The 72,089-nt window shown below is 45.4% G+C and overlaps 2 protein-coding genes and 1 pseudogene across 2 annotated transcripts; 1 reads left to right on the top strand and 2 right to left on the bottom strand.

Moving 5' to 3' along the window:
• Positions 1 to 1,288, top strand: part of LOC143894898 (uncharacterized) — a 1,505-nt pseudogene extending 217 nt beyond the window's left edge.
• Positions 1,289 to 59,225: 57,937 nt separating this feature from the next.
• On the bottom strand, positions 59,226 to 60,797 carry LOC143894902 (uncharacterized). Its single transcript, XM_077401579.1, has one exon. The coding sequence runs from the start codon at positions 60,795 to 60,797 to the stop codon at positions 59,226 to 59,228; it is 1,572 nt and encodes a 523-aa protein (XP_077257705.1).
• An 82-nt stretch (positions 60,798 to 60,879) lies between these two features.
• Positions 60,880 to 64,353, bottom strand: LOC143894901 (uncharacterized). The gene has a single exon (XM_077401578.1). The coding sequence runs from the start codon at positions 64,351 to 64,353 to the stop codon at positions 60,880 to 60,882; it is 3,474 nt and encodes a 1,157-aa protein (XP_077257704.1).
• Between the last annotated feature and the right edge of the window lie 7,736 nt (positions 64,354 to 72,089).

The following is a 72,089-nucleotide window of genomic DNA, read 5'->3' as shown; positions in this document are numbered from 1 at the left end:
GGACGTCCAACGCGAGCGAGCGCAACCGACGCGGTTCTGGGTTACTAGCGTTCCAACTCCTCCATCAGGTACATTGACCAGGAGGCCTGAAAGTCCGGCGGTAACAACGCGGACACTACCGATTATTTTGATCTTGAACCCTCGTCCGGAGCGGACGCTGATTCCGCCGAGCAAAATATTGGTCGCTTTGAACAGCAACAACAATATTATCAATGAACGACAGGATGAAAATCATCAGATCCCGCGTTCCTTGCCGTCGCCGATAAAGAAGTAAGACAATAACAGTAGCAGTTGGCGCCGCAAGTTTATGCTACGTCGTCGCTTCAACGATTCTTTGAACTTAAACAACAATGAAACACTTCCTCCTCGCGAATGAATCGATAGCGAAGTCCTTATCCTGGATCGAGGAATCCTCGTTTACATGAGAGGCAACAAGGCAACAACACCACGGCGACGACCATCTCATCGCCATCGGTGCAAATTGACGTGACCGGAGCCCTCAGATAGCCACGCCTCTGTCGACGACATACCGTCTTTGGAGAACAGCTTCAGCCATCCCGAAGAGGAAAATAACGATGAGGAGGCGATGAAGAGCAGGCTGATTTGGAGTTCGAGACAGAGAACTCATCCTTACCGTGCAGCCCCGCGGCCGCGTCCATCATTGGTCTGGACTTCTTCCACGGTGCCCTATTACGACTTCCTGTCTGTGAACGACGACGCGATGCGGCAAAGGATCACCAGCACCAGCTCGCCCCAGCTATCGTCCGGTGCAAGTTTGCATTTCAGTGTGAACTGCCCATCGATATTTGCAGCTCTTACGGTGAGGACAGCAGCCCGAGCATGGACCCGTTGAAGCCCAGAGGGTCTGGACGCGATCGGATGTCGCGAGATCTTGCCCGAATCTGGAACGACATAGCGCCGGCTGCTCTTTGGCCAGCAGCTCGTCGAGCCCAAGATTGACCCCGGTCCAGTCGGGCCATGTTTCAAGGTTTTCGAGGAAGGCAACGTACAAGTGTGCTACTTGGATCAAATCCGGACTTTTGTAAAGAAGATCTTGTCCAGCAAGTTTCTTAGACGCTGGGTGACGCATCTTCTTCATATTAATGACTGTTGCCTGTCCTTTAAGACGTTGACGGGTTTTCTTCAGCAATCTGTTTTGTACAACGGCATTTCGAAGATACGGAAGTACATTGTCGCTAGGTGGGATCCTGCCTATAAGAACTGTCTCAGCATTGTCCTACCAGACGGTTCGCTTCTTCTGCAAGACGTTTACACGAGGGACCAGTGATATCGTTTGATGTGGAAGAAAAATATCTTTCAAGGAAAGCGACATACAAATGAGCTGCCTGAATCAAACTCGAACCTTTGTAAAAAAGATCCTGTCCAGCAAGTTCCTTAGACGTTGGGAGACGCATCATTTCTACCTCAACGATTGTTGTTTGTCCTCCAAGATGCTGACGGGTTTTTTTCAGCAACCTGTTCCGTACAGCTCGGAGATACGGAAGTACGTTGTTGCCAGGTGGGACTTTGCGTATAAGAACTGTTTCAGCATTGTCCTATTAGACGTTTCGCTTTTTCTGCAAGACAGTAACGCTTATACAATGGACCAGTAATATTGCTTTATATGGAAGAAAAATATTTTTTGAGGAAGGCGACTTACAAGCGTGCTACCTAAATCAAACCCGGACCTTTGTAAAAAAGATGCTGTCCAGCAAGTTTCTTAGACGCTGGGAGACGCATCATCTCTATCTCAACGACTGGTGCCTGTTCTCCAAGACGCTGACGGGTTTTTTCCAGCAACCTGTTCCGTACAGCAGCAGTCGGAGATCTGGAAGTACGTTGTCGCCGGGTGGGATCCTGCGTATAAAAACTGTTTCAGCATTGTCCTACCAGACGGTTTGCTTCTTCTGCAAGATAGTAACGCTTACACGAGGGAACAGTGATATCGCTTAATATGGAAGAAAAATATCTTTCGAGGAAGGCGATATACAAGTGTGCTGCCTGAATCAAACCCGGACCTTCGTAAAGAAGATCCTGTCCAGCAAATTCTTTAGAGACGCTGGGAGACGCATCATTATTATCTCAACGACTGTTGCCTGTTCTCCAAGACGCTGACGGGTTTTTCTTCAGCAACATGTTCCGTACAGCAGCAGTTGGAGATCTGGAGGTACGTTGTCGCCAGATGAGACCCTGCGTATAAGAACTGTCTCAACATTGTTTTACCAGACGGTTTGCTTCTTCTGCATAACAGTAACGTTTACCCGAGGGACCAGTGATACCGCTTGAGATAGAAGAATAATATTTTCAAATACCAACACGTGTCGATGAGCACTCGGGAAGAGGAAATACTGCGCGAATTGTGCACCATGATGGACTTTGCCCTGTGATATTTAGTCTAATCTTGAAGTCGACTTTAGACTTCTTCTGCCTGACAGTTTACTAACAGTCACCTTCGTGTTGTTGGGAACTGTTATGAAAATTACTTCTTTTTCGTCGGGTATTCTGATGTGCAGATTCTCCATAAGTGAAGAAAGTGCGTAATTATCTGTAAAGTGCCATTTCAACTCGTCCGTGAAATCGCTCAGGATTTCAAGACTGATTTTCACTTCCAAAATTCTGCTGTAATGGCTCTTCAAGAAGCTGACAAGGCGTTACTTTGTATGTCTTTTCGAAGACACGAATTTGTGCGCTATTCACGCCAAGCGAGTCACCATCATGCCGAAATATATCCAACTGGCACGTATCCGTAGCGAGCGAGCTTAGGCGCAACAAATTTATAAAATAAACAATCTAAATACACGAAGGTGGTATGATTATCATTACGATCATCATTATGTTCTATTTTTTATTGTAAAAGTGTTTAAAGGAGATAGATCTCTATTTGAACTTAGTTAATTAAATACAGCTGTTTGAAACATTTGTATTGACAATTACAGTACAATTAGAGTTTAATTAAACATGTTAAAAAAACTATGAGTTCCAAAACATATAGATGCTAGGTATTATTTTATACACAAAAACTATGCAAACGAAGAAATAGATATAAAATATGTTCTAAGCAAAGACCAACTAACCGATATCTTTAGAAAAAAATTTTTTTATTAAGGCTCCTGATTCCTGAGCCGAGAACTTTGCGTTGACTTTTGCGATGTACCGTCGTGGTAGAAGTAAGAACTTTCTCCAATGGAGAATTCTGTTCTCTGTGACATGTTGACAATCTATTTTGTCTTGTATGGTATTTTGTTAATATTTGCTCCGTACCGTGAAATTCGTAAAATTGACCAAAGAGTAAGATTTGCAAGGAATACATATACGGAGGAACATTTCCCACTCCTTTTGATAGTTGTCAAACGGCTTGTTTTTTCATATGTTTAGGTTTTATTTTATAGTTGTTTGTTTATTGTCGAGGGAAAAGAATAGTCCCCGGTCAATTTTAGAAGTGTTCTAAAATGATCTGCAGTGATTTTTTTTTTATTAAAATGTCTTTTTATTTGAAAATGCCAGCGCGCAGGACAAAATAGGGTAATTTCTTACCTTGATAGCAAGAAATTCAATATAGCCGCGGTGACTACCCAGGAGCCTTAAAGGATAAATTTGTCACATTGTGCAATAAAATTGGTATTACAAAAGCACTTAAATAGTGCGGATGTTAGAAATGAAATTCAAGTATTTGTACGCCTCTGTTCGGTATATGCTATGAGAGTAGATAAGTAATGTTATCTGTACAACTTTTCTCTGTTTCTTTTATTGATAGTTTTAGGTCCGTTTTTTCATTTTTCTTTTTATTACGTATTTTTGTGGATAATTTAAATAACTATTGCAAATTAATATGGCAACACAATATACAATTTTATTGCACAGAATAAGGATACCATTTACATACCACGCGCGTGGCCATGCGGCACCATATAAAAGCCAGGCTTAAAAGTGTCTGGAAGCTGATGTGCAATAGCGGAAATAGCAAAAGAAAGAACGGAATTATGCTTATTGCGTTCACTTGTTAATAGCGCATCCTAAAGTTTCGCTAGTAGCACATAATGGAGTATATACGTTTTATATACGTTTCCTAAACAATTAGAAACGTTTAGGAAACGTATATAAAACGTATATACTCCATCATGTGTTACTAGGGTTAAGTCTAAAGTAATAGATAAGTAAAATATCGCAATTATCCGCTATTTTGGCTCTACAACTATGCGACCACACAAAGAAACGCGTACATACATATAATGTTCTACACACAGAATTAGGTTAGGAAAATTGCACTTAATGTGTAGCTATGTTACATTATGTAATAAGATAAGTGTACATTATGTCCATTATTCGACGCCATTTGACTCTAAATGCTAAAGCATTAAGTCTTATGAATTGCGATTACAGACATCTATATGTTATATACTAGACTGCTAATTTCTACAAAATCACTTCCATGTGGATATGAAAAGTATGTACATGTACATAACTCAAGTGTTGTGTAAAAGATATGAATGTTACTTAATTGGTTGAATTTCAAGCAATATGTGTTACATATCTACCATTTCCTCTTTTATTTACGCCACGGATGCGCAGATGCTTACTCGTTATATATATGTAATATATATTTTTTGGAATTCATATTTTTGATACGGTATAAAGAAGTAGCAATTTAGTATACACACATACGTGACGCATACATACATGAATCTAATAGATGGAACAGAGGAGGCATCTTTCGGACTTGCTTCACTATAGTTAGCTGATTTACGTAGAATTTCCCTTATCTGCTTTTGTGTTACCTCGGCCATATATATTTTTTATTTTATATATTTTTTATGTTTTTATCGTGGTCTCTCTCGCGTTTTTTCCCAATTATATACTTAAATGTTTAAAAATTGGGCCTGCGATATTTGGTGAGCAAAAGCATGTAGCAAAATTTAAGGCAATATTGACCATGGACTGGCAATACATAGCACACCGTATCACATATTTCTCTCTCTAAAGTGTCCGGAAGCACCGAAATAGGAAAAGAGAAAGAAATATACTTCTCTATCTAAATTGTCCGGAAGTATGAAAAGAAAAAAAGAGAGAATGATGGTTGTTTCTCTAACTTCCTCCGTGTGTTATAATAAACTGTACGTTGTTCATAGATGTATAATATAGATGTCTGTGATTGCAGTACTTTGTCTATCTAATTACTTTAGCGCGTCTTATCCTAGAGCGTCTAATCCAGTAGAACGCGCGTAATATGAACACACATCTACCCCTTCTTAACCCTTTAGAGGCCTGTGTACATAATTATGTACATTAAAAAAAAATAAAAAAAAACCTAAAAAACAAAAAAACTAAAAAAACTAAAAAACTGTCATCAGAGATGTCTTTTAAGACTATCTTATAAATTATAACATTGTACTCTAACGGGATCTATGTGTGGGCCTTAAAGGGTTAAGAAAAAAGTTATTTTGCTGTATACATTGATAAGTAATCAGGTCGTTTTCTAACGACTTGACTACTTCTCAATGAACGCTCTAAAATGTTCGTGCTCTAACAGAGCGTTGTGGTGTATGTTACGCTTGATCAAAAAGATGATTAGGTTCTGCCTGTAGAGAAACGCAGATATTAATTTGTGTTTTGTTTCGAGATTGTTCCGCATGTCTCTTAAAAACATCGTCTTGTTCATTCCGTTCATGCATTTTAAAACTCTAGTAATAATTATTAAGATGAGACTCTACGGGAGTGTTTACTTTCTATGGAACGCATTTGACTTACATGTCTTATACAGGAACAGCCATCATCGAACGACATCTTATGATGCAACTTTCTCAATCGATCTGTAATTCTATCGAATTTCCATTTTTTGTCTTTCGAATAATTCCTTTGCGCTGCTCTCTCTCCGCACAAGTTTGTACTTAACATGTTTGTATTACTATAAGAGTTTGGATTTATTATGCTAGTTTTTGTCGGAACACAAAAGGAATTAACTCAGTCAGAAGTTATTAAATTTAACACTTTTCGTTGTTCGAAAGCGAGAAAAATGTAGTCAATCAACCGAAAACCTTCTGACAGTTTTATTTTATTTAGTAGGTAACATTACATCTAATCTAGTGCATAGTTTTCTGTTGAGAACATTTCCGCAGGAGACATATTTGTTATTGCATGTGGCATTGTTCTATAATGTAATAATAACTTATTTAAGGCTAAAATCCTTTAAGACTTTTGATAATAAAAAATCAATATAGTGATTTAATTGGCTATAAGAGTAACAACGCGGTTTTTGGTGCGTATTTTATAAGAACAACTGATTTATTGAAACAGGACCTATTCTTTTTAATAACTTACTTTAATAATTTATATGAATAGAGCCCACACCTAACGCGGTCGGATCCATGACTGTTAGGGCTCACAAGATTTAAATTTTATCTACAGGATTAACATTTTATGTGTTTGATGTCAAAGATGGACGCCAACAAATTTCACGAAAATTAGTAACGTTAACTGTGATTATGATTGAATGGAACTCAGGGGTGGGAAGTTAGAAAGACCCATTATTTAATTTAAACAACTGAAAACCAAAATTCATTTACTTACGTTTTCAAATGTATAAATTAGTTAATTCTTTTTGCTTGCTCCTTGAAATAAGATTATTCCTTGGTCAGTTAATTCTTACTGCTTGCTCCTTGAAATAAGATTATTCCTTGGTATAGTATCGACTTCGCATATGAAACAGGGACCCAAAAGTACGGAAAAAGAAGAACGTTACGGATCGAGATCAATATATATTTTCAAATTACTTCGCCGACATCATTGATACAGTATTACTATTCGACTTATTCACGCGACGTTCAGACCAAGCAAGAGTGAGTGTGAGTAGTCCCGCTTTTCGCCGGCAACCCCTTGCGGTCCGGGAGAGCAAGGGGGAGCCGCCACAAATAAGGCCGACGCTTATTGGCCATTGAACGATGTATATATATAGTCACCGGCACAGCCGTCGAGGTTTGTTCGGTATTATAATAATCTTATTGGACCTAGCGCTAAGTTGCCTTATTTAACGCGAGAATTTAGACTGCGGGACGTTGAACGCAGAATCTCCTGTCACATTATTTTTAAATTACAATAATTTTCGTACGTTATTTAATGCTAAATCGACATTTAAAGAATCACAATTTATACGACGTAAAACTTGTTTAAACATTTGTATAAAACGTTCAGCCTGACCATTTGTTCAAGTAGGAGATGTTTTGAGAGATCTACCCCGGGTGCTCCGAGGGGGGAACGGGGCGGGGGGGACTCGATGGCAAAGGGGAGCGGGGGGGACAACTCGTTGGTAAGGGGGGAGCGGAGGGGGGTCGGCGAGCGTGTCGGGACATGTTTATTGAATATTAATAAACATATCGTATTGACAAAGGGTACCGCCGAGGGGGGGGGGGTAGGTGTCCACTTCTACGCCGAGAGTGGTCCGCGGCGGGAAGGGGGTCGTCACTTTATTGGCGCGGGGGTATTACAAAGGCGCCGTTCGGCTGCTGAAATTTTATCGGCGAATATAAACAAAACAGCGAGTTAGACACTTGACTCTGCAATGATCTCACCCTTCTGGAACATGCGAGCCGCCATTCGGTTACGGCGTCTCACTACAAAAGCGAGCGTTGATGGCCCGACGACGGTTTGAAAATGAAATAGCCGAGGTAAACAATTGATAAAATTTGTCACCGATGACGATTTAACTGTTGCGGAGTCCTCTTCATGTTTTTTTCTAGGAAGAGCCGCTGCCGATTACGATTTAACCGTCGCGGCGGTATTCGGTTATGGCGCGGCATATTACAAAAAGCGAGCGCCGATGTCCGGCTGCTGGAATGTATAAACAAAATATGTCAAACGATAATTATACGAACGCATAGCATCCATTGTCGCCAGGATGATTATGGATCCATTCGCGTTCGCGGTCGCGCCGCCGGTCCGCGTGGGGGTCCGCGGGGGTCCGCGGGGGCCGCGTGAGGGTCCGCGGTTGCGCCGCGGGGTCCGTCGGGTCGCGGGGGGCCTCGTTCGCAACGACGCCGCTAGGCGGCGTACAATGGGTAAGATTAACTCGATAGCGCACTGCGTAGGGAGCGTGTTTTGTCGATGACGCATCGAACCTGTCGGGACATGTTCGTCGTAAACAACATTTTTCTAGAAAAAGGGGGGTGTTATCTCGTAGACTAAACAATTTCGCGCTATTTTTTACGACGCAATTATAGTCATATTTATAATATTCTGCGTTAATATAAATATATTATGCAGCAATTAAATCTGAGGAAATAAGTATTTTTATGTTTAATGTTAAACTAAAAAATTTTTACTATAGGTAAATATACAAGATTTTATTATATTTATCATTATTGGCGGAACTGCCATTTGTGGACCAGCGCCTGCTCATTATATTAATTTATAATATTAATAAATATTTCTTTCTATATTTATTATTACCTATAAAAAATGAGTCCCTTTGAAACGGCATCATGTTGAAAACCAGGTATTGCGACATGCGATAAATGCTTTAAATTTTGCAAATACATCTTTTAATTGCGATTTGAAATATTTTGTGATTTTTTCAAGAAATAGAAATGTAAATTTTATGTAATGAAAGTGAGGAGTTATTAATTCCCATCTGAGTACAATTAAATTGTGAATATCGTAAACTTACCGGTAAGTTACACCTTCACTTATTTCAACAAACATATAGCGTAGAGGTACGTTTAAATAATTTGTAAGAAGGAATTCGAAATATACATTTCTGTTTCTCTAATTTTGAAAAGGTTATTTTCTAAAAATTATTGTCATCAGTAGTTCTTTTAATAAATATATTTAAATACATTTTATTATTGTTATAAGCAATAATATTGCTATTATTGCTGTCTTTTCTTTTGTTGTCATAAAAACGAGTTCAAGTTTACAGTTTTATCTTAAAATCTTGTACTCAGAGATTTCAAATCTCTAAGTAAAAAGTTTCTAGTTTTATATAATGTATTCTTTTCTTTCACTTTTTTTATATACTAAATAATACGTCATTAAGACGTTTTTAGACGTTATTCTGCTACCTGGGATGCTGCTCTCTTGCCGATAAATTGCTGGCAATACATATATTGTTGCCTGCTTGTTGCTTCAAATATTAAATTACTCGAAACCAATGGAAGCAAATATACGGCAAGTTGCCAGCATCATAAGTAATCACAGGTTTGCGCAATTTTACTCAGACACGCTTGGCTATCTGGGTGCTTTCTCATGTATGTTTTGCTTAAAGACTGTCAAAGATATAATTTTTTATTAAAGTTAAATAACAATTAAGAATTAAGTGCTAAAATTTTCTTAAATTCTTACCATGATTGAGAAGTTTATATTGGATTTGTATATTACACGCTGTACGACAAATTCACAATTTATTTTAATGGAAACACAAACATAATGTGTTATATTTGCATTTACATTGTTGAGTAAAAAATTGTACCTTGCATGTAAGTTACATGTAACTTAGTGTTCGCTGGAATATTACAATAGAACAAAACTGAAATTGATTTTGAAATAGCGTATAGAAAGGCTAAATTGTATATTCCTCGACTTTTAACAATCACATCAGTAATTGAATATTTATAGTTGTCTAATCGTTAATATCTGACAGATGGATAGTGGTGACAAATCTGTGGCCAATGGGAGCTCGACGATTATTTCTTTGTTGGGACGATCCGGTATTTCAGGAGAATTTTAGCATTATGATAAAACATCCTCAAAGTTACAAAATTTTGTCGAATATGCCAATTCAAGAAACATATAATACTTATGATACTGACATATGGACACTTTTTAAGAAAACTTCTAAAATACCCACTTATCATGTCTCAGCAGTATTGTTACCACATTTCTGTTCTATTAAAATACATGATAATCACAATTTAATTGTACTCAGATGGGAATTAATAACTCCTCATTTTCATTACATAAAATTTACATTTCTCTTTCTTGAAAAAATCACAAAATATTTCAAATCGCAAAGGATGTATTTGCAAAATTTAAAGCATTTATCGCATGTCGCAATACCTGGTTTTCAACATGATGCCGTTTCAAAGGGACTCATTTTTTTATAGGTAATAATAAATATATTATAGAAAAAAATATTTATTAATATTATAATTTAATATAATAAGCAGGCGCTGGTCCACAAAGGGCAGTTCCGCCAATGATGATAAATATAATATAATCTTATATATTTACCTATAGTAAAAATTTTTTAGTTTAACATTAAACATAAAAATACTTATTTCTTCTGTCGTGCCGTACCTTTAATTCGAGGGATCGGCACTGAGTTTTTTTGGATCCGCCGGGAGGAAGGAGGAAGAAAGTTGCCAGATTGATGTTCAATAATGTTTTAATAAAATCCTTTTGTCACTTGATACAATAGCTTCGTTGATTTCGCTGCCCTGACTTGCGGGCGTTCACAATAGGATAAGTTACGTTGGTCGCGCGCGATTAGCCTTACGTTCTAGACTGATGCCCCCCGCTTCTCGGAAGGGCGGGCTTTTATTTCTCTTGCGTTAGCTTCCGCGGTGCTGACTTAGCTGTCAGCGCTTTTGCTTCCGGGCGAGTGACCTGGATGCCACTTGCGAAACCCGGAATGCCACCTCAGGTGAGTTTGGCAAGATCCGGAAGCAACGCTGACAGCTAAGTGTCGCAATTCGGGGGTCGTTGCCCTTCGCCGCACAACACCTCAGATTTAATTGCTGCATAATATATTTATATTAACGCAGAATATATTATAAATATGACTATAATGGCGTCGTAAAAAATAGCGCGAAATTGTTTAGTTCACGAGATAACACCCTCTTTTCCTAGAAAAATGTTGTTTACGACGAACATGTCCCGACAGGTTCGATGCATCATCGACAAAACACGCTCCCTACGCAGTGCGCTATCGAGTTAGTCTTACCCATTGTACGCCGCCTAGCGGCGTCATTGCGAACGAGACCCCCGCGACCCGACGGACCCCATGGCGCAACCGCGGACTCCCACGCGGCCCCCGCGGACCCCCGCGGACTCCCACGCGGACCCGCGGCGCGACCGCAAACGCGAATGGATCCATAATCATTCTGGCGACAATGGATGCTATGCGTTCGTATAATATTATCGTTAAACATATTTTGTTTATACATTCCAGCAGCCGGACATCGGCGCTCGCTTTTTGTAATATGCCGCGTTATAACCGAATACCGCCGCGACGGTTAAATCATCATCGGTGACAAATTTTATCAATTGTTTACCTCGGCTATTTTATCTTCAAACCGTCGTCGGGCTATCGACGCTCGCTTTTGTAGTGAGACGCCGTAACTGAATGGCGGCTCGCATGTTCTAGAAGGGTGAAATCATTGCAGAGTCAAGTGTCTAACTCGTTGTTTTGTTTATATTTGCCGATAAAATTTCAGCAGCCGAACGGCGCCTTTGCAATATTCCCGCGCCGATAAAGTGACGACTCCCCCCGCCGCGGACCACTCTCGGCGTAGAAGTGGACACCTATCCTCTCCCCCCTCGGCGGTACTCCTTGTCAATACGATATGTTTATTAATATTTAATAAACATGTTCCGACACGCTCGCCCACCCCCCCCCCAGCTCCCCTCTCACCAACGAGTCGTCCCCCCCGCTCCCCCTTTCCCTCGAGTTCCCCTCGTCCCGCTTCCCTCTCGCCCTCTAGTCCCCTCCGCCCCGCTCCCCTCTCGGAGCACCCGGGGTAGATCTCTCAAAACATCTCCTACTTGTTCATATATTATACGAAGCCATATACTTTATGTTTACTATTTATTCGTAGGAATTGTTGAAATTTATGTGAAGCAAATGTTTTACCATTATCTGTAAATACAGTTTGTGTGGTAGATCAAAACTATTCCGAAAAATTTTCTTTATTTGTTTCCGATCATTTCCGACACAGTAGGTGGAGGAGGCATATCACGGAATCACGCGTTCCATGTAATATTATTTAATATTTGAAAGCAACATTGAAGTCATAATTTTTAAACGCTAAACGTATAATTACTAATAAAATTGTAGTTTATATGTATAATATTACATATTTCGAATATTCTATTTCGAAATACCCGAGAAAATAAATGGGTATAATATGGTCAGATTAAAATATATTATTAAATATGAAAGGATCTAAATATTAGATATGAAAAAATCTAATTTTATATAAATTTTATATAATTAAATGTAATCAGATCCGAACTTTGGCGTAATATGATCATATCTTTTTATGTAATAATATTCGACTTGATCTTATTATATATGACAACAGATCTGTTGAAGCAAAAATGGGTCACGCATGTCAGATACGGGAAATGAAATATACAAAATCCTGATGTCAGCCACGGGAACGCGGTACGTTAGTTGCTTCTCATTTTCTCTAATAATTTCTTTGTCAAGAGCCTAGGGTAGCTGCGCAATCGAGACATTATCTAAGGGACTATAAGGTATTTTCTTTCAGCCAATTTTCATGCTTTTTTATGCGATAGGTTATTAATTATTATTGCATTGTTACGATACGATCGGCAAAGGCAAAAGGAGATAATTTTCCCCTTTAACATAGTCCAAAAATTTATCCTCTTCATAATTCATAATTAGCTTTACCTTGGTGAGCTTTAATAGCTATGATTCTCCCGTATAAATGCTGGGAGGCGTACCAGAGAAACATTGATTTTAAAACAAATTTCGTAAAGTTATTCCTGTCTAATGCTTGAAGTGCGTCATACTGACGCTCCACAAGAAATACATATCCTTCTACATCAGACACTGCGTGAAGTCATTGCGTGCGTTATAAGGCACCGTCCCCTCAAAGCCGTCACAATCAATGTCTAACCACATTGGGTCATTTTTCGAAGGTGTTGGGGTTGTTGATAACTTTTTCGGCTCGGGTTTAACCTCTGGAGGAGTAGGCGGCAATAGACTATTAATAGGTTTAGGAATTTGCTTTAGTTTCTGAGAAAACTTCCTCTGCGCGCCCGCTGCTTTCTTATGCAACCTAATATTATACAATAAATTTTTAAATGTTTACCAATACATTTTACATTTAAATATCTTGAAATAAATCTGATGTTTGTTTAGTATGTTAGCCGTTCAGACGGCTGAAGGGGTCGTGCTCCGCTCGCGAGCTCGGAAGGATCGGGATGAGGGCGTCTGGCGGGCTTGGTTAATGATCACACTTTGTTAAACACCACTTTAACACTTTATTAAATATACTAGAGCTTGGCTTGGACGAGGTGTTCTTTATTTAATGTTCCCGTCTCGCGATTCGTTAGAGTTCGTAGATGTTTCAACGCGACGTCGTGGAGTTCTCAGACCGACTGCCTAATCGCTCGATTCGGCGGTCTTATATTGGTTTCCCGTTGCTACCTCGAAATCGCCCGCGGTAGCATTAACCTGTGTGGTCAGCGCTCCGCGCTGACCTTCGCGTCAGCGATATCGGTCCTCGATGGACCTTTGGTCTTGACGATTTTAGTCGCTAGGGTCGAATTTCCCTGACACTTGGCAATTCGGTTGCCAAGTGCGTTGTGCGCTCACAACATCCCTCCCCCCGCGGAAAAAGAAAAACGTAGTTTTTCGTTTATTTATGTGTGTTTTTTTTCCCTTGAGGGGTTACAATCTAGGTGTCTTATGCTATTTTACATGATTGTTTTTGTATTATAAATTTTTTAGTGGTCCTTTTTTTTCTTTATTACATAGATGATTACAGCTATGATACTTATTACTATTACAATTGTGACTGTGGAGCCTACGGGATATATAATATTTTTATTCGTGAAAATGTTCGGTTGGTTATTTTCCATTTCCTTTTTGATTTCTTCCAGATTCAAGCTTAATTTTATTAATTCTGTCGGATCTTTGATTATTGGTTCCAAATTTATTTCCTTATCGGATTCTATTCTATTGCTTATTGTTATGCTTTTTTCTATTGTGTCTGTTACATTAAATTCAGGTAAATACATTTTTACATTTTTATTATACACTCGGTTTTTGGTCTCTAAATATATATCTGGTGTAGTTAATTTACAATTGTTGCGTAATGTGATTTTTCTGGTTTTCTCTAGTTTTACTTTATTTTCTGGCAATTCTTTGCATTGAATTATTATGTCGGTTGTTTTTGGAGTGGAAAATAACCATGTCTGGGGTTCTGATACTGCAATCCAGAGTGTTACATTTGAGATTATGTGACGCTGTTTTCGGTTTTCTATATATCTCGACGTTTTTACGAAGAGTTGTATTTCAGTCGGCGCATTCGCAGTTATAAAATAGACAGGAAGATTTTGAGCGCAAGTGAATTTGGTATTATCTCGCGTACATTCATTTAAATCGCTTTCTTTTAAAATTATATAATTGTGATTTTCTCGATTTATTCCTAGTAGAGTATGAGAGGGTTCTAGGAGTGTGAAAACATTATGGTCATTGTGTATTGGTACAGGAGTGATTTTTATAATTTCGTATGTTGGGTACGCTATCAATGGGAATACGAGAATAGTATATATGTTCGAGTTATTATAATACGCGTTTACATTTAGATATTTTTGGATAGAATTCCAGTTTTCGGCTTGTATTTTGAATGGAAAATTCAATCTCCTGTCTATGTGTGAGGTCGCTTCTCTTAGTTCTATGATTATTTTTTCGATCGGGAGCACGCGCGTTAATAAAATATTGTGATTTGCGTGAGTCAGATAGTCTGTAATGTCGTTTATGTCTGTCGTGAGGTCATTCAAAATAGCGTAGTTGTTCGTCTAGTCCCTCTCTGTACATAAGCTGTTCTTCTAGTTTTCTTGTAACGTTAGCCATTAAATTTTCGTTATATGACAGTGTTTGTTCTAGTTTCTCAATGTGACCTATTGTAACATTAATGATTTTCAATTGATTTTTTGCCGCGTGTTACAATGTTTGTTGTTGATTATTTAGCAACTGTATTTGCTCATTTATGATTTTTGCGTCTTCAGCGTCCATGGTGCCAAATAACGTTTTACTTATTTGGCCTACAGCGTCGATCAGGCCTCGTTTACTTAGGGTTGATCGGTAAATGGTTTGTAGTTGCTCTAGGTTGCGTGTCATTTTACTATTTTCTCGCCTAATAGTTTGGAGCGTGATTTGGCATGTGTTTTTGGTGCTTCTGATGGCATGGTTGTAGATTTCTTCGATGCGTGCTAGGTTTTCCTGAAGTTGTTGATATCTTATGTTTAATGCTGTTACGTCTATGCGTATTGCCATTTTCCATGTTGCTTTTGTTTGCTGGAGTTGTCCGATTTTCTCGTAATATATGCCGGGTTCGGCAGTGAACGCTGTCATCTCGTATGGTAACGGCTCTGACGTCATTTCCCTTGCAAGGTGTAGGGTGATAGCTAGCCTGTAATATGAATATGTTCCTGGGGGTATTCTATTTATCTATTATTTTATGCTGACTTTATCTGTCAGCAAGTGTCATTTCTTTTGAGTAGCGCATTTTTGCGTTAGTCTACTGCTAGCCTCCAAGCGGTTCTTTACGGTTAGTGTGCTTTGAGTGCCAAAAAAAGGAAAAATGCGTTGCTTTAGATGTAACCGATTTTTCGCGCCATCCACGTGTGATGCGTGTTTGCGCACCTACTGGTTGCGGGTGGCTCGGGCTCCCCGCGCCCAGGTTGCAGAGCCTGAATCGCCTGACTCGCCGCCTCCCTCGTACGAGGAGGCAGTTCGGGCTGATATCCTCCCCCTGAGGATTACCGTGGATGTGGCCACAGGGGGGAGAGAAATCTCCGTCGTGCGACGTGGTGACCTTTAGGTGAGTACTGTTAGTTTTTGTTCGAGAGCACGCGGTTGCGCGAGATAGCGCGAGGTAACGAGACGACCACAAAAACAAGGCACAAGTATCGAATAGCAAAATAAACGAATATATTTAATAAAGTCTAATATGTACAGGTCTATACAGTTTTTTCCTTTTTCAAAGGAAGCCGTGAAGCGCGCACAGAAGCAACGGTTAGCGATGCGGCGAAAACGTTCGAAACGCGGAACAGCGGTGTGCAAAGCGGAGTGCGAAAGCGGGTTTTGTATGATCTGCGAGCGAAATCGATTTCGCGGCGCGAGGACGGTCCTTTTAACATCTCCGAGGCGAAACTCCCTCCCTGCGGGTTTCCCAGAATTTCGGGAGGGTGATTGGCCGTCGGAGGCCCGCGTCATGGAGCCGACGTCACCGATTTCACGTGGCGACCCGACGGGGTCGTCACCTGTTTTCGAGTGCTTTGTGTATAGCATGGATCGTTCCTTTGTTCTAGCGTTGTTGTTTGACTTTATTATTGATGGCAATGTTAAAGTTTCTGAAAGGCGAATCTCGAAAGATCCATGCTATACCGAACGTTTCCTTGCCAAATTTCATGCGACGATTTCACGCGAACATTAGTTACTTTCACCGTATAAAATATGAGAACGAAATTTATTGCAAGCGTGCAAGTGCTGACATGCAGCCGAACGCGATGCTACTTTGTCGCGATGCTGCGTTTGCGATCTCAAACATCCCGCCCGCCTCGTCATGCCTGACGAAACAGGCCGGTATGGTCGATGGCTCGCTCGATGAGGCGCCCGACGTCGCGGTTGAAAATCGATATGCGGTCGATTTGCTCGCACGCGATTCTGGCACGTGGTGCAGGCGAGCGCCGGCGGCGTGGTGCGCCTGCGCAGTGTCACAACGCGCGTCGATCCCGAGCGAGACACATAAACAGTCGCGATATGTGCGTAACGCGAATTCGGTAACGTGCGAAACGCGAAGTGAAGTGAAGTGATGCGCGAAAGTAATTTCGTGTGTTGCACAAATCGTCGAGTCGAGTCGGAGAACAGAAATGAGCGCTTGCGTGATTTAACTTGGGCAGAGAGCCGAAACGGACAAATACGTGACATAAATGTGAAGAATTGCAGGCTGAAGGCCGATAAAACAATAAAGTGACAGCGTGTGTCGGCGAGCTCACGCATCCGTCGGCGGCGGCTGGTCCTCCGTCCCGGGGAGAAGCACGAGTTTGCACAGTGGTCGCACGAGCTCTGACGTTGAGGTGCGGATTGTCGCCACGCGAACAATGCCATCGTCGCCGGGGTGCACTCGAATGATGCGGGCCAGTGGCCATCGACTCGGTGGTGTGCTCTCGGCGCGTACCAAGCACAGAGAGCCGACGGCAGGTGCGCCCTCGGGTTTGGTCCATTTTGGGCGAGATGTCATCCCGTTGATGTACTCGTGCGACCACCGTGACCAAAAATGATCGCGCATCTTTTGGAGGTGTTGCCACCGTGAGAGTGAGCTCCCGGCGACGTCATTCAAAGCGGGTTCGGGCACGGCCAGAAGAGGAGCGCCGATCAGGAAGTGCCCTGGCGTGAGGGCGGATATGTCGTCCGGATCGTCGGACAAAGCCTGCAGCGGCCTGGAATTCAGGCAGGCTTCGACCTGAGTGAGGAGGGTGCTCATTTCCTCAAAGGTGAGCGTGGTCTCCCCAATGACCCGACGGAGATGGAACTTCGTCGACTTGACGGCAGCCTCCCACAATCCGCCGAAGTGTGGTGCAGCCGGCGGGTTAAAATGCCATTTGACGCCTTCCGTGGCAGCGACGTGGGCAAGGCGACGGCCGTCGGCGGATGATGCTCGGAAGAGCTCTCGCAGGACTCGGTCGGCTCCCACGAAATTGGTGCCGCAATCCGAGTACAGCTCCTCGCAGAGGCCCCGACGGGAGATGAAGCGACGGAAGGCGGCGAGGAAGGCTTCCGTCGTGTAGTCCAAGACGACGTCCAGATGCACCGCCTTGGTGCAGAGGCACACGAACACGGCTATGAACGCCTTGTGCGCTCGGTGTCCGCGGCCTTTGCTCGTGCGGATGAGGATCGGGCCGGCGTAGTCCAAGCCGGTTCGGAGGAATGGGCGCGCTGGAGTGACTCGGCCCCTCGGGAGGTTGCCCATCGGCGGTTGCGGTGCCGCGGCTCGCCAGCGGGTGCAGGTGATGCAGCGATGCAGCCGCTGTTTGACAACTGAGCGGCCTCGAGGGATCCAGAAGCGGAGACGGAGCAAGCCGAGGGTGAGCTGCACTCCTCCGTGCAGAGTTCGACGGTGGCACGACTCAACGAGCAGCCGAGTGAGCCACGAGGACGGAGGTGCGATTATCGGATGTCGCTCATCGGTTGAAAGCATGGCATGCTTGAGGCGGCCTCCGACTCTCAGAACCCCGTTGTCATCCAGGAACGGACTCAGGCTCGTCAATGAACTTCGGTGTGACACTGTGCGGTTTGCCGAAAGTGCCGTGATCTCGGAGGCGAAGTGCCGTGCCTGCACGACACGGAGCCAGAGAATCAGTGCGTCGTCGATCTCGTCCGATCGCAACGTGAGTGTGGTGGTGCGGGAAGCGGTGCGTCGCCAGCGGGAGCACCAAGCTGTGACCCGTAGAAGCCGGTGCAGCGAGGAAAATCTGAGAAGCATCTCGGGTTCTTCCTCGATTTTCTCGGTGGCGACGTGTGCCGCGACTCTCTGTTCGGGCAGATCGGCGTCGGGCATCGCAGGGTCCTCGCTCGGCCACAGAGATCGGTCCTCGCGAAGCCAGGCGGGTCCGGTCCACCACAGGGGGTGGTCCAGCAGTTCACCTGGAGTGATCCCTCTGGAGGCGCAGTCCGCAGGGTTGTCCCGCCCGGGGACATGTTGCCATTGAGCATCCGGCAGCTTCTGCTGGATGTGGGCCACGCGGTTCGCCAAGTAAGTCTTCCAGCGGGAGGCGTGCCCCCGGATCCAGTGCAGTGTCACCTTCGAATCTGACCAGAGAAAAATGGGTGCTGCGAACAAACGTAACGTTGATCGAGTGTGACACGCGAGAGAAGTGAGCAAGGCGGCGGCAGTGAGTTCGAGGCGTGGTAGTGTCACCAGCTTGACCGGTGCCACCTTGTTTTTCGCGGCCAGCAAGTGGAGTGCCACGGAGCCGCCTCGAGTGATGCGGAGATACACGGCCGCGGCGTATCCTCGCTCGGACGCGTCGGCAAAGCCGTGCAGCTCAACCAGCGCGCTCTCGTCTCCGCTGCCAAGCCAGCGGTTCACGCGCAGTTGAGATAGGAGAGGCAGTTCCTCGAGGAAGAGCCTCCAGCAGTCCGCGTCGGCGGCGGGAAGTGGATCGTCCCAATCCAGCCGCTGTAACCACGCGGACTGAATCAAAATTTTCGCGCGAATCACAACGGGAGCCAGCCATCCCAGAGGATCGAAGAGACGTGCCGTCTCCGAGAGAACGCGTCTTTTTGTGAACGACGTGACAGTGCGCGGGTGAATCGCGAACGCGAATGTGTCTTCGGTCGGGTGCCACAACAGTCCGAGGGTAGAAAAACTTTCGCTTTCCCACGAGTGCGGTTCATGGCGAAGTCGGTGCTCGGGAGGAATTCCCGACAGCACTTCCTCGTCGTTCGCGGCCCACTTTCGAAGCGGGAACCCGCCCGCCGTGCACAACCCGCGGAGCTCGGTTTGTTTCGCGACCGCGAGTGACAAAGTGTTCGCGCCCGAGACAACGTCGTCCACGTAAGTGTCCTCGCGCAAAGTGATTGCTCCCTGCGGATAGCGCGATTGTTCGTCGTGGGCCAGCTGTTTCAGCGTTCGGATGGCCAAGAAGGGCGCGCACGCGAGACCGTACGTCACCGTCAGGAGCCAGAACACGCACACGCGGTCGCGGAGGGTGCAACGCCAGAGTATGCTCTGGTATTTCCTGTCGTCCGGGTGGATGAGGATCTGCCGGTACATCTTTTCGATGTCCGTGACGAAGGCGTAGCGGTGCCACCGCCAGCGCATCAGGACATCGGCTAGAACGGGCAGCAGGTTGGCGCCCACGAGGAGGTGTTGGTTCAGCGACTCGCCGGACGTCGTCAGCTGCGACCCGTTGAATACCACCCTGAGCTTGGTGGAGGTGCTCGATTCTCGGAGCACACCATGGTGAGGTAGGTAGCACTCGGGCATGATTTTGCAGTCTGGAGAACCGGAAGCTAACTCCATGTGTTTCAGCTCCTCGTATTCCCGCATGAACTGGCGGTAGAGCTCGCCGAACCGGGGGTCCCTCTCGCATTTCCGCTCCATTGCGGTGAGCAGGCGTTCAGCTGGCCGGCGTGTCTCCGACAACTTCGTCGGCTCCTTGGAGAACGGCAATCGAACCACGTACCTCCCCGTCTCCGTGCGAGAGTGCGTTTCCCCGTAGAAGTCCTCGCACTTCTGTTCGTCAGGCGTGAGGGCGGCGGGAGCGGAAGGCTCCGCTTCTTGCTCCCAGAAGCGGCGCACGAGATCGGCCAACTCGTGATCGGCCGTCGCTTGGAAGCTGCCGCGCGTGTGGAGGGCTGAGGCACCGCAGCCACCGGAGAGAATCCACCCGAAGGCCGTCTTCTGCGCGATCGGAGCGTGCGGTCCGCCCTTTCGAATGCCCTCTTCGAGGATGGTGGAGCACACTTCTGCTCCGAGAAGTAGCTCGACCGGGTCTCCAGCCGAAAACTGCGCATCGGCTAGAGGCAGCCCTTTGAGATGGGGCCACGTGGCGGGGCTCTTCGTCGCCGAGCCTTGGTAGAGAGAAAGACGGGGCAGCACGAACGCGACGGCGGTAATCGTGGCTCCGGTCGTCACGGACGTAAGGCTCACCGTCACCTTCCCGCGGGTTGACCCGGATTTCGACCCACCGATTCCGAAAATCGACACGGCGGAGCGAGATCGTTGCAGGTGCAAGCGCTGCACGAGAGATTCGGCGACAATTGAGACCTCAGACCCTTGGTCGATGAGGGCTCGCACAGGGTGAGGGTCTCCATGGCGGTCGGCGATGGTCACTCGCGCGGTTGCGAGGAGGATCGCCTTGCGGTCGTCAGCAGAGCGCACGGCGGACAGCGCGCTGACCTCGGTAGACGGCGACGCGGGAACGTAGGCTTCGTGAAGCATCGTGTGATGCCGAGCCTTACACGTGAAGCAGTTTTTCGACGATTGGCACTTCGCGACGGTGTGGTTGCCAAGGCAATTAAAACACAGCCGACTGGACTCTACAACCGTCTTTCGCTCGGTTGCGGACTTGGCTTTGAAATCGCTGCACGTCATCAGCGAGTGTTTCCCCTTGCACAGGGCGCACTGCGGATCGGAGCTGTCTTTCGACCCTTGTTTCGCGACGTGGGTCTTCGCGGACCGAGTGGAATCGGAAGCTTTCGCGGCGGGTTTCGGTCTCGCGGCGTTTAGCGTGAGGATGCGCTTCGACATGAGGTCCGTGAGCTTCTCGTGTTCCGGCGACTCGACGGAGTCCGAGACAAACGATTCCCACTTGAGTCGCGTACGCTGATCGAAGAGCTCGACAACTAGGTGGTTGAAGAGGTCCATTCCGTGGGACTTTATGGGCCTCCCGATGCTCTCCTGCGCATTGACTGCGGTGGTGACGGCGTTATGGATGCGGCTCTGCTCGTCAGCGGTTTCTCCTTTCATTTTCGCCACGGCGGTAAACGTGGCGAAGTTGGAGCGTATCAACTCCCGCTTGTTCTCAAAATGTTTATTAAGAATAGCCCACGCGCGGTCGTAATTGTCCCCGGTCACCGTTAATGAGCTCACTAATTTTTCAGCGGGCCCTCGCAGACACGATCGGAGGTAATGGAGCCGCTCAACGTTCGAAATCGACGAATTCTCACCGATGACCGACTTGAAGAGGTCTCGAAACGACGGCCACTCCTCATACGCGCCCGAAAAGTTCCGCAACTGAATACGCGGCAGTGACGTTTTGGGAGCGTGATCGCTGCTTTGCTCCGTTCCAACCGGCACTCTAAGCGACGCGGGCTTGAGTTTGCTTTCGAGCCCGAGAAGCAAACCGCGTTGCTGCGCGTAAGTGTTTTCAACGGTGTCGACAAAGTCATTTCTTGCGTACTCACTCTCGCTGTAGAGTTGCCCGTAGCATGCCCGAATGAGGTCGTGATTTGACTCAAATTTGGCCCACAGGTCGTCGAGAATGCGGATGCGAGTGCTCACCGTGCCGAGGTTGAGCTTGTCTGCACCCAGCTTTCTGAGGTTGTCCATGGCGCGGGAGATGCGGCCGTGGATGTCGTACTGGCTGTTCAGCAAGGCGCTCTGATCCATGCTCATCTTGGCGGTCACTCGTCGAGGATGCACTCCCGAAGTCGCGGTTGCCGGTATTATCCGGCTCGAAGGACCAGAAATGTTCGAGAGCACGCGGTTGCGCGAGATAGCGCGAGGTAACGAGACGACCACAAAAACAAGGCACAAGTATCGAATAGCAAAATAAACGAATATATTTAATAAAGTCTAATATGTACAGGTCTATACAGTTTTTTCCTTTTTCAAAGGAAGCCGTGGAGCGCGCACAGAAGCAACGGTTAGCGATGCGGCGAAAACGTTCGAAACGCGGAACAGCGGTGTGCAAAGCGGAGTGCGAAAGCGGGTTTTGTATGATCTGCGAGCGAAATCGATTTCGCGGCGCGAGGACGGTCCTTTTAACATCTCCGAGGCGAAACTCCCTCCCTGCGGGTTTCCCAGAATTTCGGGAGGGTGATTGGCCGTCGGAGGCCCGCGTCATGGAGCCGACGTCACCGATTTCACGTGGCGACCCGACGGGGTCGTCACCTGTTTTCGAGTGCTTTGTGTATAGCATGGATCGTTCTTTGTTCTAGCGTTGTTGTTTGACTTTATTATTGATGGCAATGTTAAAGTTTCTGAAAGGCGAATCTCGAAAGATCCATGCTATACCGAACGTTTCCTTGCCAAATTTCATGCGACGATTTCACGCGAACATTAGTTACTTTCACCGTATAAAATATGAGAACGAAATTTATTGCAAGTGTGCATGTGCTGACATGCAGCCGAACGCGATGCTACTTTGTCGCGATGCTGCGTTTGCGATCTCAAACAGTTTTCTTCTCAATTTTCTTTTTCCCCCCTTTTTTTGCCTCTTTTTTTTTTTGCTTTTGCTTTAATGTGAGTGCTTTTTTATTCCTCTACTAACGCTTTTAATCGGTTCGCGTGAACGCGTAGCGTCTTTCGTTTAATTTTAATCGTGTAATTTACATTGTCGTGTTTTTCTAAAATAATATATGGTCCCACCCATTGCGAGTCGAGCTTCTTTGAGCGGCCTCGTCGTTTCGTTTCGTCATAAAATAGTACTTTATCGCCTACTTTGAAGGTTGCCTTCTTGCTTTTTTTATCAAATTGTAGTTTCGATTTCGTTTTTTCGTCCTTCGTATTTTCTCTCGCGATTTGATTCGCTGCGCGGATTCGCTCTCGTAGTTCTTTTGCGTAATCCTCGTATGAGTATGTTGTATGTTAATTTCGGCGGTTTTGTTAGGGCCGTCGTTAGGTCAGGTCGGTGCCCGTAGACCAATTCGAAAGGCGTGAAGCCTGTAGTAGAGTGTGGTGTCGTATTGTATGTAAACATCGCATAAGGAAGCCATTCGTCCCAGTCAGTTTGATCTTGATTTATATAATGTCTCAAGTATTCGGCGAGAGTACGATGCGATCTCTCTAGTGCCCCATTACTCTCAGGGTGATACGCTGTTGTTTGAATCTTCTGGATTTTCAATAATTTGCACGTATTTTTGAACATTTCGCTTGTAAAGTTCGTGCCCTGATCCGTGAGAATTTTCTCCGGAATTCCGTGTTCTAACACGATTTTTGTTACGAATTCTTTGGCGATGGTTCTGGCTTCCTGATTTTCGATCAGTATCGCCTTACTAAATTTCGTTAAATTATCCTGAAACGTCAGAATATATTTATTTCCTTGATTTGTAACTGTTAACGGACCGACGATGTCGAGAGCGCATTTTTCAAACGGTCGTTCCGGCGTGTCCGTGATGACCATTGGCATCTTCGTTTTTCTGCTTAATTTATTTTTTTGGCAGTATTCGCATCTGCCGATGTAAGTCTCGACATCCTTTGTTATACCTTTCCAATCGTGTTGCAATCGGATTCGGTCTAAAGTGCGTGTGACTCCTTGGTGCCCTCCGATAGGCGAGTCGTGATACTCGTATAGTATCTGTTTCTTTTCCTCCTCCGAGTATTCTCGGGGCGCATCTTCTTCTTCTTGCTGTATCGTATGCACAGCTGACGCCTCTGTTATCGGGTTACGGCTCAATGCGTCGGCGTTTAGGTTGCTCTTCCCTGCCTTGTGTATGATTTCGTAATCATACTCCTCTAATTTAAGCCTCCATCTAATTAATCTTGAACCGGGGTCGGTAACATTGAATAACCAGATCAATGGTTTGTGATCGGTTATTATTTTAAATCTAACGCCATAAAGATAGGGGCGAAAATGCTTGACTGCCCACACGATGGCTAGCAGTTCTTTCTCCGTCGTATTATAATTCTGTTCCGCTTTGCATAATACGCGGCTGGCGTACGCTATCGGTCGGTCTTGGCCGACTACTCCCTGTGAGAGGATAGCTCCTATTGCGAAATCTGACGCGTCTGTCGTCACTATAAATTCTTTATTGAAGTCGGGATAATTTAACACCGGCGCGGTTGTTAATTTTTCCTTTAATAATTCAAACGCGTTTTGCTGCTCTATTGACCAAATAAATTTTTCTCCTTTCCTAGTGAGCTTGGTCAGTGGCTTGGCTAGTTTCAAAAAATTTTCGATGAATTTTCGGTAGTACCCGGCTAGGCCTATGAACGACTGAATGTCTTTCAGTTTTTTAGGAGTCGGAAACTCCTTGACAGCTATTAGTTTCGACGGGTCCGGTGAGATTCCTTTTTCCGAAATCACGTGACCCAGGTACACGACTTCCTTTCGTAGGAACGCGCATTTACTCGGTTTTAACTTTAGATTGTATTTTCGGAGCCTGAGTAGCACGGCTATTATTCTTCTGATATGTTCCGTTAGCGTCGCCCCGTATATGACGATGTCGTCGATATACACGAAACATCTCAGCCCTAGCAGGCCGGTCAGCACCGCGTACATTAGCCGCTGAAATGCTGCCGGTGCGTTTTTCAGACCAAAAGGCATGCGATTAAATTCAAAGTGCCCATCCGGAGTGGAGAAGGCTGTTTTGCCTTTGTGGTCTTTATGCATGGGGATTTGGTGATACCCCGAGGCCAAATCTAAGACGGTAAAATATTTCGCGTTACCTAATTGGTCTAATATGTCGGTTATGTTCGGCATGGGGAAAGAATCCATGGTGAGATCATTCATTTTCCGAAAATCAATAACCACGCGAAATTGCACTTTTCCGGATGCGTCCGGTTTTTTAAAAACGACTATTATCGGTGCGTTCCAGTGACTCGTGCTCGGGCTGATTATGCCGTCTTCGAGCATCTTTTCTATTTGCTTTTTCACTTCGGCCTTATGCTTCTCGGGTAACCGATATGGTTTCACATTCACGGGTGCGCTACCTGGCCGGATATTTATCTCGTGCTCTATTGCGGTAGTCGCGCTTAAATGGTCGCCGTCTATATAGAACACATCAAAGTAATCATCGCAAATTTGTTCTACGGCTGCTCGCTCTTCGGCGTTCAAGTGATCGAGCTGTACTTGCTCGCGTACTTTCTTTTGTCGTTCGGCGATGGTTTCGCGCTCGTCGCTCGAGCGTAACGAGAGAACGTCCGCGGTGTCGGGCGGCAGCAGGTCTTCTAAAGTTACATGTGGAGTGAGTATCTTCACGGGCTTGTCCGTCACATTCAATACGCTAATCGGACATTTAAATTCGACGGGCTGCAAGACCCCTGGGGCGGGTTTGCCGCTCCGCACAATGCCGACACGATTATGATCGGTGACGGCTTCCACGATTGTTTCGCTATGTGGCGGAAGTTTTACCTTGCGAAAAGGTCGGAGCTTAAAGGAAGCTGAGCCGATTTTTAATCGCTTTTTCGAATTTGAAATATCTGCTTTGTGTTTTGAGAGGAAGTCGTTTCCTAAAATGCCTTCGTACTCAATGGGAAAATTGTCTTTCACCACGTACATCGTGTGGCAAATTTTTTTATCTCCGAGATCCACAGTGGCTTTTATCTTCCCTATCGTGTGAATCTGGTGTCCGGTTACGCCGACTAGCGCTAACCGTTCTTCCTTCACCATCGCTTTCGCTTTCAAATTTCCCACTTTTATTAACGTGAGTGTTGCGCCTGAATCTAATAACAGGTTCATTTCTCCTTTCTCTGCCTCCTGTACGGGCAGCGTCACTAAGTCTAGCGGGCCTTCCTCGTGCTTCTTGCTTATCTGTGCAACACGATATGTCTCGGCGGCGCGAGCCTTATTCCTTTTAGGCTTCTCATCCTCCTCACTGCTGCTGCGAGAGGATGTTTCTTCGCTAGATTCTTGTGTCCTTGTCTTTCTGACAGTACTCACGGGCGTTTTCTTAACTGCTTCCGTTTTCGTTCGGCGCGGTCGCTCGGGTTTTGGTCGCCCGTTTAACGACCAGCATTCGTCGCGCTTATGCCCTGCCTTTTTACAATATGAACACTCTATCGTGTTAATGCCGCTAGGTTTCTCGGGTTTCGGCAACGCGTATCTGTTTGCTTGTCGGCCCGTACGGCAATCTCGCGCGTAATGACCGTTCTTTCCGCACTTGTGACATTGTCCTACGGTATTTCCCGCGCCTCGCGTATTCGCGGCGGGGTATTTATTTTTTGCCGTTGCTTGTGCGCTCTGCGGGGAGGGGCCTCTAACCTTTTCCTCCGCGCTGGCGCCGGTTATTGCTTCTTGCAAACTTGCGTATCGCTGCGCTCTTACTAACAGCTTTATATCGTCGTGCAATCCGATCTGAAAATTATGCAGCGCTTGATTTTTTATGTTTTCAAGGATGGCCTTCTGCTGTTCCTGCGTGTGGCCTTTACCCTCTTCCATTGCTTCATACAATTCGCGCGCTAATTTCTCGACGCGCCTACCGAATTCTTGTGCGCTTTCGCCGGGCTTTTGCGCTAGCGAATTAAATTCCAGCTGCAAGTGCGTCGTGCAGCGTTTTCCTAAATATTCTGTCTCGACTTCGCGCTTTAATTGATCAAAATCGCGGATATCGCGCGTGTCGAAATCTGTCATAGCCTTCCCTTTAAATTTTGTACAAAGAATAGCTTCGAGTAGCATTGACTCGTTGGTCGGCTGTATATTTTTCATAGCATACGTGCTAGCGTTTATGAACTCTCGGACGCGTTCTCGCGAATCTCCATTGATCTCGGGTATCATTGCTCGCGCTTCTTTAAGGCTGAGGTACCCGGTAACTAGACCCGGTTGGTTCCGGACGTCGCTACGCGTTCGTCCGTATGTGATATCCAGCGGGCCCTGGCTGTGTACGCGACGGTCTCGCGTGTCGGAATCGTATGTGGCGGATTCCATCCGGCCTACGCGATTCTGCAATTCGCGAAAAGCGCGAAGGAGTTCGGCTGATCGGTCGAATTCCGTAGCCTCGATGCAGTCCATGCGTTCTTGCAATGTCGCGTATTAGATTAATTAAATCAGTAATCACGGCGTCCGGGGCTCTCAACTCGGATCGCGTCGGCTCTGGGGCCTGAGATCGCCTGGCGGGCGGTCCATTTTGCGCCGTTTCGGTGACGGCTTGTTCGGACACTCTAGATGGGTCCGGATTGTCCTCGCGGTTCTCTCGGCTTGGAGTCGCGTTTCTCGTCTGACTCATTTTGAGAGCTTTAGGCGTATAGTCCTCCTCGTTAGGATCAAATACGTCAGTGTCGTATGAAGTGAGGGAAAATTCTCCTCGTTGTGACACGTGGCTCGGCGTGACGTCGGAGACGTCTATCTGTGAGTCTGTCGGAGTCGGTCGCTCTGTATTATTATCGCGGTGTTCGCGTTCGCCTGTTACGCTTACGTCTACTTCGTCGAACGGAAACTCGCGTTCTATGACAACGTTCGGAGATAGTCCGGACGTCTCTTCCTCGGCAAAACGCGAATCTAAATTTTTTTGAACTCGGTCTAATCCGTCTTGCTCAGCGGGCCGGTCTAACCCTTCGCTTTCAGCGGGCCGGTTCACCCCTTCGCTTTCAGCGGGCCGGTTTAACCCTTCGCTTTCGGATCGCGTCGCACTCACCGGGTTAGCTAGATTACGCGAAGCGCGGTGCGCGGACTCGCTATGGACGAACGACGCTTGTCGGACGGGCGTCTGTCGGTTTGGGTCGTCCGACATCTACTTAGCGCTCGGGGATATAATAATTTTCGCACTTACAATATCGCCACGAATCGCATGTTGCTGTCCGTCTGCATCGCCTGGTCGTCGGGCTGCTTTGCTGCTTGGCTGCGTCCCTGTTGTCGCTGCGTTCCTGCCGCGCTGCTATGCTGCTTCGCTGTGTCCCTGCGTCGTCGCTCGGGCCGGTGATGCCGTGCGGTAGGTCGTGGCCGTCTCCGGTGTCACTTCTGCACTCGCGGCTGCTACGGCCGTCTTTTTCGCTCGTGTCTTAGCTGGCTTTTCCTCTCCGGGATATGTTGCCGCCGTTCACTAATGTGCTCGTTTTGTTTCAGGCGTGTGAATGAGCTCAGAAGTCCGGTCTTCTTGCGCGAGTAGATGGAGCAAATCTCACCGCTGCCACCAATGTTAGCCGTTCTGACGGCTGAAGGGGTCGTGCTCCGCTCGCGAGCTCGGAAGGATCGGGATGAGGGCGTCTGGCGGGCTTGGTTAATGATCACACTTTGTTAAACACCACTTTAACACTTTATTAAATATACTAGAGCTTGGCTTGGACGAGGTGTTCTTTATTTAATGTTCCCGTCTCGCGATTCGTTAGAGTTCGTAGATGTTTCAACGCGACGTCGTGGAGTTCTCAGACCGACTGCCTAATCGCTCGATTCGGCGGTCTTATATTGGTTTCCCGTTGCTACCTCGGGATCGCCCGCGGTAGCATTAACCTGTGTGGTCAGCGCTCCGCGCTGACCTTCGCGTCAGCGATATCGGTTCTCGATGGACCTTTGGTCTTGACGATTTTAGTCGCTAGGGTCGAATTTCCCTGACACTTGGCAATTCGGTTGCCAAGTGCGTTGTGCGCTCACAACAAGTATGATTGGAAAAAGTTGTATGGACATCTTGATCTTAGAAATAGAAAATGGAAATCTTTTTTTCTCTCTTTTCAAATTTACTTTCTTTTTCTTTTTTTCTTTTTTTTTTAAATTAATGGTTTATGGATTATTGATAATTTAACAGTATTTTTCAACATTTCGTCTTCGTAGGGAAGCAGTGTGGTCTAATGGCAAAGGTGACTCATAACTGCGAGGACTCGAGTTTGAATCCATCTGACTACAGTTGGAATTGTCTTTCAGAAGAAATACATTAACCTGCTAGATTTTTTCTAGAAATATACCACATACTTTTTAAAAGATTTAGTATTATTACGAATACTATAAAATTGTGTAAGGAGCTTTAAAGAGAAGCGTCTCCTTACCTGTGTAACACGTTGTCCTTTCGAGCGCTCTGCTATCTTGCCTTCTGATCTTTTTTCACGATGCCAATACATTCTTCTTCATTAGTTTTACTTTTTTTACAATGTTTATGGGCAAATCTAAAAATGTTGAAACTTCTTTATTGAATATTTTTTCCCAGAAGTGTCTTCTTTTAAGAAAATTCAATGAATCTAATTAAATCTGAAAGACTTTGATTTTCCAACCTTTTTAATATCCTATATCAAAGTCTTTCAGATTTAATTAGATTCATTGAATCTTCTTAAAAGAAGACACTCTCTTCTGGGAAAAAATATTCAATAAAGAAGTTTCAACATATTTTACATATTTTCCAAATAAAAATATAAATAAAACTTTCGCGCTGGTTGTTATTAAGCCCGGTTTATTCGTACGAATTTTTCATTGAAATCTATATTTCAAATTTTACACCCAAAAAAATATTCTGTAGTTTGGCGGCTCCTGGTTCGTGCTAGAGGATTTTCCTCTGATATATGGCCTCAAGAAGATGTTTTAAACTGTAGAGGAATATCCTCTAATCATGAGACTCTAGAATCAAGATTGCAATCCTCTTAATGCTAGAGGAATCTTCTCTTCTTATAAATCAAATAATAATCTTACTTATAGCATTATAATGATACTTTAAAACGAATATTTGTTATTTTTAATCTTACTATAAGGATAACTTATATCGGATTTTCATATGCTGACTAAGAGAAAATTCCTTTTTGTGTCATCCAAATAATACTCTTGTTTGTAGAGTATAATACTTTTTTCACATGAATCTTTGCCCCCCCCCCTCCTCTCTCTCTCTCTCTCTCTCTCTCTCTCTCTCTCTCTGTGTTTAATTGATGTTTTAAATATTTATTGCAATAAAAATAAATGCAATATCTGCTGAGTATTTATGTAAATTTTTATAAATTTTTATAAATTTATAAATTTTTATAAATTTATATAAATTTTTAAAAACTACGTACCTTTTGAGTTACTTTGAAAACCATGTAATCTTGATTAAAAATTATTTTAAGCGATTACGTAGTTTTTAAAAATTTATATAAATTTATAAAAATTTATAAATACCCAGCAGATATTGCATTTATTTTTATTGCAATAAATACTTAGAACATCAATTATACAACTTCAAGAATACATTGTAACGGCCTGCCTTTTGGCTGTTTATATCGAACGCGGACTAGCTCGCCGGACCAGGAGTTCGATGGTAGGCCCAGAGACAGAAGGCAGTTTTGATACGGAACGTGGTTTATTACAGTGGTTCAATTACAGAGTACGGAAACGCATTCGGTTTATGCGGCGGACGCGGGCGGATTATATGCTATAAGACGGCCGCGATAATTACAATGCATTCGGTGTATGCGGCGGACGCGGGCGGATTATATTCTATAAGACGGTCGCGATAATTACAAATTTCGGGAGCGCATTCGGTTTATGCGGCGGACGCGGGCGGATTATATGTTATGAGACGGTCGCGATAATTACAAATGTCGGGAGCGCATTCGGTGTATGCGGCGGACGCGGGCGGATTATATTCTATAAGACGGTCGCGATAATTACAAATGTCGGAAGCGCATTCGGTTTATGCGGCGGACGCGAATCAGGTGGTCCGCACCGGCGCGATGCGGTACGCGTGCGAACGGGCCTTGAGGCCGGCCAATGGCTGGTCGGCCCGCGGCGCGGGAATCGCGGCGCGGGCGCGTGTATGCTATCCGGCGCGGTTTCTTTCTCGCGATACGATCCGGCGTTAATTATGCGGCGCGGAGGTAAGGGAAACGAACGGCCAGGGGCTAGGCTGGTCGATCGGTTGACGAGGAGGTCCGGCTGTTCCGGCGGCAAGAACTCTTGTCGAGAGGCCGAGCACGCTCGACCCCTGGTTACCGTGGCAGACGGGGTGTCCCGGGTAGGAAGGCGGTCAGCGCTCGAGAACTCTCGAGCAAGGCACAGAACGCTGTACCCCGTTTCGTGAGCTGGCCTAGGAAGCGGAAAGGTACTCGTCTCCGAGGGTAGCGGAGCCCAGGTAGCTAGACTCGGATTGGAGTGTCTATCTGTCGCGGCGCCGGTATTTTATACTCGCCCGGGTGGTACGCTAGGGAGGGGAGGCCGATTCCCGCGTGAGCCGCGCCGCCGGCGGAGCGGAGCGGAATCGGCGTGGCGGTAAGCGTGCTCGCGCTCGGCGGCGCTCGGCTCCCCTCGGTTTCTGTCGGAGACCCGGGAAGATGTCGGTGCGGCGGAGTGCCGCGCACACGATCGCAGTTACTACGTTTAAAAAATAAGGTGGGCGCACCGCGCCCTTTCCTCGCCTGACGGAGATCGTCGGCGGCATCCGGCAGTTCTTCGCCGGGAATGATGCATCTGTGGGGGTGCATCGTTACAACGTGCTTTTTAAAAAGCCACAACACATTTGTTAAAATAAAGAAACAATATAATACATTTTTAAACACATTTAATACAAAAGGAGACTATATATTATAATGTACAATATTATGCAGTACAATATTATATGGTACAAAGTATATTATAATATTACATAGATTTACACAATATTGTAAATACTATTTTATGTAATACTATTTTACACAAACGCATGACGGAATGTTATATAATTAGACTGACTTCTTGCTCCAACTCTACAATGAGTGGGTGTAGATACTATTAAATCGTCGAATTTAATAAATTTTTACTCAGAGGAACCTTCAATCACTTCATAACTGCAAAGGTGTTCCACAAAATCCACGGTTTCAAACATACACAAAAGAAAATATACAGCATCAGATTTTTTGCAATATGTAACAAAGTTTATTCGACCAAATACAGGGTAACCAGTGTCTTTGTGGAACATTACAGCTACACATATTCCTTTCTTATAAATAGTACCAGAAATTTTGATCCATGAAAATATCTTTATAATTTTATTTAAATTTTTAGGCAGAACATCACGAAATAATTGGTGATTTTTAATATCCGTAATATTGACTTTTTCTTGAACTCCAAAAGAATATTTTTCACCCAGAGGCTTTCGAGCTAAAAATCTGGCACACAAATTTAGCTGATGTTTAATCGCCAGAGTCAAAGGCAAGTTTCTACGAGAATTTGTAGCATGGGCTGCTTGTTTCAGAGGTCTGTGTTTAGCCTCCCATCGAAGGCAACAAACTGACCATAAGGGACCAACTCTACGCATCACTTCAGAATAATGGAGCATGTAATGATGCTTAGGTTTGAGTGTAGCTTGGGGAAAAACAGTAAGATATTTTTCATGATGTTCTGAAATGAGGACGCTCAGATAACTAAGTGATCGAAGGTTCACATAAGGTGTTGTAACTATGTCTACAATGGATTTTAATTTTAAGTAAAAATACCAACTTTCGGTATGTGTATAAAGTTAGCATATCAATTGTCAGCATATCAAAAAAAAAGTAGAGTTCTCTTTGCATACAACCGAGTTTTATAGTTCCTGATAATTTTTAACAATAGTTCTGATCATTAAATATAAATAAACGGAAGTTGAGAAATGATATGCTAACTTCCCGCGAAGTTAGCATATCATAATTTTTTCAAAATGAATTTTATAGTTCTTGACGAGTTCTATAGTTCTGTAATATAGTTCTGACCATTAATTATCTCTAAATAATTATTAACAATTATTATCAGCATATCACTCGTACTAGAGTGATATGCTATACTTCTGCGATTAGTTCTCGGCTTGTTCGAGATTTTAAACAATAGTTCTGAACTCCCTGACGATACTTCCGTACAGTTCTGACCACTGACCACTCTAATACGAGTGATATGCTGATAGAAATTGTTAATAATTATGTAAAGGTAGCTAGTGGTCAGAACTGTACGGAACTATCGTCAGGGGATTTAGAACTATTGTTTAAAATCTCGAACGAGCCGAGAACTAGTTGCAAAAGCATAGCATATCACTTTAGTACGAGTGATATGCTGATAAAAATAGTTAATAATTATTTAAAGGTAGCCGGTGGTCAGAACTGTACGGAACTATCGTCAGGGGGTTCAGAACTATTGTTTAAAATCTCGAACGAGCCGAGAACTAGTCGCAAATGTATAGCATGTTATTCTAGTACGAATGATATGTTGATAATAATTGTTAATAATTATTTAGAGATAATTAATGGTCAGAACTGTACGGAACTATCGTCAGGGAGTTTAGAACTATTGTTTAAAATCTTGAACGAGCCAAAAACTAGTCGCAGAAGCATAGCATATCACTTCTAATACGAGTGATATGCTGATAAAATTTTTTAATAATTATTTAAAGGTAGCCAGTGGTCAGAACTGTACGGAACTATTGTCAGGGGATTCAGAACTATTGTTTAAAATTTCGAACGAGCCGAGAACTTCTCGCAGAAGCATAACATATTGTTGCGGCCCCAATTAATGTAATAATAAAATAAGAATAGTATTAAGAAAGACCGAGAATAACAATAGGGAACGCGACCGCAAAAGCCCGAAAAAATTACGCAAAGCCGAATTAGCAAGAAATACGTTGCACGATCGGTCTACATACGATCGAGCAACTCAGCGATATCGAAGGACAGGACAAAGACTCAAAAGGAAGCGACCAGAGGAGACGAGAGGGCAATTGGAGTCGGGCAACGACGAACGGAGCTTGTACAAAATAAGTTATAAAGGCAAAGTAATTAGTAAAGTTGAGTTTATTGCACCCAAGAGTGTTAATACATTGTCTCCCGCCTCCTCCTTGGAAAGATCGAATCCAAGTGTCCCAAAAGGGGCACAACAAAATGGTGGCAGCGTGAGGGATCCAGTGGCAGGAAGACGGGAACGGCAGCTGAAACAGAAAAATAAGGGAATCAGTGAGGCAGTGCAACATCCTCAACGGAGACACGCCGGCAGCCAGATTCAAAAGCAGCGGACAACACGGTAGCGGCCGACGAAGGACAAGCGAGCAGCGTAACCCGAGAACGCACCGACCTACCTCAACGGAGGCTCACCGACAGATAAGGCGGCACAAGCACCGACCAGCAACATACGACTAGCGACCGTAATGTAAGTCGACTAAGCAAATTATGTAAAGCGCAATCACCGTAGATGTCGGGAAACGAAAATCCACCTGCGGAATTAAACCAATCGTGGCTCCATAGCGAGACGTCACGACGAGCGCGTAAAAATAGACCGTTAAGCCCCGTGCAAACGACCGAAGAAATCGTAAACGACAATCGCGAAACTGTGCGTAGAAATTTAGACGCGTACTACTCAAGCGAAAGCGAATCAGAACCGGAATTACACCCGAACAGCGTAATCAAACGCCAATCCCAATTCGACGATTCCGTTATAATTTTAGACGCAAGAGTAATAGAAGAAAATAACTGCCCCGACGAAAATAGACTCTACCTCTAACACGCACACGCACAATCCGAAGACGCGGACAGTACGATCAGTAGGCGAACACACAGACGAGAGTTCTCATTGACCTCGTATGACAGCAGCGTATTTGACCCGCAAGAGTATTATTCTGCCCCGAGACACGTGAACGTAATCGAGATGGCGGAAGCTACAAATAGCAACCACGACGCGAATAACGTAAATGACAACGCGCCGATAACTCCAGAGGAAATTGACGAAGAAATAAACCGTCTTAATCGAGTGCTATCACAAAAAGGCACCCCGGCGAATCACCGTAACCGGATACCCGCACGGGCCGGACCGCCGCGGGACGATAGAGATTCCATTCTCGACGAGATATTAAACGAAATCCGCAACTTACAAGATCGCGTAAATCAACTAGAAACAGCGAATCCTGAACGCCGCGAAATTCACGCGAGACGCGAGCCAAGTAACCTCCCGTTCGAAGTAACGTACGGAAGAACGTCATACGATATTCGGAACCAAGCGGAACGCGCAATCGGATATCTACGTTTAAAAGAAACACGAGACATGATACCCGAGTTTGACGGAGCCTCGAGTAAATTACAAGAATTCTTAAGCGCCGCGTCATATGCAATAAAAAACATAAATCTTACGGAAGAAGGAACGTTATTAGAAGCAATGCTATGCACAAAGCTAAAAGGAAGAGCGATGATAAACTTTCAAACGCGAGAGATAAGAGATTTCGCACAACTAAAGAAGGAATTAGAAGTTTGCTATTTAAGCCGCAAAAGCACAACACACTTATAACTAGAGTTTAATACACTCAAGCAAAAACCCGGAGAAAATGCAAGAGCATTCGGATTAAGAGCCGATAAGCTAGCGATAAAGCTATACGACTCCATGATAGAGGGAAGAAATCACACCATAGAAAGCAAGCGAACTATATTAGAAACGATTCAACAACAGGCATTACAGAATTTTCAATTAGGATTGAGAGACGAGATCAAGTTACTTGTTCGAGCTCAGCATTTCGCAACATTGCAAGAAGCGATTGCCGGAGCGAGCGCCGAAGAAAAAGTAAACGGGCCGAGTGAAATTCTGCCGCGTCCCAAAAATAATTATGCGTATTCGTCGCAACCGCGCAATAACCGATTGATACTACAATGCCAAAAATGCGGAAAATACGGGCACTTCGGAAGGGAATGTCGTACCAATAGATATGCAAACCGTTTCTCTTTACCGAAACCCGATAGGACACCCCGCGTAAACGCGATAGATAAAGTCTGCAATTATTGCAAGAAAGCAAGACACATGCGCGAAGAATGTTGGCTGTTAAATGGTCGACCAAATAAAGAAAGGACGAATCACAACAAACCTAATAATCCGCGAGGACAAAATAAAAATTTTCGCCCAAAAACGAATGGCCCGAGAAAAAAAGACAGTAATTCAGCCGCGAATAGCGATGAGGAAGATAAAGAAGACACAAAGCAGCGCCGACCGGCGTTAGAGTATCAGATGTCACACCTGACGAACAAGCCGCGAAAGCATGCAGGGCTGGACTTAATCACTCTGCCCATGCGAGAAGCGAAGCGCGAAAAAATAAATTTACTGTTCGATACCGGAGCGGCCGTGTCAATAATAAAAGGAAAACATTTGAAAAGCGAAACAATGATAGAAGAGGATAAAATGGCCCTTACAGGAGTAACAGGTCATAAAGCCCATACGATTGGAAAATTTACAGCAACTATTGACTTGAAAAATAGAAAGATCAAGCACACGATATATGTCGTCAAGGATGATTTTCCGATAGAATACGACGGAATACTAGGCGTAGATTTTATAAAGAAACATCAAGCGTCATATAGTTACGAGTCGAGCGCAATACGCATAGGGAATAGCACATTAAAATTATACCAGTATAAGAAAATAATTTTGAAACCGCGAAGCGAGACAATAGTACAAGTCGCGACCGATAAAAATTCACTAGGAATAATACAGGCAGAAGAGACAATGCCAGGAGTGTTCATAGGAAACTGCCTAGTGATGCCAGAAAACTTTCTATGTCCGGCAAGCATACTAAATACGACGGAGAAGACAGTCGAAATGCTAATGCCGCAAGTAACATTAGAAGAGTTAGAGCAAGAAGAAGCAAAAGAGATAGAAATAAACCAAGTAGCCAAGGCAGAAGAAACAATGCCGCGTAGCGAAAAAGTTGAAAAATTGATACGCACACAACACTTAAACGAAGAAGAAAAGAAAGCCATTATGGAAATTTGCAGAGATTACAGCAATGTATTGCATGTGGAAGGAGAACAACTGACATGCACTGATATCGTCGCGCATAAGATTACCACGAAGGCGGGCAGCGTACCGGTCAACGTCCGACCGTACCGTTTGCCAGAAAAGCACAAGAAAGAAGTGAATAGACAAGTGAAAAAAATGTTGAAAAACGGAATTGTTAGACCTAGCACGAGCCCGTGGAATGCGCCGTTGCTAGTAGTACCAAAGAAAAGAGACGCATCAGGAAAATTAAAACTGAGAGTGGTAATAGATTTTCGGTTTGTGAACGACCTAACGGAGGGAGATTCCTTCCCGTTGCCAAACATAACCGATATCCTAGACCAACTGGGAAAAGCAAAATATTTTACCACGCTAGAACTCGCCTCGGGATATCATCAAATCTCGATGGAAGAAGAAGATAAAGAAAAAACAGCGTTCTCGAAACAATACGGACATTACGAGTGTAATCGAATGCCTTTTGGATTGAAAAATGCCCCAGCGACATTTCAACGAGCAATAATAGCCGTTTTAGCAGGACTAGTAGGATTACAATGCTTAGTCTATCTAGACGATATAATAGTATACGGAGCAAGTTTGCAAGAGCACAATAAGAGATTAATTTAAGTGCTAAAAAGACTGAGAAAATATAATTTGAAATTACAGCCCGATAAATGCGAATTCCTTCGGAAAGAAGTGACGTATCTCGGACATGTAATAACAGAAAACGGAATCTTGCCAGACCCTTCAAAATTAGAAACAGTAAAAAGCTTCCCGAAACCAACAAAGGTAAAGGACATCCAGGCTTTCGTAGGATTAGCCGGATATTATCGAAGATTTATTAAAGATTTTTCAGCAATCGCCAAACCATTCACAAAAATGACCAGAAAAGATATCAAATTCGAGTGGAACGCAGAACAACAAAACGCATTTGAAATACTTAAGGAAAAACTAACTACAGCACCGGTATTAAAATACCCAGACTTCTCCCAAGAATTTGTAGTAACGACCGACGCGTCAGATTACGCAATAGGAGCCATACTGTCACAGGGAAAGATAGGTCAAGATCAACCCGTGGCGTATGCGAGCAGAGTACTATCTAAAACCGAGCAAAATTATAATACTACCGAGAAAGAATTACTATAGCGATAGTATGGGCGGTGAAACACTTCCGACCATACGTTTATGGAACAAAATTTACCATAGTGACAAATCATAAATCATTGGTTTGGCTATTTAACGTAAAGGACACTAGATCACGATTAATCCGATGGAGATTGAAATTAGAAGAATACGACTACACTATCGTACACAAGGCCGGTCAAGAGAATAGAAACGCGGACGCGCTGAGTCGACATGTTCCGACAGATATCAACAAGATAGAGAAGGAAGAGAATAACGAAGAGGAGAGCGAAAGAAAATACACAGAAGAAGAGAAGCAACGTATACTATACGAATACCATGATGCACCTGTAGGAGGACATCAGGGTGTGGAACGCACCATAAACCGAATAAGGTTGACGCATAACTGGAGAGGATTAACTCGAGACGTCGAAGATTACATTAACAAATGCGAACTATGTCAGAAGAACAAGTTATCGCGAAAAAATAAAGCACCCTTAGTAATAACAGACACCGCGGACAAACCGTTCGAAAAATGTGCTCTAGATATAGTAGGACCACTGACGGTGACCGAAAACGGAAATAAATATATCCTCACGTTTCAGGATAATTTATCGAAATTCAGTAAGGCGATACCCGTACCTAATCAAGAAACAAATACAGTCGCGAAAGAATTTGTCACAAAGATTATCTTTGAATACGGTATCCCCGACAAAATACTGACGGATAGAGGAACGAATTTCCTTAGCGAGATATTTAAAAGCACGTGTAAATTACTGAAGATAGAAAAAATTCAAACAACGGCCTACCATCCCGAGAGTAATAGAGCATTGGAACGCTCGCATAGAACATTAGCCGAATACTTGCGACATTATATTAACGCGGACCAGACAGACTGGGATGAATGGACGCCATACGCAATGTTCGCGTATAACACGACGCCACACACAGCGACCGGGTTTACACCCTTTGAATTAGTATACGAGCACCGAGCGACACTACCGACGGCACTGTCGCAACCACCGAAACCAACGTATACTTATGACAATTACGCGCAAGAGCTAAAAGAAAAATTAAGAGCGACACAACGAGTTGCAAAAGAACATTTGCGAAACGAAAAATCTAAGGCCAAGGAGACGTATGATAAGAAGACAAAAGAAATCAATTTCCGAGTGGGAGACAAAGTTCTCTTGCACGACGAAACGGTGCGCAGAGGGAGATCGAAAAAATTAGAATCCCCGTGGATAGGACCGTACGAAGTAATTGAAAAACACTCAGAAGTAAATTATACGATCAAAAAGAGACGGAAAACCACGCGAGTACACGTAAACCGATTAAAGCCCTTTAAACCTGATCTACAATGTGCTCTTTGCTTTCTGTTTTTTGCTCTTAACCTGTTTGCGACTATCCCATATTTCGCAATTGCGTCGCGTAACGCGATGTTTTTTGTTCTCTGTCGCCTAAGATAAAAATTAACGAACTTCAGAAGAGACAAAAAACATCACGTTACGCGACGAAATTGCAAAATACGGGATAGTCGCAAAGAGGTTAAGAGCAAAAAACAAAAAGCAAAGAGCACATTGTAGATCAGCCTTTATAGAACAGTAAAAGCAGCGTAAGAGAACAAAAACAAGCAATAGAAAGCAGGCAATAGAAAATAGGCGATAGTAAAAACTAACGAAAATTAGACAATAAGTACTTACCGAACATCAAACACGTCGCACCACACGACGTCCGGTGGCCACATTCAAGGTGACCTCCAGGGGATGGAGAAGATGCACCCAGGTGTCCGGGGGCGTTAGCAACGCCTCTGCGTAGGTGGGAGGGGGCGACGTCGGCCCCGGAACCCAAATTCGCCGCAATCCGCGCACTAAGCGCGGCACCCTCACTTACGGCACCCGCACGAGCAGCGCGGAGCCAATACGTGCGCCAGCATGCGTCGCACGTCGTCGGGACAAAAAATCGGTTACAAAGACGGCACCTCATTTCACAATTAGCGCAGCGAAAAGTACTCTCTCTGAATCACGTCGCAAGAGCAACTAAACGCGCGAGGAGAGAAAAACGCGAGGAGAAGGCATTAACAAACCGAGGTAAAAATTCATAGAAAGGTAACATGAGTCTTTATCTTACAGGACGCTGATCGTCGTCCAGCACTTCGCGAAAAAAGCGAAACCGGAGACAGCACCATCGTACGAAATACGACAATTCAGCAGCGAAGCCGGGAATATACTTTGAGAGAACCGGACAATTGCAATAAGTAGAAGCTACATGGAAACTAGCGATTAAAATCGACGTAGCAGCCCTAGGAAACCGATATCACCAACTTCAGGAATTTCTACAGCAAGCCGAAGAAGTATGCGAAACGATAATCGCAAAGGACACGCAGCAGATGTGCAAAAACATTCTTCATACTATAGAGAAAAATAACAAAAAATTAACGCAATTATTAACGCAGATTACAGACTATATATAAAACAAATAATAATAAGCGAGGGTTAATAGACGCGATCGGCACGATCAGCAAAACGCTGTTCGGCACCATGAAAGCCGACGACGCAAAACACATACAGGAGCAGCTTGAACTGATACAAAATCAGCAACAGACTCTACGGCACACCGCAAAAAGCCAATTAAAGGTGATAAATGCCACGATAGGCCACATGGAGGCCTTAGAAAAATCGTTATACCACAACGAACAACTGATGGCGAACGTCACGAGACGGATACAGCTGGAAACAGCACTGTACGCAAAAAGAGAAGAAATAGACGAACAGCTTTTAATACTAACCGCAATTACAGAGGATCTAATGGAAGACGTGAAAGACACGATAGACTACCTCACATATTCGCGGGAAGGAGTAATACTCACCCGCCTATTACCAATAGAAAAAATAATAACCGAACTAAAAGAGGCAACGTCACAATTGACGCAGGGATCCCACTTTCCGTTTAAAACTAGAGTAGAAAATTGGAACGAGATACAAAACTATGTAGAAATTAACGCATATTATGATAAACCGAACATTTATACGATAATCAAATTTCCCGTGGTAGCAATAGACAAAGAGAATCATAATTACATAACGCTAGAGGAACGCGATTTAAACGACTGTAAACGAAACGGAGCAGATTACGTATGCGACCGAAACTGCCCGATATTTTTTGTGGGGACCAACGCACCCTGCGAAGTGCAAGTTTATGTGGGGACGCCGGGATATGTAAACGCCTGCGAAAGGCGGCAAATGGTGTCAGATGTAACCTTGTGGATAACATTAAGCGAACCACAAACGTGGCTATTCTCGACGCCGAGAAAGCAACAGCTGACGATTCAATGTAACGATCAGGCGGAACAAAAGGTAGAAATCGAGCGAACAGGAAATCTAAGTATAAACGAAAATTGTAAACTAACCACACCCGACATTATTATAAAAACAAAAAGACAAACGACTATGAGACAAATAGAAATGCATCTAGCAGATTTTAACCTAACGCTAACAAACATAAATAAAAATATTAACGAACAAGCAAAAAAGAAATCAGATTAGAACCTGTAATCAGGAATCCGAACGAATTAATGGAATTAAGTCTAGAAATAAGCGAGATAAATAAAGAATTGGAAAAATCCCAAGACACCCTAATAAAAAATCCCTATGTCATATATCCCGTAGGATTGACACTTACGTTGACAATTATATTAAGCATAGTAGGAATAATCACCTATGTAATAAAAAGACATAAGAAACGAGCGAGCGCCCGACCGCACGTACGGGGCGACTCAGCAATACTATACTAGAAAATAAGAAGAATGTATAACCTCAGAAACAAAAATAATAAAGAAAATAAACCACCCTAATAGAAATAGAAATAGGATAAGCAGCGAAAATTTGTAACGAAAACTACCGACCGTAGTTTCCTTCTCTCAAAGGAGGAGGGATGTTGCGGCCCCAATCAAAATGTAATAATAAAATAATTATATTATAGTATAAAATAATAATACTAAGAAAGACCGAGAATAACAATAAGGAACGCGACCGCGAAAATCCGAGAGAATTACGCAACGCCGAATCAGCAAAAGATGAGTTGCGCGATCGGCCCAGATACGATCGAGCAACTCAGCGATATCGAAGGACAAGACGAGAATTGAAAAGGAAGCGACAACAGGAGACGAGAGGGCAATCGGAGTCTCGAAGTGACGGACGTTACACGCGAATAATCATTGTAACTCAGAGTGGATTAATTAAAGTTGTCTTTTATTGAAAACCGTCATAATCATTCCCGCCTCCTCCTTGGAATAAAAGATCCCATAGTGTCCCGCCGTAAAAGAAGGGCACAACAATGCTGTGTTGTGCCGTACCTTGGAGGGTCGGCACGGGATTCTTTAGGATCCGCCGGGAGGATGGAAGAACACTAGCCAGACTCTTGTTTAAATAATCCTTTAATAAACTTGCTGTTCTAATGATACAGATGTCTTGTTATTACACTGCCCTGACTTGCGGGCTTTTATACTAGAGTTGATAACGTTCGGTCGCACGCGATATCACCTTTCGATTAAGGCTGCCTTGACTTGCGGGCGTTCGTGTAATCGACTACATTCGGTTGCGTGTGATCTAGCCTTTCGTTCCGGACTGCCCGCCGCTTCTCGGAAGGGCGAGCTTTTATCTCTCGCGCGTTAGCTTCCGCGGTACTGACTCGGCTGTCAGCGCTTTTGCTTCCGGGCGAGTGACCTGTGTCACTTGCGAAACCCGGAATGCCACCTCAGGTGAGTTTGGCAAGATCCGGAAGCAACGCTGACAGCGAGGTGTCGCAATTCGGGATTGTTGACTTTCGCGGCACAACATCCCTCCCCCCGTGGAAAAAGAAAACTGAGGTATGAAGTTTTCGTTAGTGCTTTCTTTTTCCATAAGGGTTACATCCTGTTTCAGCTTATTCGTTGTGCGTTGTCGGCATTCCTTGTCCCGAATAAAGTATTTACCTATTTGGTTTATTTTATCTATTAATCCGCTACAATATTTTCGATCGGGAGTAGTCGCACGATTATCATACAATTTTTAGAATAAGTAAAGTATGCTAGGGTGTCTTCTACGTCGCTTATTAACTTGATTGCGATCGCGATTATCGCTAGCAAATGTTCGTCTATCTCTTCGCGGCGCGCTAACTTGCTGATAGGTGTATTCCTGAATTTCTACTTTTAACCGTATTTTCCGCTGACGATGTCTGTCCACGGATTTTCGCTTTTATACTGCTTTACGAGTCGCTTCAGTCTGAGTTTGTTACTGGCCTCGTAAAGTTTTTATTTCTCGGGATGCCTCCGCTTGACTATGTGCTAGTCGGGGCTGACGCGGTGGATCCAAGTGAGATTCGGGCTGGTGAGAAGGCTGAGGAAACCAGTGGTCCAGTTTTGGTGATTCCCGAAAGGTCGGAGGTTCCGGACCTTATTCACGCTCGCGTGCGTTATGACGGCGGTAGGCGTGAGTTCCTGGTGGAGCGTGGTCAACGAACGCCGTCTGTTACTATGGTGTTATTCCTGACGATGGTTGCGCTTCGTTCCCGCATGCTGGCTGATCTTGAGCGTGGTACCCCTCGCCATGATTAACTGTATGTTTTGGTTATTTTCATTACTGTTGTCCTTATGCTACTTATGCTTTTAATTATGCTTTTTATCTCTGCTTTTTATAAGGGTTTCAAACGGTTAGCGTGGACGCGTAGCGTTCTTCGTTTTATTGTATATATATTTTTTTTTCATCGGATTGCGTTTTCGTTTGAAAGTCCTAAGTCCTAAGTTTTGCTGACGTCTGTCCATGTCGAATTTCTTCTTTTAAATTCTCTGTTTAATTTCGCGTCAGTTGGCTGCTACTTTCGAGCAGTGTTGGTTGCCTTTCGGTGATTTTTAACTCTGTGCCTTATTAAATATGCGGTGCTATCGGTGCACTCAATACTTTACAACCTCCTTTTGTGACGCCTGCCAACGCGAGTATTAGAGAAAAGCCTTTCGGGCGGCGGCTGCTGCGGATCACGAGGCGAGGGAGAGAGAGAGAGACGAGGCGCGTTCCTCGCCCTCTTCCCCCTATGCTGAGGTGGCCCGCCTTGGCACTGTGGTGCCCTCCCCTCCGTTGCGAGTGACGCTACACTCCGCAACAGGACAGAGGGACGTGGTCCTCGTTTGCGCTAATGAATTCGCGAACGCGTTCTCTGGATTCTCCGTTTATTTCGGGAATCATATTACGCGCTTTCTTTAGGCTAAGGAATCCGACGTGGTGCCATGGCTGACTACGGATGTCGCTCTGCGTTCGTCCGTAGGTCACGTCCAGCGGGCCCTGGCTGATCCGTACGCGTCGTTCTTGCGCGTCGGGGCGGTCGTGTGAGGATTCCAGCCGGCTCACGCGGTCCTGTACGTCGCGGATTGCACGCAGGACTTCGACTGAGCGGTCGAATTCTGCGGCCTCTGCGCGGTTCATACGATCCTGCATGTCGCGCATCATGCGTAGAACGTCGCTGAGCACGGAGCCTATTGCTCATGGGCTTATTTGCGTCGGCTCGGGGGCTCGACTTTGGTCGGTTTCGGACGGTCGCCCATTTTCCGCGGGTTTGAGCCGCTCCATTTCGGCGTTAATTTGCGCAAGGGTTATGTCCTCGCGCGGCGTGATTGTCGTGGCAGCTCGTGGCTGGCTCATTGTTTTAGCCCGAGGGGTATAATCCTCTTCCTCGGGGTCAAATATATCGCTCTCGTACGATGTTAGGGAGAATTCTCCTCTCCCTGCGTTCTCGCTCTGAGTATTGGCCGAGGTGTCCGATCGTGCGTCACCGTCGGTCGGGGGCTGTCTGTGTGCGTTATCGTGTTCGTCGCCGCTTGTGTTGTCTATGCTATCTCGCGGGTTTCTGTTTGCGTCGCAAAGACTAGCGTCTAAGAATTCAAATTCGCGTTCTACGATGACGTTAGGATGTAGCTCGAGCACCGGCGAGCTCGCGTCGTCGAGTTGTGCGTCTAAATTTTTTCGCACGCGATCTAATTCGTCGTGGTCTGTACGTCGTGCGGCGCGAAAACGGTTTCGGATGCTATTCTCGATTGCTTGTTGCGCGCGCTCGCTCAACACGAAGGACGCGTTACTAATAGGGGGATGCCAGGACACGCCGTCCGACATCTATTAGCGCTTAACACTTGTCTTTTGTAATCGTAAAGCTTCCCTTGGCTTTCGCGGTTGTAGTTGCTGTAATCGCGAAGTTTCTTCCGACTTTTGATCGCGAGGGACGTTCGCTGTTTCTACGCTCGGCGCGTGCCGTAGTCGGCTTACAAATTGCTTCAGACTTACAGTACCGCCGCGCAACGCATGGTGTCCGCTTTCTGCTGTGTCGGAGTCCTGCAGGGCCGCTCCACTGCTTTGTGTCGTCTCTGTTTTGCTGTATCCCTGCTGCGCTGCTTCGCTGGCTCGGTGCGTACCTGTGGCGTTGCCTCGAGCTGGCGAGTCCTGTGCGGTAGGTCAGGGCCTCTCCGGTGTCGCTGATAACACTCGGCGACTGCTACCGTTGTCACGTGATGCTCACTTGGGATTCGGCTGGCTGTTCCTTCACGGGTGTTTTGCTGCCACTTTATGATCCGTTCCCTTTTGCAGGATGCCGTAGATCTGGCAGGATGTCTTCTCGTCCGGTTAGCAGATATCCCACCGCTGCCACCAATTGTTGTGCCGTGCCTGGGGTTGCAGGGTCGGCACGGAGTTTTTTGGGATCCGCCGGGAGAGAGAAGACACACGAATCCAGATTCTTGTAGAATAGCTTTTAATAAACTTAGATATCTTATTACACAGGTGTTCTTAATCTACTGCCCTGACTTGAGGGCGTTCGTGTAGTTGATTACATTTGGTTGCGCGTGATCTAGTCTTTCGTTCCAGACTGCCCGCCGCTTTTCGGAAGGGCGGGCTTTTAGCTCTCTCGCGTTAGCTTCCGCGGTGCTGACTTAGCTGTCAGCGCTTTTGCTTCCGGGCGAGTGACCTGGATGCCACTTGCGAAACCCGAAATGCCACCTCAGGTGAGTTTGGCAAGATCCGGAAGCAACGCTGACAGCTAGGTGTCGCAATTCGGAGTCGTTGACCTTCGCCGCACAACATCGATCTTGTAACAAAACATCAGCAGCGTAATTCTGCATTGTTCTTAATTTATCTGTATCAAGAGCAGTTAAATATGCAATTTCATTCCTGTGATGCTTGCACATTCTACATGGATAGTTTGCATTGAATCCTTCAGATAGGCCACAAATAAAATAAATTTCTAAGTTGTCACCCAGCAAGAGATACAAACTGAAATAAATTTGCTTCTTTCCTGAGCTAGTTTTTACAATTAATCCATTTTGTTCCAAATGTATCAAATTTTTAATTACTGGTGAAAATAAATTCATATTTCCATGTACTTTACATTCTGAGAGAAACAAAGAAGCCAAAAATATGTTATCAAATTTTGAGGCATACTCTTGATGGATACAAGCAATATTGTAATAAAGTGCTCCTAATTTATGGTGACCAGCATGAGATCCTGTGATATTATCTGGGTCCATATCGTCAAAGAAAAAAAGAAGTGAAAGCACTATTTTACCATCGAAATATTTAGCTACTTTTTCTTTCCACATCTCTCCTTGTACAACATTTGAAAAAGGCTCATTTATTTGAGAAAAATGCTCCAAGTTCGAAATAATAGAATCAAAACAACCTGGTAATTCCAGAAAACGCTTTAAAACTTTTTTCATGGGAATGTATTGACCATTATCAAATTCATGACTCATTACTGTTTTGTTCATTTGTGTTCTAGGTCTATAGTGACTACCAATTACATAGCTCATAGGAGCTATATAAAATTCACTCTCTTTCAATGCTTCTAATCTTTCATAGTCACTATGAAGACCAGCAAAAATATCATTATATGCGTTAAACATAAGAGAAAGATCATAAAGTTCTTCATCACTATAATTAAACTTACTCAACATTTCAAAAACTTTGTTTTTTAAGGTATTTAAGTATCCACTTGATAATAATTCTGAAGCAGCATCAACTATTTCTTGAACATGAGCCCGATTCAAAGTGTTGGAGGCATACAATTTTGATACAAAAACAAGTGTAGAGTCTGTTAAGGCTTTTTTAACATCATAAACTGAAATTAAATTACATTCTGATATATTTGATTGAAGAACATGCTGATGCACTTTAACATCTGAAATCTGGATATTATTTGGTTGTTCTGTTTTATTAACATGACAAGCACCAGAAGATTGAATTTGCTTTTGTGAACAATTTTCATCTAAATAAGAACATTTAAATAGATGTCTTTTGAATGAACGAAACGAAGGACAAGGTTTATAGCAATTAGATGCAGGACATCTAAGAGCATTGTGAGCGGCTATGGTATGGTATACTTTAATATGTGCCAGTAGAGCTTCGATTGAGTTACATTTATTTTTACACGCAAAACATAATATCTCCATTATGAACTTAATTAAATACTCAAGTTTCAGCTTATACATCAAGTAACGTAAAAAAATCTATTATTGAAACAGTCTTTAAATCACAGGCTGATCCCATTAACTTAAAATTAATACATAAAAATATACTGACTCAAAAATATATTACTTATTAATTATATAGAAAATTTGCTAGAATAAGAAGCCTACAAACTTGAACGTCGTAGATTTAAACTTAAGTTAAAACTTTAACCAGATGTTTGCTCAGTTTTATTCGCAATTTTTTGTTTAAAGAACTTCAAAGGATTTAACAAGCGCGCTGACAGTTGAATTCTTTCTATCATACCTTGTGGAGATACGATATAGAGCTTGCTGAACAAAAGCCATGCACCTCTTGCTTTATATGAATATTCAGTCATCAAAACTTGTATTGCTTTGAAACATTGTTCAAAGGCCTTCAACACATTGTTAAATTTATATTTGACGTCATTAATTATGACGTAGCAACACTCGTATTGCTCTACTGTAGGCCTAACAAGAAGGACAAAGGGTTGAACTCTAGTTTTAATCTTTAAAGCCACAGCACGCTTTCGTTCAATAGCGGGATGAATGCATCGTGTTATTTGTTGACAAATTAGATATGTTAATTTATTGACACTATATTTTACATTTTTATATTTGTTCTTTAACTTTAAGTATAATGTAAAAATAACTTATAAAAAATGTCGATAACAACATTTTGCTTCGTCTGATGTGAATACAAAAATTGCAATTACCATGAATCGCTTTGATTTGAGGTGCTATAAGTGGGATTTATTTTGCTTCGCAAAATTAACACGCAATAAAAAGTAATAACTCAACAATATTATCAACAAAAAACACGATTTTTTTATTTTTTTCTCAAATATCTCGAAAATTAAGCAAGATAGGGTAACTAACTATACGTACCTTTTTTGTAAAGCGTAAAATTATCTACAATAATAATCTGAACAACATTTATCGTCAAGTCAGTCATTTAGCTTGCACGCACCGTCAAAGTCCGAGACTCGGATCTCGACTTTTATTTTTGATATTGGTATATTCCGGGACATTTGGCAATTTCCAGGACTGTACATTTCAAAAAACGTAAACAGTCCCGGAACATACCTCTGGACCTACATATATATTGTCACGACTTTTTGCACTCCCGGACCGCTCCGGGACGTGAGCCGGATCAAAAGGACTTAGGAGAGCGGGATGGTTGGCCTCTCCAGTGATTTCCTCGCACCTCCGATACTCCACGAAATGTTCCGAATGTTAGACGCGTACCTTCGCGTCCACGAAATCGCGAAAACCTAAACGAGACGCGAAACGAAGTGTGGAGGTGCGTGGAATCGGCTAGCTTGACCTAATCACGGGCGGGGTTAATGAAGGGCGGCGCGATACTCGGCGGGGTGACACGTTAATTTCATACTCAGTCAGATAATAAAGAATATAACATTTATTGAGTACTGGTTGTCGGGAAAATAACAACGTTTGTCCATCCGGCTTCGATCAACACACACACACAAGATAATTTCGATAAATAAATTAAGAATAGCCGGTGGCGGGGTGTCGAGATTCATTTAACAGATCTAATATTACGGCGGACGCGAGACACCCACGGAGTATTAATTGGGTCTGTAATAAACCCGCTGAAGGTTCTATTCTCAAACAATTAATAATATGATATGAATAATATGAATAATAATAAGACGCTTAATATCACTCACGAGAGTGAGGTTCAACACAAAATGTCGCGAAATAAGGGTACGTCACGCTTGGATTGCGTGGAAACCACGTCCGGGACCGTACGAAAACTCTGTCGCAATAATATCTTAACTTAACGCGAGATATTCGGCTCGGGCGCAACGGGAAGGCGCCGAGTCATTTAACCAAGCCAGTCGCGATATCGCTAATAATGTTGGGCGCCAGGTGTGGAGAAGGCCACACCACCTTTGACTCGAAGTGCTCTTCTAATATCCACGGAACGCCAGGAAGAACTACGCAATTAACATCTAAACGCACGAAGCGTGTGAACGCCGGTACTTTATTAACGCGAGTATAGGACGCAGCGCAAGCAATACCGGACGCAAAGTTTCTCAACGCGAGAGCACAATTCTCAGCCCGTAATAACGAGATCCGAACACCGATCGATACGCTAACACCGACGCTCGAACACCAGAATTTCCCGACGCGAAGAAACGGTACGCAATTGACGAACTACCGGCCCGTATGCGGCCGTACACCAAGGTCGCGAGGACAACGCAATATACTCGCGACATCGAACGCATCAACGCCTATCGCGATCTCCAGGGATTCGCCACAACGTTGGTACCACGGTTCCGCGGCCACGATACCATCCCGAGGCCCTTCGCTCTCGTTATCGATCGCGAAATTACACTCAATCTTAACATACGTTATCCCGAGCGAGAGCGTGTACCGGAGGGCGGTGTCGTGGCTTTACATATCGCGATTTACGGGCAACCTCACCGGGAATACGCCTCCTCCTGGGCTCCTCGCCGTCGCCTTCCACCACGATCCTCGATCCTCCAGACGAATATCGAAATACCCGACTCGGGGTGGCTATCGCGTATCTTACAAAACGATTCTCGCCGACGGACGACCAGAGAGTGAAAACGCTAGACCCGCTCGATTGCGGAATCGATACGGTACCCCTTCCTGAGGGGCGCGCGAGCCAATCGGGCGCGAGCTTGCAAGCCCGCGGTGTCCCGGCGCAGTGCTGTCGATACGAGATCCTTCGGGGGCGTGCAACGGTCCCTCGGCGGCGTGCGACTTCTCAATTCTGTCCTTAGCAGCGGACGGAATTCGGTTCTCGCCGGTGTGTCTCCGGTTTGACCCTGGGGCGGTAATCAGTCACCCCGTAGGTCGATGTTTTGTAGAGATCCTTTGCTGAAGCCGGGTGTTCACCCATGCTCTTGGGGCCCCGCTATCGGCGGCCTCGTCCGTCGCTGCCGTACGTGCCGCCCGCCTGCCGCGCTGCTCTCGCCAGCCCGCGATCTCTGCTGCTTCCGCGTTTGCCACCTCTCCCGGGTCATCGATCGTCCTTGATTTTCCTTGCCACGTACTCCCTCGAAGGTTTGCCGGGGTATAGGTGAGGTGCCGCGAGTATTACATTGCAAAAAAAGGAACGTTATCAGAATGTGGAAACGCAATTAATTACGACCCCTGGAGATCTCGCCGTTGCCTCCCCGGTCCGTCCCTGGGCGCGAAATTCCGCGTCTTGTGACGGCGGCGGGGCGCCGCGACGATGCGGCGAGCCGCAACGTCACAGTATATATATATATATATATATATATATATTGTCACGACTTTTTCACTCCCGGACCGCTCCGGGACGTGTGTCGGATCAAAAGGAGTAAGGAGAGCGGGATGACGGGCCTCTCCGACGATTCCCTCGCACCTCCGACACTTCGCGAAACGAATTTACCGTTGGGCGCCAGACGCGTCAACGCGCGTCCGCGAAATCGCGAAAGAAAGCCAATACGATACGCAAAGCGAGACGTGCGGATGTGCGAGGGATCGGCTAGCTCGACCTAAGGGCTGGGGCGGGGGTGATGAAGGGCGGCGCGATATTCGGCGGGGTGACACGCCATAAATAAGGTTCCGAACTCAGGCAATTAATAAATCAAAATAACATTAATTCGGTAGGAATTTGCGCGTGAAACAATAAAAGCCGATTCGGCTTCGGTCAATCAGACAAATCATATAATCAATCGCGCGAGCGTCAGAAATAAAACAAAAAGAAATAATGATAGCGCGGACACCCGAATAAACGAAGTACTGCGTATCGTATAATAACGCGCAGAAGGCGCTGCGATTATCTCCGAGAGATACAGTATGGCAAAACTTACAAGTAATCTAGAACATTGACGGTAAACACGAAATATCACGGAGATAGAAAATAAGATCTCGCAGGACAGATCGCAAAAAGACGATACCTCGCGCTCGGGTTGCGTGAACGCAACGCCGGGAGTCGCGCGAGAATTCTGTCGCCAATTTTCTTAAACCTAACGCAAGTCATCCGGGGAAGTACACTACTCGGTCTTCGGTGATTTGCGTACTGCGCAGAGTAATACACCGAGATACTCGAACTAGCGCGGAATTCTGGAACGAACGCCAGAAAAACTAAGCGGAATTACCGCGAGTAATAATCACACGCAATCCCGACGGCACGGAGCCTATTGCGAGAACGGAGTAACTCACGCGAATAACGCTCTCCCGCTAGCACTACGTCTCACACGCAATCACCGAAAACGCATCCGAACATGACTACCCTAACACGCACGATTTTCTAAGGCCATTAGCTCCTCACAAGCGGCCGATTAACGCGACTGGCGTGCCGACGCATGCAAAATTCCACAAGAGCGATGTTTGGTAATTTGACACGCCGGGAATACGGAAGGCACGAGACACACTCGCGAGCGCGGACAGTGCACGAAACGGACTCGCAGTAACGGATTTCGCCACGAATCTATCACGATCTCCAGAGGCTCGCAATCGCGTCTTTATCTCAACTCCGCGGCCACGATACCATCCCGAGGCCCTTCGCTCTCGCTGTCGATCGCCAGTCGATACGCGGTCTCAAGAGACCGCACGCGTCGCGATATTACAACGTTATCCCGGACGAGAGCGTGCACCGGAAGACGGCGTCGTGGCGTTACATCTCGCGACTAATTACTGCGGGCAACCTCACCGATGTGATGTCTCCTCGTAGGGCTCCTCGTCGTCACCTCGTACGGAGGATCGTCGCAGCGTAACAGATTTTCCCGACTCGGGGCGGCTATCGCGTAGTTTAAGAGAACGTTCGGACTTGCCGACGGACGACCAGAGAGTGTCTCGCTAGATTCGCTTGATAACGGAATCGATGCCGCACCCCCTTCCGTAGGGGCGTGCCAACCAATCGAGAGCGAGCGTGTAAGCTCGCGCGATATTCTCACGCAGGATCGTCGTAAGGTGGATCCTTCGGGGGCGCGCAACGATCCCTCGGCGGCGTAGCGACTTCTTCAATTTGTCCCTGGGCAGCGGACTGGACTTTGTTCCGGCCGGTGTGCCTCCGGTTGCCCTCGGGGCGGTGATCAGTCACCCCGCGGGCCGGTATTTTGTGGAGGCAGATTGCTGAGGCTGGGTTTGCCCCGGTACCTGGGGCCCCGCTATCGGCGGCCTTGTCCATCGCCGCCTCATTCGCCGCACGCCTGCCGCGTTGCTCTCGTCGCCCGTGATCCATGTAGCTTCCGCTCTCGCCACCCCTCCTCGGTCCTTGGTCCTCCCGGACCCCTCTTGTTATCGGTACTCCCTCGAAGATTCGCCGTGGTGTGGGTGAGGCGCCGTGCGCATTACAATTTATACATGAAAATAAAAGAATAGTCAAAACGCGGAAACGATATCGACTTTTTGGCCTCTAGAGATTTCGTCGTCGCCTCTCTGGCTCGTCCCTGGGCGCAAATTTCCGCGCCTTGTGACGGCGGCGGGGCGCTGCCACGAAGCGGCGGGCCGCAACGTCACAATAATAATATATATTCTTTGCATATATATATATATATGTTAAAAATTTTCATTTCTCCTTTTTAAACTTCCCTGATTAGACAATTATAATTTCTCACCCCTCACATAATAAATTTTAGTGACTAGCCGGAGTCGCAAGAGTTTAGCCCTGAAAATAAAGAAAAGATACGTATGTAGCAGGCGAGCCCGCGTCGTTGAGCGACAGCTCCTCCAGGCGCATCGAGAACATTTTACCACCATCTTCCACAATTTTTCCTTCCCCCGCGTTCACTCGCGTATAAAATTTTTTCCGACACCCCCGATTCCTCTCCCTGTTCCGGACCGTCCTATTCCCCGGTTCCTTACCGCGAGAGAACACCCTCTCCTGCGTTCTCCACCTCGAGCGTGGAGATTCTTTGCGAAATACCTCGGATCCCTTTCAATAGATCCACTTCTCCCACGCTCTCCACCTCGAGCGTGGAGATCATTCCCGAAGTTATATTTTAATAGATTTATTTTAGTAATAGAATAAAACACATAATAATTAATTAAAAATAAAAATGTTAACATAGAAATACAAGTATAACCACCTTTCACACACACACACGCACTCGTGACGTACACCCTTCTCTTTTTCTTTGTGTTTTTTTTTTTTTTTTAATTATAAATGTACTAACCCGGCAGGAGATCATATTAAATGTCGAAGCATCCCCTCAGTAATCCTGTCCGATGACCTCCGAACCAATGTAACACCCGCGTATTCTTTATACACATATACACACACCACACTAGATCTGTACCATTTGCGTTTTGCTTTTGTTTTTTTATATACATATAAATGTAACTGGCTCATTAATTTTCATTATTTATAATAAATAATTGTAATGTTTTTAATTTCTCAAATTAATGTCTAATTATTTAATTTAACACCTCGTCACCAACCTCCCCCGCTCGCAAAATCGTACACGGTCCGATCCCAGGTAATAGGAATTGCATAATCCTTGACCTAAAACAGGACCGACGATCGCACGGCTTGCAGTAGGCGTAATTGCGTCCTTTCGGACGTGGACCCTCGACTGGAGCCTTCCGAAAAGTGCGTTCGACTCGAGGCACGCGTTTACTCGCGCGACCCGAGATAACCTTTAAGAATTCGGTTGCGTCCTTCCTTACTTCGTCCCCTCTGGGTAGCCTTTCCTTCGCTTCCCAGTTTTCCTTTTCACTGAGACTCCCGGGGTTTGGACGTAACATATCCTTAAAAAAAATATTAGTCCCAATATATATTAGTCACAAATGTAATTGATATATTATACCAATTAACAATATTAGTAATATTCCTAACAGTAAATAATAATGTTAAAATAATGTTAAAGTAAACGAATTACATTGTGCAAAATAAAAGTTTCGTGCCGCGCCTTGAATGGGAGCTCTGGGCCCGGCACCGGGTTCGTTCGGATCCGCAGGAAGGCGAAAGAAACACTCTCTGACCAGATTGGTTGTAACAGTGGCTTTTAATAAACGGCTGGTTCTGATTACACTTGGTTCACTTCTTACACAACCCTGACTTGCGGGTTAAAGATACGACACACAGAATAACGCGCTTCGTGCTCTCGGTGGTAACTGCCCGCCTTTTAATGAGCGGTGTCGCTTCCTCGTTGCTGACTTGGCTGTCAGCGCTTTTGCTTCCGGGCTCAGGTCAATCGCCCGGCGACCTGATGAAGCCCGGAATGCCACCTAAGGTGTCTTTGGCAATAGCCGGAACTCTTGCGCTGACAGCTCACTATCGCAATGAGGCCGACTCGGTTTCCGCGTTACAACATCCCTCCCCCCGTGGAAAAAAAACTGAGGCATGAGGTTTTTCGTTAATAATTGTGTTGTTCTCTTTTTCTATGGAAATTACACTATTCTATTTTTCCAGTTGTTTGCGGAAGTCGCGTCGCGTGTTCTTCTTAGTAGGATAGTAGGCTGATTCCAACTCGGGGATCTAAGGGGTGGTGAGGAGCGGGGAGGAACCGCGGGCGGTGGAACCGCGGGGGAGGGGGAGGGGGAACCGCTTTTTTGGGCGCCGCGGGGAGGGGGAGGGTGGGAACCGCGTTTTTCGGGCGCCGCGGAGAAGGGAGAAGGGGGAACCGCGTTTTCCGGCGCCGCGGGGCGAAGAGGACCGCGTTTTCGGCGCCGCGGGGCGACCGCGTTTTCGGGCGCCGCGGGACAACCGCGTTTCGGGCGCCGCGGGGCGAGGGGGTCCGCGTTCACGTTTATATTGTAAAAAAATTGCTTACCATCGCTGGATACCACCTCCCGGCTCTCAGCCACCTTCCGCACTGTCTGTGACACAACATTGTTACACTTATTGTTAATCTCTTAGCAGTATAGGTCTCTTAATTTTAGATAATATACACTTAAAATATTTTTAAAAATACTGCAATCTAAACAGTATTCATCAATATTTACACGAAAACACACATAGGACACATATTACATGTTGAAATGAGATATAGTGGGTCCCCGCACGATGAACAAAAAAAGCCATCCATCAGAATATACCGCCTGGTGTCGTGTTTACGACAAGCATACAGCATCGAGAATAATCCACCCATTCTCACGATGCATGACGCACAAAACTTGGTCTGTCCTGGAGTAAAGTAAAAATACGTGCAGCACATCCTTGTAAGAGGATTTAACGCATTGACTTCAGTCTGATTCATGACTCTGAATATTTCTTCCGAAACATCCTCAGACATTTCACTATCATAACATGAATCGTCTGACAATACTGCATCATCATCATCAACTTCCATTCCTTCTTCTCTATTTACTTCCATTTCTCCAAGCACTTCTATTTCTTCAGGCACTTCCATTTCTTCCTCGTTTGCTTTAACTTTCATTATTTCTTCTTTTTCAAAGTGCAATTCTTCGAAATCCATTTTTTTCACACTTGCACTCACTACTTTTAAATCTAATGTTTTAAATGGTTTAAATGGCATGTTTTAAACAATTTGTTTAAAACTGTCTGATTGAAACTGATTTAAAACAGTGGACACTGTTTAAAACACAGCAATTAAAAACATGTGATTATTTAGAAAAAATTGCAAAAAAAAACAAAAACTAAGCTTTTATTTAGTTTTTTATTTATATTATTTGTGTAGCATATAAATATAAAGATATATATCAATCAATTAATCTTTATTTCACTCCCCTCCCGGGGTTGGAAAAGCGTTTTTTTAAGTAAAAACGTTCCCAAAAACTTTTAAAAATTCTGTTATACAAATAAAATCATATACATTATACATTCATATTAATCATATACATTTTATATCTATAATATAATTTTTCTTATTTCTTCTTTCCCCGACCTGGTCATTGAGCGACCTCACATCTCATTTCCCTTCCCTTCGTCTTCCATCCGGCAACCTTCTGGTCATCTCTTTCAGCTTCCTTGAATTCCGCACCTCTCTGACTTTCTCCTTTCTGTCGCTGCTCTTCCCTTTTCTTTCCGGCTCTCTCCTTCCTTTTGTTCGATGCCTTCCTTCTTTCTTATTCTACGTTCACTCTGCAAATAACTGCATTAAGGTTCCTGGTCCTTGAGCCGAGAACTCTGCGTTGACGGATGGCGACGTACCGTCGAGGCAGAAATAAGAACTCTCTCCAATGGAGAATTCTGTCCTTTGTGACATGTTGACAACCTATTTTGCGTTGCGTTATATTTCTTTATTATTCGCTCTGTACTTGTGCTATAACGTTTAACGTATTCGTGAAACTCGTGAAATTTAACGTATGGTAAAGATTTGCAAGAAATACATATGCGGAAGGAACATTTTCCACTCCTTTCGAGTCGTCAAATGGCTTGTTTTTCCGTATGTTTAGGCTTTGTTTTATGGCTGTGTGTTTATTGTCGAGGGAAAAGGAAAGTATCCGTTAAATTTTAGAAGTGTGCTGAAACGATCTATAGTGATTTTTTATTGAAATATCTTTTTATTTCGGAAAATACCGCAACATAAAATAGGGTAATTTCTTGCCTCGATAGCAAGAAATTCAATATGGCCGCGATGACTACCCAGGAGCCTTAAAGATTATTCTTACATTCTTACAATCATATCTCCTTCTTCCTTTCCTCTTTCTTAATGCTTCTCTCTTTATCTCCTTTCATCTCTCTTTTCCATCCAAAATTTCTCCCATTTTTTTTTCTTCCTATCTGCTTCGTCCTCGTCCGTATCTATAAGGAGATTCTCCTCCATCCTTTTCGCTCTTTCTTCCTCCGTGGTCCTCTTCGGCCTCCCGCTTTTCTCTCCTCTCCTCTCTTTTCTCCTTTTTTTCTCCTCTTTTTTTCTTACCTTTGTTTCCACCGACTTGTCCTCGTCCATTTTCACCCTCAATCCGCTCTCTTCCTTTCTCTTTGAATCCAATACCTTCCGCTTATCCTCCTTGTTCTGCCCTTCTTTTACGGCGGGACACTATGGGATCTTTTATTCCAAGGAGGAGGCGGGAATGATTATGACGGTTTTCAATAAAAGACAACTTTAATTAATCCACTCTGAGTTACAATGATTATTCGCGTGTAACGCCCGTCATTTCGAGACTCCAATTGCCTTCTCGTCTCCTGTTGTCGCTTTCTTTTCAATTCTCGTCTTGTCCTTCGATATCGCTGAGTTGCTCGATCGTATCTGGGCCGATCGCGCAACTCATCTTTTGCTGATTCGGCGTTGCGTAATTCTCTCGGGCTTTCGTGGTCGCGTTATATAATTATTTTATTATTACATTTTGATTGGGGCCGCAACATCCTTCCCCCTTTGAGAGAAGGAAACTACGGTCGGTAGTTTTCGTTACAAATTTTCGCTGCTTATCCTATTTCTATTTCTATTAGGGTGGTTTATTTTCTTTATTATTTTTGTTTCTGAGGTTACATTCTTCTTATTTTCTAGTATAGTATCGCTGAGTCGCCCCGTACGTGCGGTCGGGCGCTCGCTCGTTTCTTATGTCTTTTTATTACATAGGTGACTATTCCTACTGTTCGAGAGCACGCGGTTGCGCGAGATAGCGCGAGGTAACGAGACGACCACAAAAACAAGGCACAAGTATCGAATTGCAAAAATAAACGAATATATTTAATAATGTCTAATATGTACAGGTCTATAAAGTTCTTTCCCTCTTTTCAAAGGAAGCCGTGGAGCGCGCACAGAAGCTACGGTTAGCGATGCGGCAAAAACGTTCTAAACGCGGAACAGCGGTGTGCAAAGCGGAGTACGAAAGCGGGTTTTCTATGATCTGCAAGCGAAATCGTTTCCGCGGCGCGGCGACGGTCCTTTTAACGCCTCCGAGGCGAAACTCCCTCCCTGCGGATTTCCCAGAATTTCGGGAGGGTGATTGGCCGTCGAAGGCCCGCGTCATGGAGCCGACGTCACCGATTTCACGTGGCGACCCGACGGGGTCGTCACCTGTTTTCGTGTGCTTTGTGTATAACATGGATCGTTCCTTTGTTCTAGCGTTGTTGTTTGACTTTATTATTGATGGCAATGTTAAAGTTTCTAGAAAGCTAATCTCGAAAGATCCATGCTATACCGAATGTTTCCTTGCCAATTTTCATGCGACGATTTTACGCGAACATTAGTCACTTTCACCTTATAAAATATGAGAACGAAATTTATTGCAAGCGTGCATGTGCTGACATGCAGCCGAACGCGATGCTACTTTGTTGCGATGCTACGTTTGCGATCTCAAACATTCCGCCCGCCTCGTCATGCCTGACGAAACAGGCCGGTATGGTCGATGGCTCGCTCGATGAGGCGCCCGACGTCGCGGTTGAAAATCGATATGCGGTCGATTTGCTCGCACGCGATTCTGGCACGTGGTGCAGGCGAGCACCGGCGGCGTGGTGCGCCTGCGCAGTGTCACAACGCGCGTCGATCCCGAGCGAGACACATAAACAATCGCGACATGTGCGTAACGCGAATTCGGTAACGTGCGAAACGCGAAGTGAAGTGAAGTGATGCGCGAAAGTAATTTCGTGTGTTGCACAAATCGTCGAGTCGAGTCGGAGAACAGAAATGAGCGCTTGCGTGATTTAACTTGGGCAGAGGGCCGAAACGGACGAATGCGTGACGTAAATGTGAAGAATTGCAGGCTGAAGGCCGATAAAACAATAAAGTGACCGCGAGTGTCGGAGAGCTCACGCATCCGTCGGCGGCGGCTGGTCCTCAGTCTCGGAGAGAAGCACGAGTTTGCACAGTGGTCGCACGAGCTCTGACGTTGAGGTGCGGATTGTCGCCACGCGAACAATGCCATCGTCGCCGGGGTGCACTCGAATGATGCGGGCCAGTGGCCATCGACTCGGTGGTGTGCTTTCGGCGCGTACCAAGCACAGAGAGCCGACGGCAGGTGCGTCCTCGGGTTTGGTCCATTTCGAGCGAGATGTCATCCCGTTGATGTACTCGTGCGACCACCGTGACCAAAAGTGATCGCGCATCTTTTGGAGGTGTTGCCACCGTGAGAGTGAGCTCCCGGCGACGTCATTCAAGGCGGGTTCGGGCACGGCCAGAAGAGGAGCGCCGATCAGGAAGTGCCCTGGCGTGAGGGCGGATATGTCGTCCGGATCGTCGGACAAAGCCTGCAGCGGCCTGGAATTCAGGCAGGCTTCGACCTGCGTGAGGAGGGTGCTCATTTCCTCAAAGGTGAGCGTGGTCTCCCCAATGACCCGACGGAGATGGAACTTCGTCGACTTGACGGCAGCCTCCCATAATCCGCCGAAGTGTGGTGCAGCCGGCGGGTTAAAATGCCATTTGACGCCTTCCGTGGCAGCGACGTGGGCAAGGCGACGGCCGTCGGCAGATGATGCTCGGAAGAGCTCTCGCAGGACTCGGTCGGCTCCCACGAAATTGGTGCCGCAATACGAATACAGTTCCTCGCAGAGACCCCGACGGGAGATGAAGCGACGGAAGGCGGCGAGGAAGGCTTCCGTCGTGTAGTCCGAGACGACGTCCAGATGCACCGCCTTGGTGCAGAGGCACACGAATACGGCTATGAACGCCTTGTGCGCTCGGTGTCCGCGGCCTTTGCTCGTGCGGATGAGGATCGGGCCGGCGTAGTCCAAGCCGGTTCGGAGGAATGGGCGCGCTGGAGTGACTCGGCCCCTCGGGAGGTTGCCCATCGGCGGTTGCGGTGCCGCGGCTCGCCAGCGGGTGCAGGTGATGCAGCGATGCAGCCGCTGCTTGACGACGGAGCGGCCTCGAGGGATCCAGAAGCGGAGGCGAAGTAGGCCGAGGGTGAGCTGCACTCCTCCGTGCAGCGTCCGGCGGTGGCACGACTCGATGATCAACCGAGTGAGCCACGAGGACGGAGGTGCGATCATCGGATGTCGCTCATCGGTTGAAAGCATGGCATGCTTGAGGCGGCCTCCGACTCTCAGAACTCCGTTGTCATCCAGGAACGGATGGCGACTCAGGCTCGCCAATGAACTTCGATGTGACACAGTGCGGTTTGCAGAAAGTGCCGTGATCTCGGCGGCGAAGTGCCGTGCCTGCACCACACGGAGCCAGAGAATCAGTTCGTCGTCGATCTCGTCCGATCGCAACGTGAGTGTGGTGGTGCGGGAAGCGGTGTGTCGCCAGCGGGAGCACCAAGCTGTGACCCGTAGAAGCCGGTGCAGCGAGGAAAATCTGAGAAGCATCTCGGGTTCTTCCTCGATTTTCTCGGTGGCGACGTGTGCCGCGACTCTCTGTTCGGGCAGATCGGCGTCGGGCATTGCAGGGTTCTCGCTCGGCCACAGAGATCGGTCCTCGCGAAGCCAGGCGGGTCCGGTCCACCACAGGGGGTGGTCCAGCAGTTCACCTGGAGTGATCCCTCTGGAGGCGCAGTCCGCAGGGTTGTCCCGCCCGGGGACATGTTGCCATTGGCAGCTTCTGCTGGATGTGGGCCACGCGGTTCGCCACGTAAGTCTTCCAGCGGGAGGCGTGCCCCCGGATCCAGTGCAGTGTCACCTTCGAATCTGACCAGAGAAAAATGAGTGCTGCGAACAAACGTAACGTTGATCGAGTGTGACACGCGAGAGAAGTGAGCAAGGCGGCGGCCGTGAGTTCGAAGCGCGGTAGTGTCACCAGCTTGACCGGTGCCACCTTGTTTTTCGCAGCCAGCAAGTGGAGTGCCACGGAGCCGCCTCGAGTGATGCGGAGATACACGGCCGCGGCGTATCCTCGCTCGGACGCGTCGGCAAAGCCGTGCAGCTCAACCAGCGCGCTCTCGTCTCCGCTGCCAAGCCAGCGGTTCACGCGCAGTTGAGATAGGAGAGGCAGTTTCTCGAGGAAGAGCCTCCAGCAGTCCGCGTCGGCGGAGGGAAGTGGATCGTCCCAATCCAGTCGCTGTAACCATGCGGACTGAATCAAAATTTTCGCGCGAATCACAACGGGAGCCAGCCATCCCAGAGGATTGAAGAGACGTGCGGTTTCCGAGAGAACGCGTCTTTTTGTGAACGACGTGACAGTGCGCGGATGAATCGCGAACGCGAATGTGTCCTCGGTCGGGTGCCACAACAGTCCGAGGGAAGAAAAACTTTCGCTTTCCCACCGGTCCGGTTCTTTGCGAAGCCGGTGCTCGGGAGGAATTCCCGACAGCACTTCCTCGTCGTTCGCGGCCCACTTTCGAAACGGGAACCCGCCCGCCGTGCACAACCCGCGGAGCTCGGTTTGTTTCGCGACCGCGAGTGACAAAGTGTTCGCGCCCGAGACAACGTCGTCCACGTAAGTGTCCTCGCGCAATGTGATTGCTCCCTGCGGATAGCGCGATTGTTCGTCGTGGGCCAGCTGTTTCAGCGTTCGGATGGCCAAGAAAGGCGCGCACGCGAGACCGTACGTCACCGTCAGGAGCCAGAACACGCACACGTGGTCGCGGAGGGTGCAACGCCAGAGTATGCTCTGGTATTTCCTGTCGTCCGGGTGGATGAGGATCTGCCGGTACATCTTTTCGATGTCCGTGACGAAGGCGTAGCGGTGCCACCGCCAGCGCATCAGGACATCGGCTAGAGCGGGCAGCAGGTTGGCGCCCACGAGGAGGTGTTGGTTCAGCGACTCGCCGGACGTCGTCAGCTGCGACCCGTTGAATACCACCCTGAGCTTGGTGGAGGTGCTCGATTCTCGGAGCACACCATGGTGAGGTAGGTAGCACTCGGGCATGATTTTGCAGTCTGGAGAACCGGAAGCTAACTCCATGTGTTTCAGCTCCTCGTATTCCCGCATGAACTGGCGGTAGAGCTCGCCGAACCGGGGGTCCCTCTCGCATTTCCGCTCCATTGCGGTGAGCAGGCGTTCAGCTGGCCGGCGTGTCTCCGACAACTTCGTCGGCTCCTTGGAGAACGGCAATCGGACCACGTACCTCCCCGTCTCCGTGCGAGAGTGCGTTTTCCCGTAGAAGTTTTCGCACTTCTGTTCGTCAGGCGTGAGGGCGGCGGGAGCGGAAGGCTCCGCTTCTTGTTCCCAGAAGCGGCGCACGAGATCGGCCAACTCGTGGTCGGCCGTCGCTTGGAAGCTGCCGCGCGTGTGGAGGGCTGAGGCACCGCAGCCACCGGAGAAAATCCACCCGAAGGCCGTCTTCTGCGCGATCGGAGCGTGTGACCCGCCCTTTCGAATGCCCTCTTCGAGGATGGTGGAGCACACTTCTGCTCCGAGAAGTAGCTCGACCGGGTCTCCAGCCGAAAACTGCGCATCGGCTAGAGGCAGCCCTTTGAGATGGGGCCACGTGGCGGGGCTCTTCGTCGCCGAGCCTTGGTAGAGAGAAAGACGGGGCAGCACGAACGCGACGGCGGTAATCGTGGCTCCGGTCGTCACGGACGTAAGGCTCACCGTCACCTTCCCGCGGGTTGACCCGGATTTCGACCCACCGATTCCGAAAATCGACACGGCGGAGCGAGATCGTTGCAGGTGCAAGCGCTGCACGAGAGATTCGGCGACAATTGAGACCTCAGACCCTTGGTCGATGAGGGCTCGCACAGGGTGAGGGTCTCCATGGCGGTCGGCGATGGTCACTCGCGCGGTTGCGAGGAGGATCGCCTTGCGGTCGTCAGCAGAACGCACGGCGGACAGCGCGCTGACCTCGGTAGACGGCGACGCGGGAACGTAGGCTTCGTGAAGCATCGTGTGATGCCGAGCTTTACACGTGAAGCAGTTTTTCGACGATTGGCACTTCGCGACGGTGTGATTGCCAAGGCAATTAAAACACAGCCGACTGGACTCTACAACCGTCTTTCGCTCGGTTGCGGACTTGGCTTTGAAATCGCTGCACGTCATCAGCGAGTGTTTCCCCTTGCACAGGGCGCACTGCGGATCGGAGCTGTCTTTTGACCCTTGTTTCGCGACGTGGCTCTTCGCGGACCGAGTGGAATCGGAAGCTTTCGCGGCGGGTTTCGGTCTCGCGGCGTTTAGCGTGAGGATGCGCTTTGACATGAAGTCCGTGAGCTTCTCGTGCTCCGGCGGCTCGACGGAGTTCGAGACAAATAATTCCCACTCGAGTCGCGTACGCTGATCGAAAAGCTCGACAACCAGGTAGTTGAAGAGGTCCATTCCGTGGGACTTTATGGGCCTCCCGATGCTCTCCTGCGCGTTGACTGCGGTGGTGACGGCGTTATGGATGCGGCTCAGCTCGTCAGCGGTTTCTCCTTTCATTTTCGCCACGGCGGTAAACGTGGCGAAGTTGGAGCGTATCAACTCCCGCTTGTTCTCAAAATGTTTATTCAGAATAGCCCACGCGCGGTCGTAATTGTCCCCGGTCACCGTTAATGAACTCACTAATTTTTCAGCGGGCCTTCGCAGACACGACCGGAGGTAATGGAGCCGCTCAACGTTCGAAATCGACGAATTCTCACCGATGACCGACTTGAAGAGGTCTCGAAACGACGGCCACTCCTCATACGCGCCCGAAAAGTTCCGCAACTGAATACGCGGCAGTGACGTTTTGGGAGCGTGATCGCTGCTTTGCTCCGTTCCAACCGGCACTCTAAGCGACGCGGGTTTGAGTTTGCTTTTGAGCCCGAGAAGCAAACCGCGTTGATGCGCGTAAGCGTTTTCAACGGTGTCGACAAAGTCATTTTTTGCGTACTCACTCTCGCTGTAGAGTTGCCCGTAGCATGCCCGAATGAGGTCGTGATTTGACTCAAATTTGGCCCACAGGTCGTCGAGAATGCGGATGCGAGTGCTCACCGTGCCGAGGTTGAGCTTGTCTGCACCCAGCTTTCTGAGGTTGTCCATGGCGCGGGAGATGCGGCCGTGGATGTCGTACTGGCTGTTCAGCAAGGCGCTCTGATCCATGCTCATCTTGGCGGTCACTCGTTCAGGATGCACTCCCGAAGTCGCGGTTGCCGGTATTATCCGGCTCGAAGGACCAGAAATGTTCGAGAGCACGCGGTTGCGCGAGATAGCGCGAGGTAACGAGACGACCACAAAAACAAGGCACAAGTATCGAATTGCAAAAATAAACGAATATATTTAATAATGTCTAATATGTACAGGTCTATACAGTTCTTTCCTTCCTTTCAAAGAAAGCCGTGGAGCGCGCACAGAAGCTACGGTTAGCGATGCGGCAAAAACGTTCTAAACGCGGAACAGCGGTGTGCAAAACGGAGTACGAAAGCGGGTTTTCTATGATCTGCAAGCGAAATCGTTTCCGCGGCGCGGCGACGATCCTTTTAACGCCTCCGAGGCGAAACTCCCTCCCTGCGGATTTTCCAGAATTTCGGGAGGGTGATTGGCCGTCGGAGGCCCGCGTCATGGAGCCGACGTCACCGATTTCACGTGGCGACCCGACAAGGTCGTCACCTGTTTTCGTGTGCTTTGTGTATAACATGGATCGTTCCTTTGTTCTAGCGTTGTTGTTTGACTTTATTATTGATGGCAATGTTAAAGTTTCTGAAAAGCGAATCTCGAAAGATCCATGCTATACCGAATGTTTCCTTGCCAATTTTCATGCGACGATTTCACGCGAACATTAGTCACTTTCACCGTATAAAATATGAGAACGAAATTTATTGCAAGCGTGCATGTGCTGACATGCAGCCGAACGCGATGCTACTTTGTCGCGATGCTACGTTTGCGATCTTAAACACCTACTATGCTTAATATAATTATCAACGTAAGTGTCAATCCTACGGGATATATGACATAGGGATTTTTTATTAGGGTGTCTTGGGATTTTTCCAATTCTTTATTTATCTCGCTTATTTCTAGACTTAATTCCATTAATTCGTTCGGATTCCTGATTACAGGTTCTAATCTGATTTCTTTTTTCGCTTGTTCGTTAATATTTTTATTTATGTTTGTTAGCGTTAGGTTAAAATCTGCTAGATGCATTTCTATTTGTCTCATAGTCGTTTGTCTTTTTGTTTTTATAATAATGTCGGGTGTGGTTAGTTTACAATTTTCGTTTATACTTAGATTTCCTGTTCGCTCGATTTCTACTTTTTGTTCCTCCTGATCGTTACATTGAATCGTCAGTTGTTGTTTTCTCGGCGTCGAGAATAGCCACGTTTGTGGTTCGCTTAATGTTATCCACAAGGTTACATCTGACACCATTTGCCGCCTCTCGCAAGCGTTTACATATCCCGGCGTCCCCACATAAACTTGCACTTCGCAGGGTGCGTTGGTCCCCACAAAATATATCGGGCAGTTTCGGTCGCATACGTAATCTGTTCCGTTTCGTTTACAGTCGTTTAAATCGCGTTCCTCTAGCGTTATGTAATTATGATTCTCTTTGTCTATTGCTAATATGTTGTGAGTAATTCTTAAGAAGGTGAAAATATTCGCGTGGTTAGGGACAGGTAATGGTGTCGTTTTTATTATGTCATACACGGTATGCTACCACGGGAAATTTGATTATCGTATAAATGTTCGGTTTATCATAATATGCGTTAATTTCTACATAGTTTTGTATCTCGTTCCAATTTTCTACTCTAGTTTTAAACGGAAAGTGGGATCCCTGCGTCAATTGTGACGTTGCCTCTTTTAGTTCGGTTATTATTTTTTCTATTGGTAATAGGCGGGTGAGTATTACTCCTTCCCGCGAATATGTGAGGTAGTCTATCGTGTCTTTCACGTTTTCCATTAGATCCTCTGTAATTGCGGTTAGTATTAAAAGCTGTTCGTCTATTTCTTCTCTTTTTGCGTACAGTGCTGTTTCCAGCTGTATCCGTCTCGTGACGTTCGCCATCAGTTGTTCGTTGTGGTATAACGAATTTTCTAAGGCCTCCATGTGGCCTATCGTGGCATTTATCACCTTTAATTGGCTTTTTGCGGTGTGCCGTAGAGTCTGTTGCTGATTTTGTATCAGTTCAAGCTGCTCCTGTATGTGTTTTGCGTCGTCGGCATCCATGGTGCCGAACAGCGTTTTGCTGATCGTGCCGATCGCGTCTATTAACCCTCGCTTATTATTATTTGTTTTATATATAGTCTGTATTCGCGTTAATAATTGCGTTAATTTTTTGTTATTTTTCTCTATCGTATGAAGAATGTTTTTGCACATCTGCTGCGTGTCCTTTGCGATTATCGTTTCGCATACTTCTTCGGCTTGCTGTAGAAATTCCTGAAGTTGGTGATATCGGTTTCCTAGGGCTGCTACGTCGATTTTAATCGCTAGTTTCCATGTAGCTTCTACCTGTTGGAATTGTCCGGTTCTCTCAAAGTATATTCCCGGCTCGCTGCTGAATTGTCGTATTTCGTACGATGGTGCTGTCTCCAGTTTCGCTTTTTTCGCGAAGTGCTGGACGACGATCAGCGTCCTGTAAGATAAGGACTCATGTTACCTTTCTTTGAATTTTTACCTCGGCTTGTTAATGCCTTCTCCTCGCGTTTTTCTCTTCTCGCGCGTTTAGTTGCTCTTGCGACGTGATTCAGAGAGAGTACTTTTCGCTGCGCTAATTGTGAAATGAGGTGCCGTCTTTGTAACCGATTTTTTGTCCCGACGACGTGCGGCGCATGCTGGCGCTCGTATTGGCTCCGCGCTGCTCGTGCGGGTGCCGTAAGTGAGGGTGCCGCGCTTAGTGCGCGGATTGCGGCGAATTTGGGTTCGGGGCCGACGTCGCCCCCTCCCACCTACGCAGAGGCGTTGCTAACGCCCCCGGACACCTGGGTGCATCTTCTCCATCCCCTGGAGGTCACCTTGAATGTGGCCACCGGACGTCGTGTGGTGCGACGTGTTTGATGTTCGGTAAGTACTTATTGTCTAATTTTCGTTAGTTTTTACTATCGCCTATTTTCTATTGCCTGCTTTCTATTGCTTGTTTTTGTTCTCTTACGCTGCTTTTACTGTTCTATAAAGGCTGATCTACAATGTGCTCTTTGCTTTTTGTTTTTTGCTCTTAACCTCTTTGCGACTATCCCGTATTTTGCAATTTCGTCGCGTAACGTGATGTTTTTTGTCTCTTCTGAAGTTCGTTAATTTTTATCTTAGGCGACAGAGAACAAAAAACATCGCGTTACGCGACGCAATTGCGAAATATGGGATAGTCGCAAACAGGTTAAGAGCAAAAAACAGAAAGCAAAGAGCACATTGTAGATCAGGTTTAAAGGGCTTTAATCGGTTTACGTGTACTCGCGTGGTTTTCCGTCTCTTTTTGATCGTATAATTTACTTCTGAGTGTTTTTCAATTACTTCGTACGGTCCTATCCACGGGGATTCTAATTTTTTCGATCTCCCTCTGCGCACCGTTTCGTCGTGCAAGAGAACTTTGTCTCCCACTCGGAAATTGATTTCTTTTGTCTTCTTATCATACGTCTCCTTGGCCTTAAATTTTTCGTTTCGCAAATGTTCTTTTGCAACTCGTTGTGTCGCTCTTAATTTTTCTTTTAGCTCTTGCGCGTAATTGTCATAAGTATACGTTGGTTTCGGTGGTTGCGACAGTGCCGTCGGTAGTGTCGCTCGGTGCTCGTATACTAATTCAAAGGGTGTAAACCCGGTCGCTGTGTGTGGCGTCGTGTTATACGCGAACATTGCGTATGGCGTCCATTCATCCCAGTCTGTCTGGTCCGCGTTAATATAATGTCGCAAGTATTCGGCTAATGTTCTATGCGAGCGTTCCAATGCTCTATTACTCTCGGGATGGTAGGCCGTTGTTTGAATTTTTTCTATCTTCAGTAATTTACACGTGCTTTTAAATATTTCGCTAAGGAAGTTCGTTCCTCTATCCGTCAGTACTTTGTCGGGGATACCGTATTCAAAGATAATCTATGTGACAAATTCTTTCGCGATTGTCTTTGCTTCTTGATTAGGTACGGGTATCGCCTTACTGAATTTTGATAAATTATCCTGAAACGTGAGGATATATTTATTTCCGTTTTCGGTCACCGTCAGTGGTCCTACTATATCTAGAGCATATTTTTCGAACGGTTTGTCCGCGGTGTTTGTTATTACTAAGGGTGCTTTATTTTTTCGCGATAACTTGTTCTTCTGACATAGTTCGCATTTGTTAATGTAATCTTCGACGTCTCGAGTTATTCTTCTCCAGTTATGCGTCAACCTTATTCGGTTTATGGTGCGTTCCACACCCTGATGTCGTCCTACAGGTGGATTATGGTATTCGTATAGTATACGTTGCTTCTCTTCTTCTGTGTATTTTCTTTCGCTCTCCTCTTCGTTATTTTCTTCCTTCTCTATCTTGTTGATATCTGTCGGAACATGTCGACTCAGCGCGTCCGCAATTCTATTCTCTTGACCGGCCTTGTGTACGATAGTGTAGTCGTATTCTTCTAATTTCAATCTCCATCGGATTAATCGCGATCCGGGGTCTTTTACGTTAAACAGTCAAACCAATGATTTATGGTCTGTCACTATGGTAAATTTTGTTCCATAAACGTATGGTCGAAAGTGTTTCACCGCCCATACTATCGCTAGTAATTCTTTCTCGGTAGTATTATAATTTTGCTCGGCTTTAGATAGTACTCAGCTCGCATACGCCACGGGTTGATCTTGACCTATCTTTCCCTGTGACAGTATGGCTTCTATTGCGTAATCTGACGCGTCGGTCGTTACTACAAATTCTTGGGAGAAATCCGGGTATTTTAATACCGGTGCTGTAGTTAGTTTTTCCTTAAGTATTTCAAATGCGTTTTGTTGTTCTGCGTTCCACTCGAATTTGATATTTTTTCTGGTCATTTTTGTGAGTGGTTTGGCGATTGCTGAAAAATCTTTAATAAATCTTCGATAATATCCGGCTAATCCTACGAAAGCTTGGATGTCCTATACCTTTGTTGGTCTCGGGAAGCTTTTTACTGCTTCTAATTTTGAAGGGTCTGGCAAGATTCCGTTTTCTGTTATTACATGTCCGAGATACGTCACTTCTTTCCGAAGGAATTCGCATTTATCGGGCTGTAATTTCAAATTATATTTTCTCAGTTTTTTTAGCACTTCAATTAATCTCTTATTGTGCTCTTGCAAACTTGCTCCGTATACTATTATATCGTCTAGATAGACTAAGCATTGTAATCCTACTAGTCCTGCTAAAACGGCTATTATTGCTCGTTGAAATGTCGCTGGGGCGTTTTTCAATCCAAAAGGCATTCGATTATACTCGTAATGTCCGTATTGTGTCGAGAACGCTGTTTTTTCTTTATCTTCTTCTTCCATCGGGATTTGATGATATCCCGAGGCGAGGTCTAGCGTGGTAAAATATTTTGCTTTTCCCAGTTGGTCGAGGATATCGGTTATGTTTGGCAATGGGAAGGAATCTCTTTCCGTTAGGTCGTTCACAAACCGAAAATCTATTACCACTCTCAGTTTTAATTTTCCTGATGCGTTTCTTTTCTTTGGTACTACTAGCAACGGCGCATTCCACGGGCTCGTGCTAGGTCTAATAATTCCGTTTTTTAACATTTCTTTCACTTGTCTATTCACTTCTTCCTTGTGCTTTTCTGGCAAACGGTACGGTCGGACGTTGACCGGTACGCTGCCCGCCTTCGTGATAATCTTATGCGCGACGATATCAGTGCATGTCAGTGGTTCTCCTTCCACATGCAATACATCGCTGTAATCTCTGCAAATTTCCATAATGGCTTTCTTTTTTTCTTCGTTTAAGTGTTGTGTGCGTATCAATTTTTCAACTTTTTCACTACGCGTCATTGTTTCTTCTGCTTTGTTTACTTGGTTTATTTCTATCTCTTTTGCTTCTTCTTGCTCTAACTCTTCTAATGTTACTTGCGGCATTAGCATTTCGACTGTCTTCTCCGTCGTATTTAGTATGCTTGCCGAACATAGAAAGTTTTCTGGCATCACTAGGCAGTCTCCTATGAACACTCCTGGCATTGTCTCTTCTGCCTGTATTATTCCTAGTGAATTTTTATCGGTCGCGACTTGTACTATTGTCTCGCTTCGCGGTTTCAAAACTATTTTCTTATACGGGTATAATTTTAATGTGCTATTCCCTATGCGTATTGCGCTCGACTCGTAACTATATGACGCTCGATGTTTTTTTATAAAATCTACGCCTAGTATTCCGTCGTATTCTATCGGAAAGTCATCCTTGACGACATATATCGTGTGCTTGATCTTTCTATTGTTACGTTCTGTCGTCCGTTTTTGGGTCAAAACATTTAAGTTATTTACCCGGGATTTGGACCAAGTTGTGTGATTAATCAAGGCCGAAAAGATAGCGAATTTTATAAGTTTTATAACGAGGATCAGACTTTTTAATTATTTCAAAATTAGGGAAATCAACCGTAAAATCCAAAAAAATTAATTTGTATAGAGTTAAGGTTTTTTTAATTTGAATTTTGGTTTTAACTTCCTTTAATTTTAAAAATAATGGAAAGGGGTCGTGATCAAATAGAATAGCTTGTTTAATAAAATATTTTAATTTTTTGATTTGGAATCTTTCGCCACCTTTTCTGGGCATTCAGGAATCCTGTTGCCACGCTTTTGGCAGCGACAAGAATAATAGGAAATCTCCTGTTGCCACGCTTTTGGCAGCGACAAGAATAATAGGAAATCTCCTGTTGCCACGCTTTTGGCAGCGACAAGAATAATAGGAAATCTCCTGTTGCCACGCAGTTTGGCAGCGACAGTTAGTAGTGATGAAATCAAAAAGGTTTTTGGATATGAAATTAGTTTCAAAATTAAAATTACCTTTATTCCGGAAAACTCGATTACAAATGTTAAATACGGTTTTTTTTTTAAGTTCTTACTACGAGTTTAGATTTTGACAATAGAGTATCGACTACTCAAAACTCCGGACTTCGAATAACTAACGAATTAATCCTTTGCTCTTATTTATACTTAAATGGCGAGAACCTCCCCGCCTGAGCTTCCCACCATTTCATTGTCTTATCCTAAGGGAGGAGGAAGGTCTTATCACCAAGTGTAACTCGATTCCCTGTGAACCACGGCCAGAGAACTGTCTCCATGAAAAATCGGATAATTAATCGATATCGATTAGCATTCTTGGCTATTTAAAGATTTTAATATCAATTAGCACTCTTGGTTATTTAAAAGACTAAAATTTTGTTCACACGTAACACCTTTCCCCTTAAGTCATACGTGGTACGTTTGTTACCGCGTATGAACTATTAATAAAAGGAGAAAAATTTTTAAAATTTTATAAATGTATTTAATATGAAGAAATTTGTATAATATTGTGTAAAATATATGTATAATAATAATAACGTATAATAATGTGTATAATATGTGTAATAATATTTAAAATTGAATGTTAAGTAATATTTTCAAAAAATAATATTGAATTTAACGAAATAATATGATATAATATAATGTAATATAGTATAATATAGTATGATATTGAACATTATATTCGAAATAATATGATATTTGGCATAACATAATTTCTAAAATCCATAATATAATATGGTATAATATAGTATCTATATTAAAATCTATATCAATATCGTATACTATCTTTTTTTTTTTTTTTTTTTTAATATTTTTTAATTACTTTTTAATTTCGAAATTTTTTGTTGAAATTCCATAATTTCAAACTCTACTCTATTCCTGACGTATTCCTCGAGACAGTCTCGGCACTGGTGAGACGGCCTTAACCACATTAATTCTTGAT

The sequence above is a fragment of the Temnothorax americanus genome, unplaced genomic scaffold, assembly GCF_048541705.1.
Source record: "Temnothorax americanus isolate GAGA-0224 unplaced genomic scaffold, ASM4854170v1 Scaffold147, whole genome shotgun sequence".
Classification (NCBI taxonomy): domain Eukaryota; kingdom Metazoa; phylum Arthropoda; class Insecta; order Hymenoptera; family Formicidae; genus Temnothorax; species Temnothorax americanus.
This window is presented reverse-complemented; position numbering and strand designations above follow the sequence as displayed.

Excerpts from the sequence above, each read along its gene's own strand:
- LOC143894902 (XM_077401579.1), bottom strand. The coding sequence starts at position 60,797 with ATGCCCGACGCCGATCTGCCCGAACAGAGAGTCGCGGCACACGTCGCC.
- LOC143894901 (XM_077401578.1), bottom strand. The coding sequence starts at position 64,353 with ATGAGCATGGATCAGAGCGCCTTGCTGAACAGCCAGTACGACATCCAC.